The sequence below is a fragment of the Mustelus asterias genome, chromosome 14 (assembly GCF_964213995.1).
Source record: "Mustelus asterias chromosome 14, sMusAst1.hap1.1, whole genome shotgun sequence".
Lineage (NCBI taxonomy): Eukaryota > Metazoa > Chordata > Chondrichthyes > Carcharhiniformes > Triakidae > Mustelus > Mustelus asterias.
The window spans coordinates 10,496,677-10,568,765 of NC_135814.1; positions in this window are offsets into that span (position 1 = coordinate 10,496,677).

Consider the following 72,089-nt stretch of genomic DNA (forward strand, 5'->3'; position numbering starts at 1 on the left):
GCAGCATCTGTGAGGAGAGGAAAGAGCTGACGTTTCGAGTCCAGATGACTCTTTGTCAAAGCTAAAAGGCATAGAAAGTGGGAGATATTTATACTGCAGAGTGAGGGAATGAAAGATGAGTCATAGCCGCAGAAACCAGGGGAAAAGGTTGTTAATGGCATTCCGCAGAGAGAATAAAGGGTGCGAATGGCCAAACGGCAGAGAAGCTAAAATGAGAGGGTAAACTGTGACAGATGAAGATGTTTTGGGGAGGGGGGGGGGGGGGGGGGTGGAGGAGTTGGGGGGGGGGGGGGGAGAGGTGGGGTGGGGGTTGGGGGGGTGGGAGAGGGCGGGGGGAATGGCTGGGACAGAGGTAAAATTTTAAAAAGGGGAAGCAAAGGGGGAAAAAAGATAAGGGAAGGCGGATAAAGTAGGAGGAAGAGTTGGGGGGGGAAGAAAAATGAAGAAAGACAATAAATAAATAAAAGATCGAGAACAATGAAAAATTAAACAAAATAGAATGAAAACAAAGGGGTGGAGGTGGGGTAGAGCAAATAATCTGAAGTTGTTGAATTCGATGTTGAGACCGGAAGGCTGTAAAGTGCCGAGCCGGAAGATGAGATGCTGTTCCTCCAGTTTGTGTTGAGCTTCACTGGAACATTGCAGCAGGCCAAGGACAGACATGTTGCCATGGGAGCAGGATCGTGTGTTAAAATGGCAAGGAACCGGAAACTCAGGGTCCTGATTGCGCACAGACCGAAGGTGCTCAGCAAAGCGATCACCCAGTCTACGCTTGATCTCTCCGATATAGAGGAGACCACATTGGGAGCAGCGAATGCAATCGACCAAATTGAAAGAGGTGCAAGTGAAACGCTGCTTAACCTGGAATGAGTGTTTTGGGCCTTGGACGGTAAACATGGAAGAGGTAAAGGGACAGGTGTTACACTTTCTGTGATTGCATGGGAAGGTGCCATGGGCGACGGGAGAGGTGTTGGGTATAGTGGAGGAGGGGACTAGGTTATCCCGGAGGGAACGGTCTCTGCGGAACGCTGATAGAGGGAGTGAAGGGAAGATGTGTTTGGTGGTGGCATCACGCTGGAGTTGGTGAAAATGGCGGAGGATTATGTTTTGCATGCGGAGGCTGGTGGGGTGAAATGTGAGAACAAGGGTGAGGGTCGTGGCACAGGAGATGGACTGCACACTGTTGAGGGCCCTGTGACAACTGTAGATGGGAATCCACGGGTTGAGGAAAAAGGAGCACGTATTAGAAGCACCACTTTGGAATGTGGCATCATCGGAACAAATGCGAGGGAGGCGAAGGAGCTGAGAGAAAGGTATGGAGTCCTCACAGGATGTGGGTGTGAAGAGCTGTAGTCCAGATAGCTGTGGAAATGACTGGGCTTGTAGTGGATATTGGTAGATAGTCTATTGCCGGAAATGGAGACAGAAAGGTCAAGGAAGGGAAGTGAAGTGTCTGAGATGGACCAGGTGAAGGCGATGGAGGGGTGGAAGCTGGAAGTGAAGTTGATGAATTTTTTGAGGTGAGAGCATGAAGCAGCACTAAAAGAGTCATTGATGTACCGGTAAAGGAGTGGTGGGAGGGGACCTGGGTCGGCCTGGAACAAGGAATGCTCCACATACCCCATAAAAAAAAAGTGTAGCTCGGACCCATTGCTACTCCTTTGATTTGGAGAAAGTGGGATGAGTTAAAGGAGAAGTTGTTGAGAGATAGAACGAGTTCAGCCAGGCGGAGGAGAGTGGTGGTAGATGGGAATTTTTCAGGCTTCTTTTCACGAAAGAAGCGAAGATGTCTCAGGTTGTCCTGGTGTGGGATGGAGGTGTAGAGAGATTGCACGTCCCTGGTGAATAGGAGGCGATTAGGGCCTGCGAACTGGAAGCTGCCAATATGATGCAGGGCACCAGAGGAATCCCGGATGTAGGTGGGGAGGGAATGGACCAGGGGAGTGAGGATGGACTCAAGGTAAGAGGACTCACTGGATTGGATTATTGTTTTGGGGGCAAGATCCCACCACCGGAAGACTCTCCGTGTTACGTCTGCAGCCAGATTTTCGTATGGATGGCCGATTTGTGGTCAGGGTGTTGCACTTGCTGTCCAGGTGGGTGGGTTTCTGAGGCTGGAGGGCAAACAGTACGTCCTCCAGTAATGGTGCATCGACAGGCTCCGGTATTCAAAGCGGGAGCCGCCGATATAGCTAAGATGGTCAGAGATCACGTCATGGTGAAGACGCCCTCTGAAGATAAGTCTTTCATATTTTCAATATTTTCAGCTGCCAAGTTGTCATCATGTTTGGGCAACATTCCCACCAGGTCCAGCAGTCATATCTGTGAGTCGATGTTCATCATGGGTGTTGTGGAGGAGTCCCTTGCGGGATAAAGCCATGACTCCCCCCACCCAGATCCACTGTCTGGAGACCACTTCCATTGCTTGGCAGTGTTTTGACCACAGTTGGGGGTAGGGTTGCCAATTGGGGATGGATAGATTCCGGGAGACATTGGCGGCACGGTGGCACAGTGGTTAGCACTGCTGCCTCACAGCGCCAGGAACCCGGGTTTGATTCCTGGCTTGGGTCACTGTTTGTGTGGAGTCTACACGTTCTCCCTGTGTCTGCGTGGGTTTCCTCCGGGTGCTCCGGTTTCCAAAAATTGTGCAGGTTAGGTGCATTGGCCATGCTAGGTTCTCCCTCTGTGTACCCGAACAGGCGCCGGAGTGTGGCGACTAGGGGATTTTCACAGTAACTTCATTGCAGTGTTAATGTAAGCCCAGTTGTGACACTAATAAATAAACTTAAACTTAAAACTTCACAGCTAGCTGGCGGGCGAATTTCTCACCCACCTCACCACCTCACCCTACTTCCCCCGGTCACTGTCCCAGATTTAGTTTAGAACATAGAACATAAAACAGTACAGCACAGAACAGGCCCTTCGGCCCACGATGTTGTGCCGAGCTTTATCTGAAACCAAGATCAAGCTATCCCACTCCCTATCATGCTGGTGTGCTCCATGTGCCTATCCAATAACCGCTTAAATGTTCCTAAAGTGTCTGACTCCACTATCACTGCAGGCAGTCCATTCCACACCCCAACCACTCTCTGCGTAAAGAACCTACCTCTGATATCCGTCCTGTATCTCCCACCACGAACCCAATAGTTATGCCCCCTTGTAATAGCTCCATCCACCCGAGGAAATAGTCTTTGAACGTTCACTCTATCTATCCCCTTCATCATTTTATACACCTCTATTAAGTCTCCCCTCAGCCTCCTCCGCTCCAGAGAGAACAGCCCTAGCTCCCTCAACCTTTCCTCATATGACCTACCCTCCAAACCAGGCAGCATCCTGGTAAATCTCCTCTGCACTCTTTCCAGCGCTTCCACATCCTTCTTATAGTGAGGTGACCAGAACTGCACACAATATTCCAAATGTGGTCTCACCAAGGTCCTGTACAGTTGCAGCATAACCCCACGGCTCTTAAACTCCAACCCCCTGTTAATAAAAGCTAACACACTATAGGTCTTCTTCACAGCTCTATCCACTTGAGTGGCAACCTTTAGAGATCTGTGGATATGGACCCCAAGATCTCTCTGTTCCTCCACAGTCTTCAGAACCCTACCTTTGACCCTGTAATCCACATTTAAATTTGTCCTACCAAAATGAATCACCTCACATTTATCAGGGTTAAACTCCATTTGCCATTTTTCAGCCCAGCTTTGCATCCTATCTATGTCTCTTTGCATTCTACAACAGCCCTCCACCTCATCCACTACTCCACCAATCTTGGTGTCATCAGCAAATTTACTGATCCACCCTTCAGCCCCCTCCTCTAAGTCATTAATAAAAATCACAAAGAGCAGAGGACCAAGCACTGATCCCTGCGGCACACCGCTAGCAACCTGCCTCCAATCCGAAAATTTTCCATCGACCACCACCCTCTGTCTTCGGTCAGACAGCCAGTTACCTATCCAATCGGCCAACTTTCCCTCTATCCCACACCTCCTCACTTTCATCATAAGCCGACCATGGGGGACCTTATCAAACGCCTTACTAAAATCCATGTATATGACATCAACTGCCCTACCTTCATCAACACACTTAGTTACCTCCTCAAAAAATTCTATCAAATTTGTGAGGCACGACTTGCCCTTCACGAATCCGTGCTGACTATCTCGGATTAATCCGCATCTTTCTAAATGGTCGTAAATCCCATCCCTAAGGACCCTTTCCATCAATTTACCAACCACCGAAGTAAGACTAACCGGCCTATAATTACCAGGGTCATTTCTATTCCCTTTCTTAAACAGAGGAACAACATTCGCCATTCTCCAGTCCTCTGGCACCATCCCCGTGGACAGCGAGGACCCAAAGATCAACGCCAAAGGCTCTGCAATCTCATCCCTTGCCTCCCACAGAATCCTAGGATACATTTCATCAGGCCCAGGGGACTTATCGACCTTCAGTTTATTCAAAACTGCCAAGACATCCTCCCTCCGAACATCTATTTCCTCCAGCCTATTAGCCTGTAACACCTTCTCTTCCTCAAAAACATGGCCCCTCTCCTTGGTGAACACTGAAGAAAAGTATTCATTCATCACCTCGCCTATTTTACTCAATATTTATTCCCCTGTTTGGATTCTTCTTTCTCTCCCCCGTAATAACAACATCAGGGTGTTATAAATGTTTAATTCCGGCTTCCAACGTGAGTTGTATTCATTATTTCAAGATGAGAAGAGAATAAACTAAAACAACACTGAGATTGCACTGACTGCATCAAATATGGCTGCAACTGCAACTCATAGAATCGTGGAATCATAGAATCCTACAGTGCAGAAGGAGGCCATTCGGCCCATCGAGTCTGCACCGACCACAATCCCACCTAGGCCCTATCCCCATAACCCCATGCATTTACTCTAGCTAGCCCCCCTGACACTAACATGGCCAATCCACTTAACCAACATCTTTGGACTGATGTGATATAAAACTTTATAATGTGCTCAATTATCCTCTCAGTTCAGTGATATGAATAAGTTAAAGAGAGTCTTTAGCTGAGGCAGGCAGGTCTCAGCATGGATCCAATCTGTCTATCTCACTTCCGTCAGATCGACTCAATCTGAGATGTGTTGGAAATGTCGATATTTAACTGTTTTCATCTTTAATCACCTTTTGCTCATGACACAAAGTGGCTGAGCCACGAGCTCCACCCTAAATCCATTCGCACAACCCATGAGTGTTCAGTGCTTGTTCTGAGTCCACGCTGCAGCAATGGCTCAGAGCTTTGCTTCCGTCCTGTCAGCCTAGGCCTCTGTCTCTATTGGTAGTCTGATTCTCTGCCAAAGTACAACCATGACTATCAGTCACATAGTTAGGGTTGTGGAGGGTCAGCCATCTCAGCTCCAGGACATCTCTGCAGAGTCCCTCAGGGGAGTGTCCTCGGCCCAACAATCCTCAGCTGCTTCATCAATGACCTTCCCTCTTTCATAAGGTCAAAAGTGGGGATGTTCGCTGATGATTGCACAATGATCAGTACCATTCACGACTCGTCAGATACTGAAGCAGTCCATGTTCAAATGCAACAAGATCTGGACAATATCCAGGCTTGGGCTGACAAGTGGCAAGTATCATTCACGCCACACAAATGCCAGGCAGTGACCATCACCAATAAGAGACATTCTAACCACCGTCCCTTGACATTCAATGGTGTAACTATCACTGAATCCCCCCACTGTCAACATCCTTGGGGTTACCATTGACCAGAAACTCAACTGGACTCACCACATAAACACAGTGGCGACAAGAGCAGGTCAGAGGCTAGGAATACTGCGACGAGTAACTCACCTCCTGACTCCCCAAAGCCTATCCACCATCTACAGGACACAAGTCAGGAGGGTACTTGCCTGGATGGGTGCAGCTCCAACAACATCAAGAAGCTTGACACCATCCAGGACAAAACAGCCCGCTTGATTCACACCACATCTACAAACGGTCAATCTCTCCACCATCGACGCTCAGTAGCAGCAGTGTGTACTATCTACAAGATGCACTGCAGCAATTCACCAAAACCCTTTGACAGCATCTTCCAAATCCACAACCACTTCCATCTAGAAGGACAAGGGCAGCAGATACATGGGAACACCACCACCTGCAAGTTCCCCTCCAAGCTACTCACTGTCCTGACTTGGAAATATATCGCCGTTCCTTTGTAATCGCTGGGTCAAAATCCTGGAATTCCTTCCCTAAGGGCATTGTGGATCAACCCACAGAACATGGACTGCAGCAATTCAAGAAGGCAGCTCACCACCTTCTCAACAGTAACTAGGGATGGGCAATAAATGCTGGCCAGCCAGCGACTCCCATGTCCCACAAATGAATTAAAAAATAAACTACCGGCCTGAGATTTTCTGAGCATCTGAAAGAAGTGAACGATCTCATTTCAGCAATGCATGTCTTGCCCCCCGGTAACACAGGGACACAAGTGTGTCAACCCAGTTATGTCATCAAACTGTTCATTCTTTTCCTGGCAACAAGTACAAAGTGGGGCGAAAATGAACCGTCTGCCTTTTCGCATCTCCAAAATAGCTTTCAAAAGCCACTGGAGAAGATCAGATGGACCTTGGGGTACAAGTTTATAGATCCCTGAAGGCAGCAGGACAGGTTGATAAGGTGGTTAAGAAGGCATATAGGATACTTGCCTTTATTAGCCGAGGCATAGAATATGAGAGGAGGGCGGTTGTGACGTAGCTGCACAAAATGCTCGTTAGGCCAGAGCTAGAGTACTGCATGCAGTTCTGGTCACCACATTATAGGAAGCATTTGATTGCACTAGAGAGGGTGCAGAGGAGATTCACCAGGATGTTGCCTGGGCTGGAGTGTTTCAGTTATGAAGAGAGGCTGGTTAGGCTGGGGTTACACTCCTTAGAACAGAGAAGGCTGAGGGGGGATCTGATTGAGGTGTAAAAAATTATGAGGGATGTAGATAGAGTAGATGGGAAACACCATTTCCCCTTAGTCGAGGCATCAATAACGAAGGTGCATAGATTCAAATTAAGGGACAGGAGATTTAGAGATTTCAGGAAACACTTTTTCACCCAGAGGAAGATGGGAATCTGGAACTCACTGCCTGAAAGGGTGGTAGAGGCGGGAACCTTCACAACATTTAAGAAACGTTGAGGTGTGCGCTTGAAATGAGATGACAAGGCTACCGACCAAGTACTGGAAAATGGGATTAGAATGGATAGGTTTTTGATGACCAGCACAGACACGGTGGACTGAAGGAGCTCTTTCTATGTTTGTAAAACTCTATGACTCTATGATGGCGAATCTGGTAGATTCTGGCCATTCCTGGTAGATTCTGGCCATTCCTGGAAGGTTGCCAACCTTAATTGCCGGCCCATACGTTGACTGCTACTGAGTGAATATCGGGGGTGGGGGGGGGGGGGGCGGGTGGGCACTGTGACACAGTGGTTGGCACTGCTGCCTCACAGCGCCAGGGACCCAGGTTCAATTCCGGCTTCGGGTGACTATCTGTGTGGAGTTTGCACTTTCTCCCTGTGTCTGTGTGGGTTCCCTCTGGTTTCCTCCTACAGTCTAAAGATGTGCGGGTTAAGTTGATTGGCCATGCTAAATTGACTGTATTGTGAGGGGGATTAGCAGGGTAAATGTGCGGGGTTATAGGAATAGGGCCTGGGTGGGATGTGATCGATGGGCTGAATGGCCTCTTTCTGCACTGTAGGGATTCTATGAGTGGCCACAATAATTGCAGGGTGACTGGAGTATTGCACATGTTGCACCCTTGTTCGGGGTTTAAAGAGAAGCCCAGCCAATCAGTTTAATCTTGGTGATGGGAAAATTTTTAAAAACAATCATAGTAAAAATTAATAGTCATTTGGGAAAATATGGGTTAACTGGAGAAATTCAACAGCGATTTGTTAAGGGAAAGAGCATGTTTAACTACATTGCCTGAGTTTTTTGACGAGGTATAGAGAGGGTTGATGTGAGTGTTGATGAGGTGCAGGGCAGAGGAACTGGGATGTATGTGTGCATAAATCATTGAAGATGGCAGGACAGGCTGAGAGAGTGGTTTATAATGGAATCTGCACTCTGGGCTTCATAGATAGGGGCATAGAGTGCAAAAACATCAATTATAAACTTGTATAAAACACTGCTGAGGTCTCAGTATTGTATCCAGCTCTGCGCACTGTTCTTTAGGTAGGATATGAAAGCGTGCGTGTAAAATCGCTGACTCCAATGCACCCCTCCCCGATGAACTCAATGCATTCTATGCCCATTTCGAGCAAGAGGTCAGTGAGAGCACACCCTCCACCCGAAAACCTTGGGCGAACTTGTATCCAAGGTCACCATCGCAGACGTCAGAGCAGCTTTCTCGAAAGTCAATCCACGGAAAGCGATTGGCCCAGATGGGGTACCCGGGCGTGCACTCAGATCCTGCATGGATCAGCTGTCGGGGTATTCGCAGACATCTTTAATCTCTCTTTACAACAAACAGAGGTCCCTATCGGCTTCAAGAAGATGACCATTATCCCAATACCAATGAAAGTCCACGTAGCGTGCCTTAATGACTATCGTCTGGTGGCCTTGACATCCATCATTATGAAGTGCTTTGAAAGGTTAGTCATGTCATGAATCAATTCCGGCCTCCCAGACTGCCTGGATCCACTACAATTTGCCTACCGCCGCAACAGGTCCACAGCAGACGCCATCTCCCTGGCCCTGCACTCAACCCTGGAACACCTGGATAACAAAGACACTTATGTCAGACTCCTATTTACTGACTACAGCTCAGCCTTCAACACCATTATCCCAACAAAACTCACCTCCAAACTCCGCGGCATGGGGCTCGGCTCCTCCCTCTGTGATTGGATCCTAGACTTCCAGCTCACAGACCACAATCAGTAAGGATAGGCAACACCACCTCCACGATCATCCTCAACACCAGTGCCCCACAAGGCTGTGTCCTCAGCCTCCTACTATACTCCTTATACACCTATGACTTTGTGGCCAAACTACCCTCCGACTATATTTTCAAGTTTGCTGATGACACCACCGTAGTGGGTCGGATCTCAGACAATAACGAGACAGAGTACAGGAATGAGATAGAGAATCTAGTGAACAGGTGCGGCAACAATAATCTCTCCCTCAATGTCAACAAAATGAAGGAGATAGTCATCGACTTCAGGAAGCATAGACGAGAACATGCCCCTGTCTACATCAATGGGGATGAAGTAGAAATGGTCAAAAGCTTCAAATTTCCAGGCGTCCAAATCACCAAAATCCTGTCCTGGTCTTTCTATGCCGACGCTATAGTTAAGAAAGCCCATCAATGCCTCTACTTTCTCAGGAGACTAAGGAAGATTGGCATGTCTCATCAACTTTAACAGGTGCACCATAGAAAGCATTCTTTCTGGTTGTATCACAGCTTGGTATGGCTCCTGTTCTGCTCAAGACTGCAAAAAACTACAAAAGGTTGTGAATGTAGCGCAATCCATCACGCAAACCAGCCTCCCATCCATTAACTCCATCTACACTTCCCGCTGCCTCAGAGAAGCAGCCAGCATAATCAAAGACCCCATGTACCCTGGACATTCTCTCTTCCACCTTCCTTCATCGGGAAAAAGATACAAAAGTCTGAGGTCACATACCAACCGACTCAAGATCAGTTTCTTCCCTGCTGCCATCAGACATTTGAATGGACCTATCTTGCATTAGGTTGATCTTTCTCTACACCCTAGCTATGACTGTAACACTACATTCTGCATTCTCTCCTTTTCTTTTCTATGAACGGTATGCTTTCATAATTACAGACAGTAATTAATGGAGAGAGGGTCAGGCCAGCAGCTCCAAATCATAGTTAAGAAAGCCCACCAACGTCTCTACTTTCTCAGGAGACAAAGGAAATTTGGCAAGTCAGCTACGACTCTCACCAACTTTTACAGATGTACCATAAAAAGCATCCTTTCTGGTTGTATCACAGCTTGGTATGGCTCCTGCTCTGCCTAAGACTGCAAAAAACTACAAACGGCCGTGAATGTACCCCAGTCCATCACGCAAACCAGCCTCCCATCCATTGACTCTGTCTACACTTCCGGCTGCCTCGGAAAAGCAGCCAGCATAATTAAGGACCCCACGCACCCCGGACATTCGCTCTTCCACCTTCTTCAGTCAGAAAAAGATACAAAAGTCTGAGGTCACGTACCAACTGATTCAACAACAAACTCTTCCCTGCTGCCATCAGAATTTTGAATGGACCTACCTCATATTAAGTTGATCTTTCTCTCCACCCTAGCTATGACTAACACTACATTCTGCACTCTCTCGTTTCCTTCTCTATGAACGGTATGCTTTGTGTGTATAGCGCACAAGAAACAATACTTTTCACTGTATGTTAATACATGTGACAATAATAAATCAAATCAAATCAAAGGCATGAGAGAGGAGTCAGTGAATATTCAGGAGAATGGTTTCAAGGATGGGGAGCTTGAGTAGCGCAGAAAGAAAGGGAAATCGGGGCTGTTCCGGAGACGCAAAGGCGGGGAGGAGATTTGGTAGAGGCATTCAAAATCATGAGGAGTCCTGACCCAGGCCAGGATTCTGCAATCTTATGTGCCCCTCCACCACTGCCAGCGAGAACAGAGAATTTGAAGCTCAGGCAAAACCCCATTCACTGCAGCGGCAGCGGAGAATCCCAGCGGCAGCGGAGAATCCCAGCGGCAGCAGAGAACCCCAGCCGCAGCAGAGAACCCCAGCAACAGCGGAGAATCCCAGCAACAGCGGAGAATCCCAGCCGCGGGTGAGGACAGAAAATCTCGGCCAGAGTAAATAGGGAAGAATTGTTCCCATTGGTGGAAGGATTGAAAACCAGGGGCCGCGGATTTAAGGTAATGGACAAAAGAAGCAATGGCAACACGAGGAAAATATTTTTTTGCACAGCGAGTGGCTAGGTTTTGGAATGCGCTGCCTGAGAGTGTGGTGGAGGGAGGGTCAATCGAAGCATTCAAGAGGGAATTGGAGCATTATCTGAAAATGAAAAATGTGCGGGGTTACGGGGAAAAGGTGAGCAAATGGTGCGAGGTGAATTATCCCTGCAGAGGTTTGGATTCCAGCTCATTGAAGTCCCTCGATCTTCAGCCACTTATTTCAGATGCGGCTGTTGTGGATCGCACTGATGCGCACGCCACCCCACATACTACAGCTGCAACACATCACCAAACCTGCCACCTTTAGAAATATCACTCAACTGTTATCTACACTCATTACTATGTAGTTTAACTAATTAAGCTATAATATAATACAACACTTTTATATCTCCCCAATTTACTTCCCACCCCCCTTTAGAAGGATAAAATCATAGAATCTTACAGTGCAGAAGGAGACCATTCGGCCCATCGAGTCTGCACCGACCACAATCCCACCCAAGCCCTATCCTCATAACCCCATGCATTTACCCTAGCTAGCCCACCTGACACGAGGGGGCAATTTAGCATGGCCGATCCACCTGACCCGCACATCTTTGAAGTGTCGGAGGAAACCGGAGCACCCGGAGGAAACCCCACGCAGACACAGGGAGAATGTGCAAACTCCACACAGACAGTGATCTAAGGCCGGAATTGAACCCGGGTCCCTGGCGCTAACCACTGTGCCGCCAATCTTGAAACTAGCCAACCAATCACCTAATTGTTCATCTAATTAATGCCTGTGAAAACTCACCAGCTACTAGAGGCTGAAAAAGGTATAAAAAGCAGCACCTCTTCTGCGTAGATTTCCCAAGTTAGCATCTGTTCTTCATCACACTCAATCCTCACTGTCTCCACTCTCTGCTCCCGCTCTGAAACCTACATTCATTATTCCAGGTGTGACCTAACCATCCGAACTCTGGATCATGGGCAATCTCAAGTCAATCCATGATGCTATATCCCACTACAGCAGCTGGGCGAATTTAAATCAATCTGGAATATAAAACTAGTCTCAGTAATGGTGACCATAAAGCTATCATCAATTGTCATAAAAACCTATCTCGTTCAGGAAACGAATTCTGTCGTCCCCACCTGGTCTGGTTTACATGTGACTCCAGACCCATAGCAATATGGTTGACTCTTAATTGCCCTCGGAAACAGCCTAGCAAGCCAATCAGTGCAAGGACAATTAGGGGTGGGCCAGAGATGCCCCCATCCCATGAAAAAATATAAACTAAATACATAACAGGTACAAATAACTAGATACTTAAACCAATGGTCAATATATGACTGAACATTATTCAGAATTCTACCTAAGTCCTTTGTTGGTTAAAGTTGATAATATGAGGGCAACATGGTGTAGAGTAAAGGGATGATGATGTTAATGATGATGACATCGGTGGAGATGACAAAATGACTGCGATGCATCAGGGAGGGAGCGATCTACTTTGTTCCAGGAGTCAATCACCCCTCTGAGACACTTCTCATCTGGTCCATGGTCAGGGATAGAAGGATGCATTTGCGAATGAGGCAGGATGGGAAACCAGAGGGTAGCGGCACGGTGGCACAGTGGGTTAGCGCTGCTGCCTCACAGCGCCAGGGACCTGGGTTCAATTCCAGCCTCGGGTCACTGTCTGTGTGGAGTTTGCACGTTCTCCCCGTGTCTGCGTGGGTTTCCTCCGGGTGCTCCGGTTTCCTGCCACAGTCCAAAGATGTGCGGGTTAGGTTGATTGGCCGTGCTAAATTGCCCCTTGGTGTCAGAGGAACTCGCATGGTAAATCCCGGGATAGGGTCTGGGTGGGATTGTGGTCGGTGCAGACTCGATGGGCCAAATGGCCTCTTTTTGCACTGTAGGGGTTCTATGATTCTATGACAGAGGAGTAGATACTCTGCTATCGTCCAACATGATTCAGGATCTTGCAGCTTATGTGAATGAAAATAGGGGCTGTGTGGAGGATGTGCAAAATGAGTGTTGGACAATGGTGCAGAGAGCCCTTCAAGTCGGGAGAGGAATATTGTTGTAGTCGGGGACAATAGAGTTAGTGATTCTCTGCAGCCAAGGATGCAAGTCCTAAAGGTTATGTTGTCTGCCAGGTGCTAAAGTTAAGGACTGCTCCTCTGGCTGGAGAGGAAATTGAGGTAGAAAGGGGAAAATCATTTGTAATGGTATAAAATTTTTGATTTATCTGAACTAATATTTATGGGGATCACCTGTTTACAATAACCACCCCCCCACCACCCCCCACCACCCCCCCACCACCCCCCACCACCCCCCCCAACCACCCCCCCCACCACCCCCCACCCCCCCCCCACCAACCCCACCCCCCCCCCCCACCACCCCCCCCACCACCCCCCCCACCACCCCCCCCACCACCCCCCCCACCACCCCCCACCACCATCTTAGTCAGGTTCTAGAGGCAAGAAGGAACACTTTAAATGGTGAATTCAGGAAGTTTATGGCGTGGTGGCACAGTGCTGAGCACTGCTGCCTCACAGCGCCGGGGACCCGGGTTCGATTCCCGGCTTGGGTCACTGTCTGTGTGGAGTTTGAACGTTCTCCCCGTGTCTGAGTGAGTTTTCCTCCGGGTGCTCCGGTTGCCTCCCACAGTCCGAAAGACATGCTGGCCATGCTCAATGCACCTGAACAGGCGCTGGAGTGTGGCGACTAGGGGATTTTCACAGTAACGTCATTGCAGTGTTAATGTAAGCCAACTTGTGACACTAATAAACTTTAAACTTTAAAACGGTAACAAGTCAGAAAGATAAAAAGCAAAGTGTTATCAGATCAGTGCAGAATTGAAGTGGACAATGGAAGAATACTCTTGGGTTTTTTTGGGGGGATTATTTTCGAAGATTACCTTCATGCTTGCGTTACTCTGAGCATTTTAAGGAGCTTCAGCAATGGTGTAATTAGATTTTAAGCATGGGATTGCAATCATTCTGTCAAGCGGAAGGCAGCCAGCCCCCTCATTATCATTAACACTCTTCAACAAACACAAATGTATTCAGAGCAGAAAGTGAATCAGTAATTTGCATTTATTGAACAACTCTAACACAGTAAAACATCCCAAAGCGCTTCAAATTAAATAAAATTTGACACCGAGTTACATCAGGTAGCTTTTAAGGGTCATTTAAAAGTGAAAGGGGGAGGCAGCCCTGATAGAAGTCTACAAGATTATGAGGGGCGTGGACAGAGTGGATAGTCAGAAGCTTTTTCCCTGGGTGGAAGAGTCAATTACTAGTGGGTAAAGGTTTAAGGTGCGAGGGGCAAGGTTTAAAGGAGATGTACGAGGCATGTTTTTTATGCAGAGGGTGGTGGGTGCCTGGAACTCGCTGCCGGGGGAGGTAGTGGAAGCAAATACGATAGTGAGTTTTAAGGGGTGTCTTGACAAATGCATGAATAGGATGGGAATGGAGGGATATGGTCCCCGGAAGGGTAGGGGGTTTAGTTCACTCGGGCAGCATGGTCAGTGCAGGCTTGGAGGGCCGAAGGGCCTGTTCCTGTGCTGTAATTTTCCTTGTTCTTTGTTCAGAGGCTGAGAGATTTAGTTGAGGATCGTGCGGGAGGTGTTTCTACACCAGATGGGCCGCAGCGGTTCAAGAAGGTGGCCTACCGCCACCTTCTGAGGGGCAATTAGAGATAGGCAACGCAACATCAGCGGGAGTCCCTCAAGATCTAGGATGCCGTCCATGAGGCTTGATGAGTCCTCGAATGACTGAGGGGCTTGGTTCTGTCGCCACAGGTTCTTCCGTGGTGTGGAACATTTTGTTGTGCAGGTGATTGGAGGGGGGAGGGGTGGAATTCATAGCCTTGGATTGGTTCCCCTCTCCTTCCTCCGCCGCCACCATTCAGCCTGGTTGTCAGGTCGCTGAGTCTTGAAGTGGCTTGCGCCTTAATGGGCCAGGTCTTAGAATCATAGCTTCCCCATAATGCAGAAGGAGGCCATTTGGCCCATCGAACGCGCACCGACACATCCCACCCAGGCCCTATCCCCGTAATCCCACATATTTACCCGCTAATCTCTCTAACCTACACATCCCGGGACACTAAGGGGCAATTTACCATGGCCATCTTTGGACTGTGGGAGGGAACCGGAGAACCCGAAGGAAAGGCACACAGAAACGGGGAGAAAATGTGCAAACTCCACACAGACAGTGACCCAAGCCAGGAATTGAACCCAGGTCCCTGGAGTTGTGAGGCAGCAGTGCTAACCACTGTGCCACCGTGCCATGGAGCCTTATGGAGCAATCCTCAGCCTTCTCCTTTCAGTCAGTGGTGTTAATGCCTCTGTGCTTTCTGGTGGACTTGAGCGTATCCTTATACCTTTTCCGCTGGCTGCACTTAGAGTTTTGGGGAGCTGGGGGAAGAGAACTGTCTGAGGGAGGCGTTTTCCGGGCATCCGAATGCAACGTTCGTCCGTCTGTCAGAGTTGGTTTCACAGGGGCAGGGCTTCGATGCTGGGAGATGTTGCTTCATGGAGCGTTGTTCCGCACCAACACACCCACCCACCCCCCCCACCCCCCTCACCTCCTCCGCCACCCTTACACCCACTGACCACCCCAGGGCTACTCTTGATAGCGTCCCTATTGCTTTATTGCAATCCGAGATCTTGGCTCAGTTGGCCTTTCTTCTACTAATAATCGACTGCACGGTGGCACAATGGTTAGCACTGCTGCCTTAGCACCAGGGACCTGGGTTCGATTCCCAGCCTTGGGTCACTATTTGTGTGGAGTCTGCATGTTCCGCCCCGTGTCTCCGTGGGTTTCCTCCGGGTGCTCCGGTTTCCTCCCACAGTCTGAAAGACGTGCTGGTTGGGTTAGCATTGGCCATGCTAAATTCTCCCTCAGTGTACCTGAACAGGCGCCGGAGTGTGGTGACTAGGGGATTTTCACAGTAACTTCATTGCAGTGCTAATGTAAGCCTACTTGTGACACTAATAAATAGACCTTAAACTTAGAATATGGATTTAAAATGATCACGCAGCTGGAGTGGATGTTTCTGAATCCGTGTGGTGAAGAGCAAACTGAGGAACATTAAGTTGCTCTGCGGAGAAAGAAAATATTGCTGGAATTATTTACGAGGCAGGGGAACGGGGGCAATTGGTGCTGCAGGATTCACTGTAATGGAATGATGTGTTTCCTTCACTTCGATGATGGGAATTCATATCAGATTTTCCCAGCAGTAGGTTCTGTGCAGCTGATAGTTTGAAAGTTGCAGAATCAACTGCAGTCACGGTGTTGAATATCAACTCAATCAGGCCATAGGAAACCCAAAAAGGGGCAGGGTTTTTTTACAGATGCACCATAGAAAGCATTCTTTCTGGTTGTATCACAGCTTGGTATGGCTCCTGCTCTGCCCAAGACCGCAAGGAACCACAAAATGTTGTGAGTGTAGCCCAGTCCAACACGCAAACCAGCCTCCCATCCATTGACTCTGTCTACACTTCCCGCTGCCTCGGAAAAACAGCCAGCATAATTAAGGACCCCACACACTCCCGGACATTCTCTCTTCCACCTTTTTCCATCGGGAAAAGGATACAAAAGTCTGAGGTCACGTACCAGACAACTCAAGAACAGCTTCTTCTCTGCTGCTGTCAGACTTTTGAATGGACCTACCTCCCACAAAGTTGATCTTTCTCTAAACCCTAGCTATGACTGTAACATGACATTCAGCACTCTCTCGCTTCCTTCTCTAAGAACGGTATGCTTTGTCTGTATAGCGCTCAAGAAACAATATTTTTCACTATGTTAATACATGTGACGAACACCAGCCTTGAATTTTGTATTCAACGAGTTGAACCCACACCCTTTGACATCAGAGGTGACACTAGTTTGACACCACTTGTCAAATATCTGATGAGAGTATATTGTTTTTAAAAAAAATCTACGGCTGGGATCTTTCACCCCACTCCCACCCCCTTGTTGTGGTTTCTCGCGGTGGAGGCTGCCGGCGGTATCTTCCAGTCCCGCTGAAGCCTTTGCAAGGAGAGATTAAACAGTTTGGGTTTATACACGGGTGGAGTTTGGAAGGATGAGAGGGGATCTGATCGAGGTATATAAAATACTAAAAGGGATTGATAAAGTAAATGTAGACCAACTGTTCTCCCTTATGGGGCAATCTCGAACAAGAGGTCACAGGTATAGGTTGAGAGGCGGTAGATTTAAAACTGAGATGAGGAGGAACTACTTCTCGCAGAGGGTGGTGAATTTCTGGAACTCGCTGCCCCAAAGCGCGATGGAGTCAAGAAGGAGATAGATACATTTCTGATTTTTAACAATGCGTGAAAGGAATATGGGGGACAGGTGGGGAGGTGGATTTGAGACCAGGGAGAGATCAGCCATGATCTGATTGAATGGCGGAGCAGGCTCAAAGGGCTGAATTTGCCTACTTCTGCTCCTAATTCCTATGTTCCAATGTGTCGCCTGATTGGAAGAGAGATCAAAACCGCGAATGCCTTTCGTGACGTCACAGCATCTCTGTGATTAATCATACAGAGATGCATTGCTTTACAATACTGTAATAAGCCCTCAGAGGCAGAAATCCCTTCACCAAAATCCCTTTATTGACAAGTCTGACAACTGCATGCCGAGTGCTTTCAGTTCGCAGTCTAGACTCGGAGTCCCAGAGGAACTGACACGCCTGGTTAAGGAAAAAGCAAGAGGCTCCCTGATCGGCCCATCAATTTGGCCCTCAATCAGGAAGTTCACATTCTAACAGGCCCACCTCAATTGGCTGATTAAAGTCGTTACAAATACACGACAGACATGATCAAGGTAGACATTTTAAAAAATAGCCATGATCTGATTGAATGGTGGGGCAGGCTCAAAGGACTGAATTGGCTGTCTTCTGCTCTTAATTCCTAAGTTCCTATGTGGTTGGCCCAGCCTGCTGTGAGGGAACCTTGAGTGGGACCACAATATCCAGCCGACAGGAACGACTCGACAATCCTGCCAAGGATTCCATTACTTTGCACAGATACAGCCAGTCTGTGAAATAAAACAAACTACTTTCTGAAGGTTTACACTGAAAACCCTAAATTCCTTTTTGATTAGATTCCATTCCACGAGCTTTACAGTGGTAACAAGCTCCACACATAGTGCCTGCAGTAATGACTATTTCTCAACAGCCCCCGACCACCAGTAAATTAAATTAAATGTACACTTTATTTCTTGTCAATAATTTCCTTTAACTATCAAATGGCAGTAAAAGTGCATTGCCTATTACTTTAGCAAGCGTGTGTGTTGTTTGGTGCGATGAATCATATTAATAGTTTCCACCCCAGCTCAGCAGAGTATCTTGGAGCAAATTGGATCGCTGGAAAAAGATTTCTGCAATTATTACGAATGAATGCGAAAACGGAATAGAACATAGAACATAGAACATTACAGCGCAGAACAGGCCCTTCGGCCCACGATGTTGCACCGACCAGTTAAAAAAAAAACTGTGACCCTCCAACCTAAACCAATTTCTTTTCGTCCATGAACCTATCTACGGATCTCTTAAACGCCCCCAAACTAGGCGCATTTACTACTGATGCTGGCAGGGCATTCCAATCCCTCACCACCCTCTGGGTAAAGAACCTACCCCTGACATCGGTTCTATAACTACCCCCCCTCAATTTAAAGCCATGCCCCCTCGTGCTGGATTTCTCCATCAGAGGAAAAAGGCTATCACTATCCACCCTATCTAAACCTCTAATCATCTTATATGTTTCAATAAGATCCCCTCTTAGCCGCCGCCTTTCCAGCGAAAACAATCCCAAATCCCTCAGCCTCTCCTCATAGGATCTCCCCTCCATACCAGGCAACATCCTGGTAAACCTCCTCTGCACCCTCTCCAAAGCCTCCACATCCTTCCTGTAATGTGGGGACCAGAACTGCACACAGTACTCCAAGTGCGGCCGCACCAGAGTTGTGTACAGTTGCAACATAACGCTACGACTCCTAAATTCAATCCCCCTACCAATAAACGCCAAGACACCATATGCCTTCTTAACAACCTTATCTACTTGATTCCCAACTTTCAGGGATCTATGCACACATACACCTAGATCCCTCTGCTCCTCCACACTATTCAAAGTCCTCCCGTTAGCCCTATACTCAACACATCTGTTATTCCTACCAAAGTGAATTACCTCACACTTCTCCGCATTAAACTCCATCCGCCACCTCTCGGCCCAACTTTGCAACCTGTCTAAGTCTTCCTGCAAACTACGACACCCTTCCTCACTGTCTACCACACCACCGACTTTGGTGTCATCAGCAAATTTGCTAATCCACCCAACTATACCCTCATCCAGATCATTAATAAATATTACAAACAGCAGTGGCCCCAAAACAGATCCCTGAGGTACACCACTTGTAACCGCACTCCATGATGAATATTTACTATCAACCACCACCCTCTGTTTCCTATCCGCTAGCCAATTCCTGATCCAATTTCCTAGATCACCCCCAATCCCATACATCTGCATTTTCTGCAGAAGCCTACCATGGTGAACCTTATCAAACGCCTTACTAAAATCCATATATACCACGTCCACTGCCTTGCCCCCATCCACCTCCTTGGTCACTTTCTCAAAAAACTCAATAAGGTTAGTAAGGCACGACCTACCTGCCACAAAACCATGCTGACTATCACCTATCAATTCATTACTCTCCAAATAACTATAAATCCTATCCCTTATAATTTTTTCCAACATCTTGCCGACAACAGAAGTGAGACTCACCGGTCTATAATTCCCGGGGAAGTCTCTGTTCCCCTTCTTAAACAATGGGACAACATTCGCTAACCTCCAATCTTCTGGTACTATACCAGAGGCCAACGACGACCTGAAGATCAGAGCCAGAGGCTCTGCAATCACTTCTCTTGCCTCCCAGAGAATCCTTGGATAAATCCCATCCGGACCAGGGGATTTATCTATTTTCAGACCCTCCAGAATATCCTGCACATCCTCCTTATCAACTGTAATACTGTCTATTCTACTCCCTTGCAACCCAGTGTCCTCCTCAGCTATATTCATGTCCCCTTGCGTGAACACCGAAGAGAAATATTGGTTCAATGCTTCACCAATCTCCTCCGGTTCCACACATAACATGGAGAACAACAGAATTGCACTCAGGAAAATTACATACCACAGCAAAAAAAAATGCGTCACTGGCTTTATTACTCCAGATAAAAACATAAAGCAATTATTCCTTCGAAAGGACTAAATCAGGATCTGGATCAGGGGACATAATCTCAACTTTAGAAAGCTGCACATTCAGGAGGGAAGTCAGAAAGTGTGGCGGAAGTCTGGAATTTTCTCTCATGTATGACTCATGAGGCGGAGGAAGTGGGGTGGAGGGGTGGAGGGATGGTAGAGTCTTTGTAGAGTTTTTTTTATCCATTCGTGGGACATGGGCATCGCTGGCTGGCCAGCATTAATTGCCCATCTCTAGTTGCCCTTACTGAGTGGCTTGCTGGGCCCTTTCAGAGGGCAGTTGAGAGTCAACCACATTGCTGTGGCTCTGGAGTCATATGTAGGCCAGACCGGGTAAGGACGGAAGATTTCCTTCCCTAAAGGACATTAGCGAACCAAATGGATTTTTCCGACAATCGACAATGGCTTCATGGTCTTTAGTAGACTCTTAATTCCAGATATTTGTTATTGAATTCAAATTCCACGATTTGTCGTGGTGGGATTCGAGCCTCGATTCCCAGAACATTAGCCTAGTTTTTGGATTAATAAACTAGCAATAATACCACTAGGTCATCCCCCCCCACACCCCATTAAGTGGTTAGTATGGGTTTCCTTCGGGTGCTCCGGCTTCCTCCCAGAGTCCAGACATATACAGCTCAGGTAGATTGGCCACGCAAAATTGCTTCTTAGAGTTCAAAGATGTGTAGTTTAGTTGGATTAGCCATGGTAAATGCGTGGGATTACAAGAGAGGGAGGGGTGTGGTCCTGGGTAAAATACTCTGTCAAAGAGTTGGTGGGCCGAATGGCCTCCTTTTGCACTGTAGGGCTTCTATGGTTCTATGGATATGGAGCTCAGGCGGATAATTGGAACTAAACTCAAGATCAGTCATAGTCAGAATGCTATTAAGGTACAGAAGGAGGCCATTCGGCACATATTCCTGTTCTGTCCCCTTTTCTCACCAAAACTAGTGACCAATTGCTTGTCTGGAGCCCTTTGCTTGAAGCATGGGGAGATGGTGGAGGTGTGGTCATGTCATTTCATCTGACTCACCTGAGGAAGGAGCAGCGCTCCGAAAGCTCCTGATTCCAAATAAACCTGTTGGACTTTAACCTGGTGTTGTGAGACTACTTACTGTGCCTACCCCAGTCCAACGCCGGCATCTCCACATCATGGCATATCACTTGACCAGTAAACCAGAGGCCCTGTGGACATGGGTTCAAATATCACCATGGCAACCCGTGGAATTTCAGTAATTAAATCTGGAATTGAGCTGTCTCAGTGATGGTGAGCAAGATAGTGATTAATTATTGCAGAAACCCATCTGGTTCACCAATGCCCTTTAGGGAAGAAAATCTGCTGTCCTTACCTGGTCTGGCCTACATGTGACTCCAGACCCACAGCAAGAGTTGCAGTTAAGAGTTGCCTCTTAACTGCCCTCTGAAAGGGCTGAGCAAGCCACTAAGTTCAAGGGGCCATTAGGGATGGGCATCAAATGCTGCCCTTGCCACCGATGCCCACATCCCATCAATGAATATACTTAAAAAAACTTAACGCTGCATTCAAACCTCATCGACAAAGTCTACTCAACCTCTTTGATAGTTTAATTTTCAAATTGAAGTTCTGTTTATTTCTGGCATTTGCTTTGCTTGGTCACTTTGATGGTTTCCCCCGTTTTGTCTGGTACTTGGTAAGGTTTCCTTCCACCGTCTCCCCTCAGGGAATTTTCACAGGAGTGATTAAGTTAGTGGCCTGAAGCTATTTTCATAGAATCATAGAATCCCTACAGTGCAGAAGGAGGCCATTCGGCCCATCGAGTCTGCACCGACCACAATCCCACCAAGACTCTATCCCCATAACCCCATGTACTTACCCTAGCTAGCCCCCCCTGACACTAAGGGGCAATTTAGCATGACCAATCAACCTAACCCGCACATCTTTGGACTGTGGGAGGAAACCGGAGCACCCAGAGGAAACCCACGCAGACACGGGGAGAATGTGCAAACTCCAGACAGACGGTGACCCAAGTCCGGATTCGAACCTGGGACCCTGGCACTGTGAGTCAGCAGGGCTAACCACTGTGCCACCGAGCCGCGCAGTTTTGGAACAGTTTGGTCTGTATCTATATTTTTTAAGCTTCAGCCAAAACCTAACGCTCATGATCACACTCTGCAACAATCTGTAAAAGTAAACTGCGTTGCTAGGTAAAGTTTGTTTTGATAAAGATTCCCAGTGTGTCATTGGAATCACACATGGAGTGAAAGTGCAGGCCGCAGTCTTCTGACTGCTCACGCCAGTGGAATTTTCCCATCCCACTGCAGTGAACAGAGATTTAGCTTGTCGCCAAAGTAAAGTTTATTTATTAGTGTCACAAGTAGGCTTACATTAACACTGCAATGAAGTTACTGTGAAAATCCCCGAGTCACCACACTCCGGTGCCTGTTCAGGTACACTGAGGGAGAATTTCGCATGGCCCAATGCGAAGTTGGCGGAGATCTGAACCAGCACGTCTTTCAGACTGTGGGAGGAAACCGGAGCATCCGGAGGAAACCCACGCATGCATAGGGAGAACATGCAGACTCCGCACAGACAGTGGCCCAATCCAGGAATCGAATCCAGGTCCCTGGCAATGTGAGGTAGCAGCGCTAACCACTGTGCCACTGTGCCACCCCTCCATCTTCACTGCAGCATGAGCGTGGCGTGGACGGGTGGTAAGAATATCCTCACATTAATGCCAAAATAGCAAATTTTTGGGGTCTAGTCTGCCTTCATCGTATACCTTGGGGTTCCTGATCTTGCACACTAACAGGATGTTTGCACACTTCATTCTAATAGGCCCTGGGAGTGTCATGTGATCCACGACCAATCGCCCCTTAAAAGGGCCACGCTGTCACAACAGCTGTAGACTGTGTTCTGACGAAGGGTCGTCCAAACTCGAAACGTTGGCTCTATTCTGGCCCCACCGATGAAGAAGGGGCTTGGAGCTCAGAAAGCTTGTGTGGCTTTTGCTACCAAATAAACCTGTTGGACTTTAACCTGGTGTTGTTAAACTTCTTACTGTGTCCACCGATGCTGTCAGACCTACTGCGATTTTCCAGCATTTTCTGTTTTTGTTTCAGATTCCAGCATCCGCAGTATTTTGCCTTTATTTTTTGATAGATTGTATGTCGTCAGGTTATTAAATTCTCAGTTGTTTGCAGACCATCTGTGAGTGCTATAAAGTAGGGCTGTCACGTAACGGTATGCATCTATTCCTCTGAGACACTCATTGAGTGTGGGGTTGGGCTCGTTCATTCACAGCCAGCGGCTGAACAGTCACCGAGGCTGACCCCTCACAGCGATGGGACGCCTTGCCTCAAAGCCGGAGTCAAATCTGTGAAGCTCTGAATTGCTCGTCCTGCCCAATCTCAGTTTCTCCGCTCCTTTCTGTACTGTGTTGTAAAACAACAGTGTAGATTATTCCTGCTTTGTTATCTTCAGTTGAGCATGAAAAGATGTAATTGCTTTCCTGATTTCCTATCCGAAGGTTTAATATACTGTTGGCGGAGATCTGAAATGAGATTGGTTGGTAAATTAAGATTTTGATAGGAGTTTTAGATCGGAAAATTAGCCAGTGGCTGCTATTTGTGAGCTGTAATTAAAGTCCTGTCAGAGTTCAAAATGTGTGCATAGCAATGATTTCACGTTCATTTAACACAAAATCGGCAGTCTTTTCCATTTTGTAACAAACTACCCCTTCGGAAATGTTTATTTATCTCGGACAGCAATTGCAAAGTGACAAAGATTTCTTACATCTGTGTCAAACTACCAGACAAATGCCTGTCCCACTCACACTCTTCTTTTAAGTGGTATACCGGCATCATCCATGTCGTTGTTATCTCTCTAGATTTGCCTGCAGAATTTTGATTGACAAGGGAGTCAAGGGTTGTGTGGGCAAGGTGGAGCTGAGGTCACAATCAGATCAACTGTGATCTTACTGACCGGCAGAATTGGTTCGAGGGGCCAATTTAAATAAAATGTCACTGGAACATGGGTTTCGCTGGCTAGGCCAGCATTTATTGCCCACCCCTAACCTGATGAAGGGGCAACGCTCCGAAAGCTCGTGCTTTCCACGTAAACCTGTTGGACTTTAACGTGGTGTTGTGAGACTTCTTACTGTGCCCACCCCAGTCCAACGCCAGCAACTCCACATCATGCCCTTGAGAAGGTGGTGGTGGGATGCCTTCTTGAACCACCGCAGTCCATGTGGTGTATGGTAACCCCCCAGGATGTTGAAAGCACTACCTACTAAGCCATAACTGCCAGCAACATGGCATAAAAACAGAAAGTGCTGGAAAAACTCGGCAGGTCTGGCAGCATCCGCGGAGAGTAAAACAGGGTTAACATTTCAAGTCCAATATGACGCTTCTTTGGAACCAATATGTCACCTGATCTTAGAACGGAGGGTGTTGAGGATAAGATGGCTGATCCTTAAAGTACAACAATTAAAGCTTTAATTATAACTTATTAATCCCTCTGGAAGCTGGCTCCAATCTATTGTCTTTAGATATCGGTCATACAGCTTCATGTTGCACACTCTGCCAGTGCTGGTACTGATCTGTTGATGATCTACTGAAGTCTTATATATCATTAAATAAAATTTACCATACAGGAAGAGGCCATTCAGCCCAACTGTTCTATTCTGGTGTTTCTGCTCCACATGAAACTCCTCCCATCCTCCCTTCATCTCAATCTATTAGCATATCCTTCTTAAATAAAAACAGAAAATGCAAAAAGAAAAACACTCAGCAGGTTTGTGGGGCGAGAAACAGCGTAATGTTTCCACTCTGTGACCTTTCATCAGAAGTCAAGCACGATAGAAATTTAATAGCTTTTGTGTGAAGGGAGTGGGAGCAAGAACAAAGGGGAAGATCTGTGATAGCGTGCAAACAAAAGACAGCATATTTCCGTATTCTGACTTGAAAAATAGAAAACTAAGAGTTAGGCCGGAATTTTTTTGCTCCTGTTCCCATCGGGCGGGTTTGGCGACAGGAATGGAAAATATTGCGGGAAGGCCAAAGTCGCCTTTGACAACGATCAGGAAGCGATTGTTGCCTCTTCCTGACAGCGACGTTTCCTCATGTTCAGTTTTGGGAACTTCATTACAATAAAATAACATATAATCATCAGGCGGAATTTTCCCGTCCCGCCCGCCACGGGAATCGGGGGCAGGGAGGGCTGCACCATGCATTGCTCCGTTAACCTCAGGCGGATTTTCCGGCCTTGGGGTAAGTGTGGCGGGAAACTCCCGCCCATCAGGTCTGTACTCCAGAATCATCCCCCCAGGTCAAATATCCCATCCATGGCGGCCTGATGTCAGAACAACCTGATGTACGACTACTGTCCACAGGCACGCACCTGGTGAGCAATATTCCTATGGGAGCTTGGAGATAAGCACAGTGCTCAGTGGAGCGAGGTACTGCCCGGGCAGTGCTAACTTGGTGCCAGTGGGTGCCAAGTGATTTGACTTTTTGATTTGATTTATTTTTGTCACATGTATTAACATACAGTGAAAAGTATTGTTTCTTGCGCGCTGTACAGACAAAGCATACCGTTCATAGACAAGGAAAGGAGCGAGTGCAGAATGTAGTGTTACAGTCATAGCTAGGGTGCAGAGAAAGATCAACTTAATGCAAGGTCAGTCCATTCAAAAGTCTGACAGCAGCAGGGAAGAAGCTGTTCTTGAGTTGGTCGGTACGTGACCTCAGACTTTTGTATATTTTTCCCGAAGGAAGAAGGTGGAAGAGAGAATGTCCGGGGTGCGTGGGGTCCTTAATTATGCTGGCTGCTTTGCCGAGGCAGCTGGAAGTGTCGACAGAGTCAATGGATGGGAGGTTTGGGTGCCGGTGGGGGTTTGCCGGGGGTGCACCTGGATGGAGGGCGGGGGGGCGGCAGGTCGGGGGGGAACGGGGGCGATGGAATTGTTTCCTAGTTTGCTCATTGTGTACTGGGGCAGCCTTTAAAGCTGGCTCCCGGATCATCAAGTGTCTGATTTGATGATGGGCCGGGTGTCCACCATAGCGATACCTCGCGGAACTTGTGACTTCAGGTTTCTGTTTCTAAAGGCCGCTCTTTAGGCCGAAGAAAGCTCCCATTGCTGTCGACTGTTTTAGCGCAACTTTTCCCGCCCGACATCAACCTTTGCTGATGTTGGAGAGCAAAGAGAACAAAGAACAAAGAACAAAGAACAGTACAGCACAGGAAACAGGCCCTTCGGCCCTCCAAGCCTGTGCCGCTCCTTGGTCCAACTAGACCAATCGTTTGTATCCCTCCATTCCCAGGCTGCTCATGTGACTATCCAGGTAAGTCTTAAACGATGTCAGGATCCCGGCCTTAGTCTAAGTGGCAGCCGTGCTGGCCAGAGTGGAGAACAAACAAGATGAAGGAAAACAGCTCACGACTGACTGCTATTAATTGGTTAATTAGAGCACAGGGTGGGTTCAGATCAATGTCTGACATGGTAAGAAAGTAAAAAATGCCTTTAAATATTCACCGTGGGCTTAAACTCAAGAGCAAAGCAGGAATAAAATGCAAAATGGAGCATTACGAAATTTAGTGACAGCTAGCCTCAGGCCTTCATCTTATATTTATTGCCTCTAGTTTTGGTCTGTCCCATATGTGGAAATTATCCACTTTCTATGCTATCAAACCACTTCATAATTGCAAAGAACAACCCACAGCCTTCTCTTTTCTGGAGAAAGGAGTAAGTGCCAGTTTAGCCTTTCCTGATAATCATGTCGACACTGTGGCCTTGTCGGTGTAATTTTAAATTAACCCCTGCCAGCTGAGGGTTCTAATTGTTTCATTTACACTCTGGAATTCCAGAGTATCTGGGTTTGAAGTTGACAAATGGGGAACGACAAGACTTGACAGTCTCTCTCTCTCTCTCTCTCGAAGTCCTTTGCGCAGTTGTAACTTTGCCTGAGTCCAGGTAATTCATACGAGATATGGGACTAATTAAGTTGTTAGACTTGCTTCTGCCAGAGTTGGGATCCCCAAATGATTTGCCTTCTCCCAAGTACAAGAAAGAAGAGGTCAGTGGCTGTGGTCCAGACCGTAAGCCGAAGTCAGATCAGACGCGAGTTGGACTCCAAACCTTCGGCCAAGGGCTGTTTAACCACTGAACCAGCTACACCTCCAGCCCCTAGGCTGGGAACTCCCTGGAAGAAGTTTAACAACACCAGGTTAAAGTCCAACAGGTTTATTTGGTAGCAAAAGCCACACAAGGGCATCTCCACATCATAACTCCCTGGAAGCCAGAACGCTCTGAGTGCTGATTTGCTCGAGAGCTGCTCAAAGTGAAACCTAAATCAATGGGGGCAAGGCTTCAACTGGGAACGTGGGAACGTGATAGGATCAGAGCCAATTGGAGTAGATGGGCAAGTCATACTTGCAGCCAAAGAGGCGGGAGCACACAGGTGAAGCCTGAAGTGAGGAAGGGATCAAGAAAGTGTTCACAGACTCCTACCGTGAGCCCCACGTTCACTGTCCAGGGGTGGGGGCCTGGGGGGGCGGGGGGGGGGGGGGGGGGGCGCGGAGGGGGGGGAAGGTGGGGGCGGGAAGAGGTGGAGGTGATCTCAAGTGTTCTGGAAGTCGCAGATCTCGCCGACGGGATTGTAATTTCAGATCTTCCCTGCTCCTTGCTGGAGGGATCAGGAGGTTGGCCAGAGTGGCCATCATAAGGATATTATCAAACTAGAAAGAGTGCAGAAAAGATTTACTAGGATGCTACCGGGACTTGATGGATTGAGTTATAAGGAGAGGCTGGATAGACTGGGACTTTTTTCCCTGGAGTGTCGGAGGGTTAGGGGTGATTTAAGAACATAAGAACATAAGAACTAGGAGCAGGAGTAGGCCATCTGGCTCCTCGAGCCTGCTCTGACATTCAATAAGATCATGGCTGATCTTTTCGTGGACTCAGCTCCACTTACCTGCCCGCTCACCATAACCCTTAATTTCTTTACTGTTCAAAAATTTATCTATCCTTGCCTTAAAAACATTCAATGAGGTAGCCTCAACTGCTTCACTGGGCAGGGATTTCCACAGATTCACAACACCTTGTGTGAAGAAGTTCCTCCTCAACTCAGTCCTAAATCTGCTCCCCCTTATTTTGAGGCCATGCCCCCCAGTTCTAGTTTCACCCACCAGTGGAAACGACTTCCCTGCTTCTATCTTATCTATTCCCTTCATAATCTTTTCCCTCATTCTTCTGAATTGCAATGAGTATAACCGCAGTCTACTTAGTCTCTCCTCATAAGCCAACCCTCTCAACTCCGGAATCAACGTAGTGAATCTCCTCTGCACCCCCTCCAGTGCCAGTATATCCTTTCTCAAGTAAGGAGACCAAAACTGTACACAGTACTCCAGATGTGGCCTCACCAGCACCTTATACAGCTGCAACAGAACCTCCCTGTTTTTAAACTCCATCCCTCTAGCAATGAAGGACAAAATTCCATTTGCCTTCTTAATTACCTGCTGCACCTGCAAACCAACTCCTTGAGATTCTTGCACAAGGACACCCAGGTCCCTCTGCACAGCAACATTTTTTACCATTTAAATACTATGGCAATTTTTTATCTTTTAAATAATAGTTCATTTTGCTATTATTACTACCAAAATGGATGACCTCACATTTACCAACATTGTACTCCATCTGCCAGACCCTCGCCCCTCACTTAGACTATCTATATCCCTTTGCAGACTTTCAACGTCCTCTGCACACTTTGCTCTGCCACCCATCTTAGTGTCATCTGTGAATTTTGACATACTACACTTGGTCCCCAACTTCATCTCTGTAAATCGTAAACAATTGCGGTCCCAACACTGATCCCTGAGGCACACCACTAGACACTGATCGCCAACCAGAAAAATACCCATTTACCCCCACTCTTTGCTTTCTGTTAATTAACCAATCCTCTATCCATGCTAATACATTACCCGTAACACCGTGCACCTTTATCTTACGCAGCAGTCTTTGGTGCGGCACCTTGTTAAATGCCTTCTGAAAATACAGATACACCACATCCACAGGTTCCCCATTGCCCACTGCGCATGTAATGTTCTCAAAGAATTCCACCAAATGAGTCAAACATGACCTGCCCTTCATGAACCCATGCTGCGTCTTACCAATGGGACAATTTATATCAGATGTTTCGCTATTTCTTCCTTGATGATAGATTCAAGCATTTTTCCTACTACAGAAGTTAAGCTAACCGGCCTATAGTTACCCGCCTTTTGTCTACCTCCTTTTTTAAACAGGTCTATAGAAGTCTATAAAATAATGAGGGGCATAGATCAGTGAGATAGTCCACATCTTTTCCCAAAGTTAGGGGAGTCTAAAACCAGAGGGCATAGGTTTAAGGTGAGAGGGGGGAGATGCAAAAGGGTTCAAAGGGGCAATTTTTTCACTCACAGGTGAGTGTCTGACATGAGCTGCCAGAGATAGTAGCAGAGGCAGGTACAATTTTGTCTTTTAAAAAGTGTTTTGACAGTTACATGGGTAAGATGTGTTTGGAGGGATATGGGCCAAATGTGGGAAATTGGGACTAGCTTTATGGTAAAAAAAGGGGGTGGCATGGACAAGTTGGGCCAAAGAGCCTGTTTCCATGCTGGAAACCTCTATGACTCTATGGGCTCCATTTTACCAACAAGATGTGCCCGTTTTCGGGCATGAAAACGTGGTAAAGTCGTGTGTGTGGCGAGTAGCGCAGTCCGCTCCTGCTTCTGCGCCAGTTCCCCCTTTACCAAGGCCTGAAAGTGGCCGTGATCGGGCCCGCACCAGAAATGGGCTTGACGGCCATTTAAATGTATTTACACGTGCCACAAAAGTTTGATTCGGGCGTTCCAGCTAGTGGGTGCCGAGTGTCCGATGGCTCTCTGCTTGAGATTGGTTGGGGGGGGGGGGTGAGGCGGGGGGAGGTGGATCCGCTGTCACACTGCCTGTGATCAGTGAGGGGGAAAGGGGGGAGAGGCCCACAATCTATTTGGGTGGCGGGGTGGGGTGGGGGGGGATAAGGGGGTCAGTAATGTTGTGGGGGTGGAGCAATGTCTGTGGGGGCCAGGGGGAGGCATTATCCGGCCCAGGAGCGATGCGGCAGGGGAGCAGCATTCTATCATCTTTTTTCTGCGCATGCGCATTTGGAGGCGCCAATCGGAGCGGCAGGATTTCGGGCGTGTTAAGCCCCGCCCACAGGCTGCTGCAGCGCGATTCAAAATCGCTGATATTTTTTCTGCCAAGTGCGTATGGGGGCGCCTGAGAACGGGTCTCAAAGACGGATCTGAAACACTCCCAGTTTCAAGTCCGCCAACACTTAGAATTATAATGGTAAAATAGGGCCCTATGACTCTAAGGTTCACCCCCATAATGGGCGGGAACTTGCTTTATATGGATTTAAATAGATTTAAATATAATTAACCAGCCCCCTCACCAGCTATTGAGGCTCCCTCTGAGTTGTGAGAGTTTCTCTTGGAGTGTCACTGCGGTTCGAACCTGCACCCTGACATAATAGCACTGAGTGATGATGAGAAGTAATGTGTCAAAACAATAATTTTACTGGCGATTGAATTACGATAGCCATAATGACGATGTGACAATTATAATTAGCAATATAAAAAATGTAAAGAGAAAGAAAGCTAACTTTATCGAAAGGGAAATACCCACTATGGGCGGGATTTTAGGGCCTCTCTCGGGCGAGACTGGAAATTCCCACCCGAGGTGAACAGAGATTTCCATTGTCCGCTCCTCACCCGCTCCGATTCTGTGTGGGGGCGAAGTGGTCGAGTCCTGGCCTGTGGGGGTGATCTGGAGCTTGCGGTCTTCACCTGTGGGAGTGGCGGTTCGGGCTCAAGATCTGGCGAAACCCAGAAATTGAGAATCTCACCGGTGAGATTGCGACCTCCAATTTTTGCTGCCACTCGCCAGCAGATTGTGGGCTTGAACCTGATTTTAATAGATTTGAATATAATTAAAGACTATGCATTTCCCTGCATGGTGTATTTTTAAACCCAGCTGACGTGATGTCACATTGGTGAGTTTTACCACAGGTTCACCCAGACATGAAGGGAGAAATCATTTTTTACCCCCAATTTCAATTTGTTTACAACTAGTGAGTGAAAAAGCTAAAGAAGAAACAGACAAAAAAAACACTAATTTGTCTCCGAGTCGTTGTTCCCAATAATGTCCTGGAGGTCAGGAGGTCAATCTTCAATTTTTGGGAATTCCAGGGTAATCCTCCATTTGCTGTTCCGCCCAGGGACACATCTAGGGCGGAATTCTTCAGCCGCGCTGGTCTAAAAGCCGGAAATTCCTGTCTGGCTGTCAATGGGATTTCACCTTGTCTGCAACACGCCCGCTAAAATTCCAGTGGCGGGTGGGTTGGGAGAATTCTAGCCCTAAGTTCTATCCTGGATTGTGGAGTGGGCAGCGGGGAGGCAGGAGGTGAGGTGGGTTTGGGTTTGGATGGGAAGCCTATGTAAATGGTTAAAAAAATTACACCAAATTATGTAGAATATACAGCATCAAATAAAAGGCAACCAGTCGGTGCTGGGTCTACCCTCCACATCACTCTCCTCCCATTCCATTTGCCTCCTGTCAACCTTTCAGAATTTGGCTGCCTTTTTTGGAAGCGTCTAAATTATTTTCCTCAACAGCGTCCTGTGGTTCATGGTTAGCACAGCTGCCTCACAGCGCCAGGGACCTGGGTTCGATTCCTGGCTTGGGTCACTGTCTGTGCGGAGTCTGCATGTTCTCCCCGTAAGGAGTCTAACAACACCAGGTTAAAGTCCAACAGGTTTATTTGGTAGCAAATGCCACTAGCTTTCGGGGCGCTGCTCCTTTGTCAGGTGAGTGGGAGATCACCTGACGAAGGAGCAGCGCTCCGAAAACTAGTGGCATTTGCTACCAAATAAACCTGTTGGACTTTAACCTGGTGTTGTTAGACTCCTTACTGTGTTTACCCCAGTCCAACGCCGGCATTTCCACATCGTGTTCTCCCCGTGTCTGCGTGGGTTTCCTCCGGGTGCTCTGGTTCCCTCCCACAGTCCGAAAGACGTGCCGGTTAGGTGGATTGGCCATGCTAAATTCTCCCGCAGTGTACCCGAACAGGCGCCAGAGTGTGGCGACTAGGGGATTTTCACAATAACTTCATTGCAGTGTTAATGTAAACTTACTTGTGACACTAATAAATAAACTTAAACTTAAATAATCTCTTCAGGTGAAAACAAATCTCCTATTCCACTACCACATTTATAAATAACTGTTGTACATTTATGGCTTTGATTCTCCTGCAAGTGGAAACATTCTGCCCTATCCAACACATTCATCATTTTAACAGCTGCTAATTAGTCACCTCAAAGTCTTTCAGAAAGAGGAAGAGTCCCAACCTGTTCAATTTTTCCCAGTGTTTGTGATCTCTCAGCTAGCCTCTAGAGCGATCCTTGTAAATCTTCTTTACGTTTTCTCCAGTTTTTGTAGTGTAGAGTCCAGAACTGTGCACAGTCCTTCAAATACAGACTGGGCATGACCCTATGCAGCTTTAACAAAGCTTCGCCACTTTTAAATACATCCCAGTGCCTTGTGAGAATTCTTGTTGTTTTGCTGACCTGTGATGCTGCTTTTATAGTTCATAGCTCATAGAATCTCACAGTGCAGAAGGAGGCCATTTAGCCCATTGAGCCTGCACCGACAACAATCCCACCCAGGTCCTATCCCCGTAACCCCATATATTTACCCTCCTAATTTCCTTGACACTAAGGGGCAATTTATCATGGCCAACCAACCTAAACCAGCATGTGGGAGGAAACCAGAGAACCCGGAGAAAACCCACGCAGCCCTGGGGAGAATGTACAAACTCCATGCAGACAGTGACCCGAGCTGGAATTGAACTCGGGTCCCTGGCGCTGTGAGGCAGCAGTGCTAACCACTGTGCCACTGTGCCACCCCATGGTTTAATCATTTGTTCACCTGTATTCCTTTGTTCTTCTACCTATTAAATGTTCTTATTTTCTAAGGCGTGGGTGGTGTTTCTGTTTATCCTATCAAACCTCACATTTATCCATGTTAAGGAAAAGCTGTTCCCATTAGCTGATGGCACAAGACCCAGGATGCAGGGGGTTCAAATTTTGGGGACAGGAATAGGGGCAAATGTGGGGAAGAACTGTTTTTTGTTTCTTTGCCCAACGATGAGCTGGAACTTGCTGCCTCGGGGGGTGGTGGACGTGGAAACAATGAATGATTTCAAAAGAAAATTGGATAGACACTTCATAGAATCTACAGTGCAGAAGGAGGCCATTTGGCCCATCCAGTCTATACCAACCACAATCCCACCCAGACCCTATCCCCGTAACCCCGCATATCTACCTGCTAGTCCCCCTGACACTAAGGAGCAATTTAGCACGGCCAGTCAACCTAACCTGCACATCTTTGGAGTGTGGGGGGGAAAACCACAACATCTGGAGGAAACCCACGCAGACACGGGGAGAACGTGCAAACTTCACACAGATGGTCGCCCAAGACCGGAATCGAACCTGGGTCCCTGACGCTGTGAGGCAGCAATGCCTCTGTGCCACCGTGCCTCACTTGAGAAAAACAAATTGACAGGACCAAGGGTGTTATGTACGTTGGGGCACGGGTGTCAGGTGAGCTGACCAGGAACTGCCCTGAGTGGGCAGTCAACGTTTGGAGTGCAGAGCGAGTAGACTGAATATAGATCAATGTTCCTGACGCCTAGCTGTGGAGTAATTCTTGAGGGACCCTTCAGCATAGGACATAGAACAGTACAGCACAGAACAGGCCCTTCAGCCCCCGATGTTGTGCCGAGCTTTATCTGAAACCAAGATCAAGCTATCCCACTCCCTATCATCCTGGTGTGCTCCATGTGCCTATCCAATAACCGCTTAAATGTTCCTAAAGTGTCTGACTCCACTATCACTGCAGGCAGTCCATTCCACACCCCAACCACTCTGCGTAAAGAACCTACCTCTGATATCCTTCCTATATCTCCCACCATGAACCCTAAAGCACTAAAGGAATTTAACAGAGGAGATGGAGCAGGAGAAAGACTGATTGGATTGCGCTTTGGAGAGCCAGCACGGATTCAATTGGCTGAATGGCGCACCTCTGTGCCACTGTGACTCTATTTTGCTGTGACTCTATTTTGATTTTATAAACTTTATTCACCGTTTAACTGCCAGCCTGTAAGTTTCCGAAACTTAAGTTGCAATTTTCCTCAGCATTAGCTGTACCCCAAAGGAATCATAAAATCCCTAAGGTACAGAAGCAGGAACTTTGGCCCATCGAGTGTGCATTGGTTCTCCGAAAGAGCATTTAACCTAGGCCCACCCCATCCCCCCTATCCACGCACGTTTATCATGACTAATCCACCTACCTTTGGACACATCTTTGGACACTAAGGGGCAATTTAGCATGGCCGATCCACCTAACCTGCGTATCTTTGGACTGTGGGAGGAAACCGGAACACCCGGAGGAAACCCATGCAGACAAAGGGAGAATGTGCAAATTCCACAAAAACAGGGACCCAAGGCTGGAATCCAACCCGGTGTTAGGAATGGGTTAACTGCAACCTTCCATTTTAGACCTAATTTGTATTTTGATTGTTTAATAGCACTCACGGGGCAGCGGTTAGATGTGGCACTGGGTGTTGGAGATCTGTATGTGGAGTTGAATCAAAAAATAAAGTGAGTTTATGAAGAAGCAGGACTTGCGTTTCCTTTGCTGGACTGCAACTGAGAGGCTCAAACATGCTGGACCCTGGAGCCATGACGCATCAGTGGTAAAAACTGTGCCACTGTGTCGCCCATATCGTCTGCAAATTTCGACATTGAGTTACTGGTTCCTCAGTCCATTCATGCAGAATTATGACTAACAGTGGGCCCACCACTGATCCTTTTGGAACACCGCTGCATACTTTCCTACAATTGGAATCACTACCCCCCTTGTCCTTCTCTCTGCCCTCTGTCTTTTCTTTCAATGGCCAACTTGCGATCTGCACATCACATCCTGTCTCCATGATGCCCTGATCTAGAACGTTCCACCCATCCCGCCAGTTTTTTGCAGCCCCAATGTTTTGGAAAAGTTGTCAAGTTATGAAAGAGATTTAATCTTTTTGTTTCCAGGAAGAACAAAGAAAATTATAGCACAGGAAAAGACCTTTCGGCCCTTCGAGCTTGCACCGACCATGCTGCCCGACTTAACTAAAAAGAACAAAGAAAATTACAGCACAAAACAATGAAAATTACAGCACAAAACAATGAAAATTACAGCACTAGAACAAAGAAAATTACAGCACATGATCTGGGAAACTGGGTTCGAATCCCACCACGGCAAATGGTGGAATTTGAATTCAATAAAAATATCTGGAATTAAGAGTCTAATATTGACCATGAAACCATTGTCAATTGGCGGGAAAACCCCATCAGGTTCACTAATGTCCTTTAGGGAGGCCGTCCTTACCCGGTCTGGCCTACATGTGACTCCAGAGTCACAGCAGTGTGGTTGACTCTCAGCTGCCCTCGGGCAACTAGAGATGGGCAATAAATGCTGGCCCAGCCAGCGATTTCCATGTCCCACGAATGAATTGCTGGCTTTGCAATCGGAAGGACATAAAAGGCAGTCACATTCTGAAGGCTGAAAAGAAACATGCCATAAGGGGTTAACTAAATGCAGTAAAGATATCTGCTTTTTTAAAAATGAAGCGATGTAGGTTAATGGAGCTAGGCTGAGAGACCAGTAAAACTGTAAGGAGCATCCAGTGATTGATGTGTGGTCTTCATCTATAAAGCCTTTTAAAAGATTTAAAAAGCTGTCAAAAGCACTGTGATTATACATCCACAAAACCAAACTGCAGATCTCCAACAACCCAGCTATCAGGATGGATTTTGTTTGAGTGTCGGTGATGGAAACACTGGAACTGTCGGTGGGATATTGTTGAAATGCTGTGAGGTTTCACTTTGCTACCCTTGCTGACTCGACACCACAGTGTGCACATTTCACATCAGGGTAACATCTGTTTAATGCTCAGAATCTCAGCGCAGATTTGATGAGGCAAATCACCACGACAGCAGACTCAGAATCTGTGAGGCTGGAAGCTTCCAGCAATGAAGGACGCTTGAAGTTAAGCTGAAGAATAACTTGGACAGCCTTCACAAGCGCAGAAAGTTCCAAAGCTGATGAAGTATTCTCGTCACTGTTATGAAAGAGATTTATTCCTTTTATTTCCAGAAAGATTCAGCTCAGCTCATGCTCTGGGGAACTGGGTTCGAATCCTGCCACGGCAGATAGTGGAATTTGAATTCAATAAAAACATCTGGAATTAAGAGTCTAATGTTGACCATGAAACTATTGTCGATTGTCGGAAAAACCCATCTGGTTCACTAATGTCCTTTATGGGAACGAAATCTGCCGTCCTTACCTGGTCTGACCTACATGTGACTCCAGAGTCACAGCAATGTGGTTGACTCGTAAATGCCCTCGGGCAATTAGGGATGGGCAATAAGTGCTGGCCCAGCCAGCGATGCCCATGTCCCACGAAAAGCAGCAATAAGGAAGGAAGGATCCTTTTGACTTCTCAACTGCTTCTCTGCTGCCATCAGACTTTGAACGGACCTACCTTGCATTAAGTTGATCTTTCTCTACACCCTAGCTATGACTGTAACACTACATTCTGCACCCTCTCCTTTCCTTCTCTATGAATGGTATGCTTTGTCTGTATAGCGCGCAAGAAACAATACTTTTCACTGTATACCAATACATGTGACAATAATAACTCAAATCAACCAAATCAGACACAAGAGCGTTACTAACTGAATCACCTAAGGTCAGAAAGTGTTGTATTCTACAAATAAACGGAACATTAGGATGAGTTATAAAAGAAGTTTGTTACTTATAGAAGAGGGTTTAACATAAGTGGTACTTTTTTTAATTCTCATATTCCAAATACTTTTCTTTCATTCAAATCATTCTGGAGCCAATTAAAATCCTTAAGTTCCCACTTGAAAGAATGCATTTTAACACAGTTGATGGAAAGATGAGTAGTGGTTGTTCTAAGAGGAAGAATGGGACAGCGAATATGGATGATGGCTTCAGGAGTGACATGAAACCTTTTTAAAATTCAATTTCTGATTAATTTCCAGGAACCCGGCTGAAGGCCTCCAACAATTATTTAAATAACAAAGCAAGTTTCTGAGAGCTTGCCAGAGAGCTGGACTCCAGGATGATTTTGATCATCCATTTATTGGGCAGCAAAGTTTTCTGATCAAGTACTTCCTGTAAAGTTTATTGCATAATTTAGATGAGGAACTTCAGGCTTCTACTGTCACTTTTACCATTCTGAAGGTGCAGAATATACCGGGGCAGCCGGTAGATCAAGCCAAGAGGTCTGCATTAGCTGTTTAATACTGTGGCTACAAGAGCAGGTACGAGGGGAGGAATTCTGTGGTGAGTAACTCGCCTCCTGACTCCCCGAAGCCTGTCCACCATCTACAAGGCACAAGTCAGGAGTGTGATGGAATAATCCCCACTTGCCTGGATGGGTGCAGCTCCAACAACACTCAAGAAGCTTGACACCGTCCAGGATAAAGCAGTCCCGCTTGATTGCCACCCCTTCCACAAACATTCACTCCCTCCACCACCGACACACAGTGGCAGCAGTGTGTACCATCTACAAGAGGCACTGCAAGAACTCACCAATGTTCCTTTCAAACACGCAATCTCTGCCATCTGGAAAGACAAGGGCAGCTGTTGTGTGGGAACACCACCAACACTTGCAAGTTCCTCTCCAATCCGCTCACCACCCTGATTTGAAACTGTATCATCGTTCTCTCATTGGGGCAAAGTCCCGGAATCCCCTCCTTAACAGCACAGGGGGCATACTTACACCACGTGGACTGCAGATGTTGAAGAAGGTAGCTCGCCATTATCTTCTTAAGGACAATTAGGGATGGGCAATAAATACTAGTTTCGCCACCAATGTCCACATCCCATGAATAAATAAAAAAAAGATACACAAAAGTGTCAGAGGACTGGAGAGTGGCGAATGTTGTTCCTCTGTTTAAGAAAGGGAATAGAAATGACCCTGGTAATTATAGACCGGTTAGTCTGACTTCGGTGGTTGGTAAATTGATGGAAAAGGTCCTTAGGGATGGGATTTACGACCATTTAGAAAGATGCGGATTAATCCGGGATAGTCAGCACGGATTTGTGAAGGGCAAATCGTGCCTCACAAATTTGATAGAATTTTTTGAGGAGGTAACTAGGTGTGTTGATGAAGGTAGGGCGGTTGATGTCATATACATGGATTTTAGTAAGGCGTTTGATAAGGTCCCCCATGGTCGGCTTATGATGAAAGTAAGGAGGTGTGGGATAGAGGGAAAGTTGGCCGATTGGATAGGTAACTGGCTATCTGATCGAAGACAGAGGGTGGTGGTGGATGGAAAATTTTCGGACTGGAGGCAGGTTGCTAGCGGAGTGCCGCAGGGATCGGTGCTTGGTCCTCTGCTCTTTGTGATTTTTATTAATGACTTAGAGGAGGGGGCTGAAGGGTGGATCAGTAAATTTGCTGATGACACCAAGATTGGTGGAGTAGTGGATGAGGTGGAGGGCTGTTGTAGAATGCAAAGAGACATAGATAGGATGCAAAGCTGGGCTGAAAAATGGCAAATGGAGTTTAACCCTGATAAATGTGAGGTGATTCATTTTGGTAGGACTAATTTAAATGTGGATTACAGGGTCAAAGGTAGGGTTCTGAAGACTGTGGAGGAACAGAGAGATCTTGGGGTCCATATCCACAGATCTCTAAAGGTTGCCACTCAAGTGGATAGAGCTGTGAAGAAGGCATATAGTGTGTTAGCTTTTATTAACAGGGGGTTGGAGTTTAAGAGCCGTGGGGTTATGCTGCAACTGTACAGGACCTTGGTGAGACCGCATTTGGAATATTGCGTGCAGTTCTGGTCACCTCACTATAAGAAGGATGTGGAAGCGCTGGAAAGAGTGCAGAGGAGATTTACCAGGATGCTGCCTGGTTTGGAGTGTCGGTCTTATGAGGAAAGGTTGAGGGAGCTGGGGCTGTTCTCTCTGGAGCGGAGGAGATTGAGGGGAGACTTAATAGAGGTTTATAAAATGATGAAGGGGATAGATCGAGTGAACGTTCAAAGACTATTTCCTCGGGTGGATGGAGCTATTACAAGGGGGCATAACTATAGGGTTCATGGTGGGAGATATAGGAAGGATATCAGAGGTAGGTTCTTCACGCAGAGAGTGGTTGGGGTGTGGAATGGACTGCCTGCAGTGATAGTGGAGTCAGACACTTTAGGAACATTTAAGCGGTTATTGGATAGGCACATGGAGCACACCAGGATGGTAGGGAGTGGGATAGCTTGATCTTGGTTTCAGATGAAGGTCGGCACAACATCGTGGGCCGAAGGGCCTGTTCTGTGCTGTAATGTTCTATGTTCTATGTTCTAAAAGACAGCAATCGAGCTGGCCAGCAAACGGGGAGGCTGACAGTTTGGGGCCACTGCGCACGCACAGAGGTCCACTGGTTTCAGCTTCCTGGATGGGGATAGGTCCTGCCCCCTGAAATGTAATAATATTCATACTGGTGGCCTCTGCATTGCACAGAGAGCAGAAGGTTCTTGGCTCAACTCCCACTGAGAAAAACCGGTGCGAGGTTTACTCCAGTTTTCCCGTGAATTCGACACAGAGATTTTTTGAGAGAATTCCACCCTCTGTGCCTGGGAATGGTGGCGGGGGCTCAAGATCCGGCAAAACCCAGAAATCGCAAATCTTTTAAAAAAGGGCACCCGATCTCTGTGCAGCCGGGCTTTCCCAGCATGCTTAGGGAAAAGTGTCAGAAGTCAGCTATATAAAACCTTGGTTAGGCCGCATATGGAGTATTGCGTGCAGTTCTGGTCGCCTCACTACCAGAAGGACATGGAAGCTTTGGAGAGAGCACAAAGAAGGTTCACCAGGATGTTGCCTGATCTCGAGGGTGTTGGCTACGAGGAGAGGTTGAAATAAACTGGGATTGTTTTCACTGGAAAGACGGAGGCTGAGGATAGACCTGATAGAGGTCTACAAAATGGTGAGAGGCAGAGACAGGGTGGATAGTCAGATGCTTTTTTTCAGGGTGGAAGTGTCAGTTACAAGGGGGCACAGGTTGAAGGTGAGAGGGGGAAAGTTTAAGGGAGATGTGCGGGAGAGGTTTTTCACGCAGAGAATGGTGGGTGCCTGGAACGCGCTGCCAGAGGAGGTGGTGGAAGCAGGCACATTAGCAACCTTTAAGAGGCATCTGGATGGGTACATGAATAAAAGTAAAGTAAAGTTTATTTATGAGTCACAAGTAAGGCTTACATTAACACTGCAATGAAGTTACTGTGAAAATCCCCTAGCCGCCACACTCCGGCGCCTGTTCGGGTACATAAGAACATAAGAACTAGGAGCAGGAGTAGGCCATCTGGTCCCTCGAGCCTGCTCCGCCATTCAATAAAATCATGGCTGATCTTTTCGTGGACTCAGCTCCACTTACCCGCCCACTCACCATAACCCTTAATTCCTTTACTGTTCAAAAATTTATCTCTCCTTGCCTTAAAAACATTCAATGAGTTAGCCTCAACTGCTTCACTGGGCAGGGAATTCCACAGATTCACAACCCTTTGTGTGAGGAAGTTCCTCCTCAACTCAGTCCTAAATCTGCTTCCCCTTATTTTGAGGCCATGTCCCCTAGTTCTAGTTTCACCCGCCAGTGGAAACAACTTCTCTGCTTCTATCTTATCTAATCAATTTAGTGAATCTCCTCTGCACCCCTTCTAATGCCAGTATATCCTTTCTCAAGTAAGGAAACCAAAACTATACATTGAGGGAGAATTTAGCATGGCCAATCCACCGAACCAGCACGTTTTTCAGAGTGTGGGAGGAAACCGGAGGAAACCCACGCAGACCGGATCGGGAGCAATAGAGGGATACAGACTAAGGAAGGGCAAAAGGTTTCTTTTAATTTAGTTAGGGCATCATGATCAGCATGGGCTTGGAGGGCTGAAGGGCCTGTTCCTGTGCTGTACTTTATTTTGTTGTTTGTCCTTTGTTTTAAGATCTGAAGAGAAAACCAGCCAAACACGTTGGCTTTCAGTCAGACCCTGACACTTGGTTTTTCAGGGAGTGAGAAGTTGCAAATTCCCCAGTCCTGGAGTAAACTGGCCTTCTGAGTTAATCATAATGCACGCTTGCTGCTGCTTATTAGTAAATTGGATCACATAAACTGTGAGTTTGGGAAAACATGTCACTGCATACTTTAGAAATAATTCAAAACAAAGTTCTGCTTACCGACAGATGGTGGAAGGATTAAGTAAAATTTGCCCGTTTCTCTCCTGTCCATAACAAATGAAACACCATCACCATTTCCTCCTGATTTGACTTCAACATGGACTGATTCCTATGCAACACCAGGTTGAGCCTTTCTCAATGGATTTACCAATGTGGGATGATACATCTCGGTCTTGTCCTGAGGGCCCCCAACATTACAGATGCCAGTCTTCAGCCAATTTGATTCACTCCACGTTATATCAGAAAACAACTGGAGGGCAAATGGTCTTAACACTGACATTATCCTGGCTGAAGACTTAGCTGGAACCCTAGCCAAGCTGTTTCAATACAGCTACAACACTGGAACCTACCCGACAATGTCGAAAATTGACCAGTTCTGTGCTGTTCACAAAAAGCCGGACAAATCCCATCCAATCAATTATCGCCCCATCAGCCTCCAATCGATCATCAGCAAATGATGGAGGGTGTCACTGGCAGTGCTGGCAAGAGGCACTTGTTTAGCAAAAACCTGCTTACTGATGCTCAGTTTGCAATCCATTAGGGGCACTCAGTTGCTGACCTCATTACAACCTCCATAGAAACCACATAAGCCATTCAGTCCATCGAGTCTGCACCAACAACAATCCCACCCAGGCCGTTTCCCGTTAATTCCACATATTTACCCCGCTAATCCCTCTAACCTACGCATCCTGGGATACAAAGGGGCAACTTAGCACGGCCAATGCGCCTAACCCGCACATCTTTGGACTGTGGGAGGAGACCAGAGCACCCGGAGGAAATCCACGCAGACAGAGGGAGAACGTGCAGGCTCCTCACAGACAGTGACCCAAGTTGGTAATTGAAACCAGGTCCCTGGAACTGTGAGGCAGCAGTGCTAACCACTGCGCCACCGAGCCACCCCAACATGGACAAAAGAGCTGAACGTCATAGGTGAGGTGAGAGTGACTGCCCTCGAGATCAAGTCAGCATTGGACTGAGTGCGAAATCTAGGAGACCTGCTAAAATTGAAATCGATGGGAATTTGGGCGGGGGTGGAGTGGGGTGGGGAGGGTGGAGGGTGGGGGGTGGGGGCGGAGTGAGGGAGGGGCACGGGTGACGGTGGAAATCTCTGATGGTTGCAGTCACACCTAGCACAGAGGAAGATGGTTGTGGTTTTTGGAGGTCAAGTATCTCAGTTCTAGGACATCACTGCAGCTATGAGAAGAGATTGGATAAACTTGGTTTGTTCTCATTTGAACGTCGGAGGCTGAGGGAACGACCTGATAGAAGTTTACAAAGTTATGACAGGCTTGGATAGAATGGATAGTTGGAGTCTTTTTCCCAGGGTAGAAATGTCAATTACTAGGGGACATAGGTTAAAGTAAAAGAGGGAAAGTATGGAGATGTGAGAGGCAGGTTTTTACACAGAGGGTGGTAAGTGCCTGGAACACGCTGCCGGGGGAGGTGATAGAAGCAGATACAATAGCAACATTTAAGAAGCATCTTGACAGATACACGAATAGACAGGGAATAGAGGGGAACGGACTGTGTATAGGCAGGAGGTCTTTAGGAAGGTGTCATGTTTTGGTGCAGGCCAGGTAGGCACAAGCGTCTGTTCATGTGCTGTACAGTTCTTTGTTCTTTGATTCCTAGGCCAAACCACCTTCAGCTGCTTCAACAATAACACTCCCTCATCATAAAGCCAGAGGTGAGGATGTTGGCTGATGATTGCACCATGTTCAGTGCCATTGGCAACTCTTCAAACAGAAGGCAGTGTGCAACATGATCTGGAAAACTTTCAGGCTTGCTCTGACAAGTGGCAAGTAAGATTCGCATAACAGAAGTGCCAGGCAATGGGCATCTCCAACAGAAGAGAATTCAACTATCTTCATTTGACACTCACCACTGCTAAATTCTCCACTATCTATATCTTTGATGTAGAGATGCTGGCGTTGGACTGGGATGGGCACAGTAAGAAGTCTCACAACACCAGGTTAAAGTCCAACAGGTTTATTTGATAGCACGAGCTTTCGGAGCGCGGCTCCTTTATCAGGTAAGTCTCATCAGGTGAGTGAGTCTCACTCACCTGATGAAGGGGCAGTGCTCCGAAAGCTCGTGTTACCAAATAAACCTGTAGGACTTTAACCTGGTGTTGTGAAACTTCTTACTGTGTCGATAACTTGAGAGTTACGATTGACCAGAAACTGAACTGGACCAATCATACAAATTCTGTGGCTACAAAAGCTGGTCAGAAGCTTTTCAGGAGATTCAGGTGAGAACCTGAACTGACAAAGCAGGGATCTAGAACAGTTTTCCTGCCAATTCAGGACTTTTGGGAGAATCGCGGCCCTTGTTTCCATTTGAAAGGCGTTGAAGTTGGTTATATGGAGTGGTTTCAGGTCTCTATAAAGCTCCGTGATGATTATTGGTACTTCTTTTTACCTCCCACCTTGCTGATCGAATTCAATTCAGCATCAGCTGTGACTGCCAAAGATGAAGTAATAAGCTATCAGCGAGCAGATGTTCCCAACTATTTTAATAAGTGCCCATGAGAATGTGGCGATTTTCTTAGGAGCCGACAGGGTGGATGGTGCCTTCAATTATCCCCAGAAGGTTTTTGAGGTGAAGATTTTGGTTGATTTGCAATTTCTTTGCTAAATTTAGCCATGAACAATTTTGTTCAACTCCCTAACCTGAAAGAAAATGTTTATCAAGGTGGGGTGTTGTTCCTGAGAATAGACATGGATGTACATCACTGGAGGTACATTATTTGAAATTAATTCGCAAATTTGGATTATAACATTTTAAATAAATTTAGACCTCAAACCCCCTCCAACTGAATAAGTTGAAGTTTTTTTTTATTAGTGTCACAAGTAGGCTTACATTAACACTGCAATTAAGTCACTATGAAAATCCCTTAGTCGCCACATTGTTCGGGTACACTGAGGGAGCATTTAGCATGGCCAATGCACCTAACCAGCATGTCTTTCGGACTGTGGGAGGAAACCGGAGCACCGGAGGAAACCCACGCAGACACGAGGAGAAAGTGCAGACACCACACAGACTGTGACCCGAGGCTGGGAATTGAACCTGGCTGCGTGGCGCTGTGAGGCAACAGTGCTAACCACTGAGCCACTGTGCTGCAGGAGATAATAATTAGAGTTGGCCATTCAACTCCGAAAGCTTTTTCTGTTGCTAAAAGAAATCATCGTTGATCTTTAGCCTAACTCCATACACTCTCCTTTTCCTCCTATTCTTAAATACCTGTGGTTAACAAAAAGTCTATCAATCTCAGATTTAAATTTAATTGATCTGGAGTCAATTTTTATTCGCAGAAGAGAGTTCCAAACTTCTATCACTCTTTAAGTGCAGAAAGGACTCCTAATTCCGCTCCTGAAATGTCTGATTAATTTTTAGGTAATATGTCCCCTCTTTCTGGTTCAGTACATGCATCAAAAACTTCAGAGGAATAGAAAATGCATTTTTAAAATTGAAGGAACAACCTCATTTATTTGCCTTCCCTTGTCTTATCTTCCCTTATCTTCATCCCTTGTCAATGTTTATTTGCTCCAAAGAACATCACAAGTTAAGAACTTTGTCAAGCCAAAAACAAACTTGCACACACCTTCGCCACAATGTTCAAATCTTCTCCCGACTGGAAATATATGTTGATCGCTCCTATGGAAGAATCCCCAGACATCAATCGCAAATCTATCTTTTGTGATTTGAATCTTTTTCTCTTCTCTTGCTGTCATACTTACCTTAAGACCGTGTTCTGGAAACAGATCACTGCTGTTTGTGATATATATAAAAATGACTTGGAAGAAAATGTAGCTGGTCTGATTAGCAAGTTTGAGGATGATACTAAGATTGGTGGAGTTGCGAATAGAGATGAAGATTGTCAGAGAATACAGCAGGATATAGATAGGCTGGAAAATTAGGCAGAGAAATGGCAGATTAAATTTAATCTGGACAAATGTGAGGTGATGCAGTTTGGTAGATCCAATTCAGGTGGGAGTTATAAAATAAATGGCAGAACCATCAGGAACATAGACACACAGAGAGATGTGGGAGCACAGGTCCACAGATCCTTAAAAGTGGCAGCACAGATAGAAAAGGTGGTGAAGAAAACATATGTTCTGCTTGCTTTCATCGGCTGGGGCATTGAGTATAAAAATTGGCAAATTATGTTACAGTTGTATAAAACGCTGGTTAGGCCACGTTTGGAATAATGTGTTCAATTCTGGTCACCACACTACCAGAAGGATGTGGAGGCTTTGATGAGAGTACAGAAAAGGTTTACTAGGATGCTGCCTGGTATGGAGGGCATTAGCTATGAGGGGAGATTGAATAAACTGGGATTGTTCTCCCTGGAAAGATGGAGGCTGAGGGGGGGGGGCGACCTGACAGAAGTTTATAAAATTATGAGAGGTATGGATAGGGTGAACTGTTAGAAGCTTTTTCCCAGGACAGAAATGACAATTACAAGGGGGGCACAAGTTCAAGATAAGGGGGGGAAAGGTTCAGTGGAGATGTGCGGGGGAAGTTTTTTTACACAGAGGGTGGTGGGGGCCTGGAATGCACTGCCCAGTGCGGTGGTTGAGGCAGTTATGTTAGCCACATTTAAGACTTATCTGGATAGGCACATGAACAAACAGGGAATAGAGGGATATAAGCGGTTGGTTTAGATAGGACAACGGGATTGGCGCAGGCTTGGAGAGCTGAAGGGCTTGTTTCTGTGCTGTACTGTTCTTTGTAATAGATTGCAGTGAAGCAGTCTCTTCAGCATTCTTGAACTCACCTTTCTAGAAGAACAGCCCTTCTACCTGTCTTTGCATTCCAACAGAGGCCCAAGCTTATGCTCTGGAAACGCAGGCTAAAAGCCCACCATAGCAGCTGGTGGAATTTTAATTCAATTCACAAATACATGTGGAATTGAAAACTAGTCTCAGTAATGGTGACTATAAAACTATCATTGATTGCTATACAATCTCATCTTTAGGGAAGGAAATCTGCCATCCTTACCTGGTCTGGCCTACACGTGATTCCAGACACACAGCAGTGCTGTTAGCTTTTAACTGCTCTCTGAAATGTCCGAGGAGGCCACTCATTTCAAGGGCAATTAGAGATGGACACCAAGTGCTGGCCTTGCCAGTGAAGCCCTCAACTTATGAATGAATAACTATCTTAGCCACCTTCCCTGCTGTCAACAACCAAAGTTATCGACCTCCAACTACATTAATAAATACTTCCTGAATGTGTCCTTCACAATGTAGCTCCCATGTATCTCTGTCCTGATGTCCTGACCTACTGAAAATTATTATCCTCGGTTTCCTGTCTTTATTCCATTTCATGGCTCTGTAAAGTCGCATCTGTGAACACGTCCCCACTTGTCAGTTACACCAGTTCGTAAGAACAAACATAGAAACATAGAAGCAGGGGGAGGCCATTTGGCCCTTCGAGCCTGCTCCGCCATTCATTATGATCATGGCTGATCATCAAATTCAATAACCTGACCACCCTCCCCCTTCCCCCATACCTTTAGCCCCAAGAGCGATATCTAATTTCTTCTTGAAATCACACAATGGGGCCGATTTTACCAAATCGGCTCTAAGTGCCGGGTGCGGTTGTAAATCAGACCCGTGCCCGGCAGCCGCGCTCCAGCGCCCCCATACGCCTTTTTTTGGCGCGGGTCCAGTGGGCGGGGCCTAGCGCATTTGCATCTGTCGGAGCACCGAACTGCACATGCGCAGTTCGAAGCCGCCAGCACTCAGCGCGCCCGAGCGCGAAAGTCAAAGGCAGCGCTGACAACACTGCTGTCTGCACTGCCTTTGACTTTCCCTGGTGGGGGGGAGTAGGGGGAGGGGTGGGATGAGGCGTCTCTTCCCTGGGGGGGGGGGGGGGGGGGGGGTGGGGGGGGGGGTGGGGGGGGATAGGAGGGGGATCTGACGTCTCTTCCGTGAGGGGGGGGGGCGGGGCGGGATGTGGTGTCTCTTCCCTGGCCGGGGGGGGGGGGGGGGGGGGGGGGGGTAGGGGGATGTGCCGTCTCTTCCGTGAGGGGGGTGGGGGGGATGTGACGTCTCCGCCCCTCCAGGGTCAGAGATGGCACCCCCCCCCCCCCCAACCCAGTCAGGGAAGAGACGTCACATCCCCCCCCCCCCACCCCCCGCAGTGAAGAGATGTCATCCTACCCACCAGGAACCCCGGAGCAAGGCCAGGATCCAGGATCGCAAGATGTTTTCGACGTACACTAGCGATCAAGGTAGGTCGGGGGTCCGGGGGGTCCGATCCCAGGGGGGGGAGGGGAGGCTGCTGGCAGGGCCTGCGCCCCAGGGTGGTTCGATCGGTCGGGGGGGGGGCTGCCAGGGTGGTTCACGGGGGCGGTCCGCGAAGGGTGGTCGGGGGCGATTCGGCGGTTCAGCTGCTGAGTTGAAGCCCTATCGGACTTGAATTCAGCAACACGGTAAATGCACGTGCGCCGATCAGATCGGAGCCTCGTAAAGTGGGAATCCTTTGGTAAGTTGGGCGCCGGCTTCATTATAACATAGAACATAGAACATAGAACAGTACAGCACAGAACAGGCCCTTCGGCCCACGATGTTGTGCCGACCTTCATCTGAAACCAAGATCAAGCTATCCCACTCCCTGGGATAGCTTGATTATGCTGATTTAAATGCATGCAAATGCATTTAAATCGGCCCGCTGGCTGATTCGGGCGCGCGTCGGATCAGCGCCCGGATCGGCCGTTGGTAAAGGCGCGATTGGCCTTGGGCTGGGTCTGGACCGTGTTTTAGGCCCGACGCCCAACTTTACCATGATTTCACACCCGAAAACGGGTGCGAAATTTTGGTAAAATCGAGCCCAATGTTTTGGCCTCAACTACTTCCTGTGGTAATGAATTCCATAGATTCACCACTCTCTGGGTGAAAAGATTTCTCCTCACCTCAGTCCGAAAAGGTTTACCCCTTATCCTCAAACTATGACCCCTAGTTCTGGACTTTCCCACCATCAGGGGACTGGCTGGGGTGAATACATGGGGTTAGGACCTGGGTGGGGTTGTGGTCGGTGCAGACTCGATGGGCCGAATGGCCTCCTTCTGCACTGTAGGGATTTTATTAATAAATTCTATGAATATACAATTGCAATAAAAGACTGCAAAAAACAAACATGTATAAATTCAGGAACTATTGCTAACCACAGCCATATAAAACAGGCAGCCAGACATTCTGAACCTTAGAAACAATAATATTCAGACATTCAAGAGCCACAGGACATGGACCATCTTGACAGACACAATTATATTTCCATTGCACACACTTCTATGAGGAAACCATCAATTTATTTCCTCTCTTCTTCCAGGCTTCCTTCACACAGTGTGCAGATTGTGGCAAAGTTAAATCTGCTTCACTGACACTCGTCAGCGGTAACGAATACTTACTGCTTAACTAACCTTTATAGCCTTTCTCTTCCAATGTGGAATATCAGTGAAGAGGTTTGAAAAAAGGAATGATTTTACTTGAGGAAAATAATGCTGTAGCCACCCACTGAACGACAAACCTGAATCAGAGTACCTGTGTCCCAGTACAATAGATGCTTACCATCCTGTTCTGTATCTACCCTTTCCAGACAGAAGCACAAAAACGAGGTGTGACAACTTTAATCAGGCAATTGAGGTGGGCCTGTTAGAATATGAACTCCCTGATTAAGGGCCTAATTGATGGGCTAATCAGGGAGCCTCTTGCTTTGTACTTAACCAGGCGTGTCAGTTCCTCTGGCACTCTGAGTGTAGACTGCTATTCGAAAGCACTCTGTACGCTGTTGTCAGACTTGTAAATAAAGGGATTTTGGTGAAGGGAATTCTGCCTCCGAGGACTTATTACAGGAGGGTCAGCAGTGAGAGGGTGGGTGAGGGAGCCAGAGAAAATGGCACTGAGGGTCACGCTCTGTGTAGAATGGAGGGGGAAACAAGAAAAGAAATCTGGGGACGGTGTTGGAATGAATCATTGACCTTAACCCTCCTGCCTCCTACTTGTGCTGCTGCCCATTCTCCAGTTCCCTCCCTCTGTGAAGCTGAGGCTTTATCAGGCTCTTTCCCTCCCCCCAGTGTGCGATTTAACCGGCTTCACAGTACAGGCAAATGAGCCACACTCTTGTGTGTCAAGGAGCCGCGTACGTCTTGCGAGCCACGGCTTGGCCACCCTTGCCAGCCATCGAGATTTAGATCTATTCAACAGACTGGCTGTTGAATAGATGCTGGCAACCTGTCACTTACATAAACCTAATTCTAACTTTCGAATTGGGCCGAAGGGCCAGTCTCCGTGCTGTATATCGCCGTGACTCTATGGGCGGAGATATACAGGGCTCACCCCAGGGTGAGGAAAATCCCGCCCAAGGTCAATGGACCTTTGCATGGTCTGTGTCCCGCCCGCTACCATTCCCGTGGTGGGCGGGACGGTAAAATTCTGGTCTATGACTCTATGGGAGGAATTTCCCCATCCCCGCACCACAGGAATCATAGCTGCGGTGAGGGGTGGGGGTGGGGGGAGGTGGGGGTGGGGGTGGGGGTGGGGGGGGGGCGGGTGGACATGCAAAGGTCCATTGACCTCGGGCAGGAATTTCCGGCTTTGGGGCGAGCGTGGCTGGAAAATCCTGCCCTACAACTTAGTCTTCACCATTCTGCGGGTCTATGGGGATAAAACAGAAATAACACCTCGTTGGAAGTGGTTAGTAACTCCTGTTCTCTTGTGTTCCTTTTAGGAAGATCATAGAATCCCTACAATGCAGGAGGAGGCCATTGGACCCATCAAGAATGCACCAACCACAATCCCACCCAGGTCCTATCCCCGTAACCACACATATTTACCCTGATATTCCAAGTATTTACCTTGATAATCTCCCTGACACTAAGGGGCAAGTTAGCATGACCAATCCACTTAACCTGCACATCTTTGGAATGTGTGAGGAAACTAGAGCATCCGGAAGAAACCTACACAGACACGGGGAGAATGTGCAAACTCCACACAGTCACCCGAGGCTGGTATTGAACCCGGGTCCCTGGCGCTGTGAGGCAGCTACTGTACCACCATGCTTCCCCAATAAACTGGGCTGGTGACAGCCCAGTAAAAGGTGGGAAATGACTGGCACTTATCCAAGCTTGCCTTCTATAACTCAAAGTGGAAATATACTTCAGTCCAGTGCCAGTCTTTTCCCAAAAGTCTTACTGTATTTTCCCTCTGGGAGACAATCGGTCTCTTGAAGCAGGGCAAAGGCACAGGGAAAGCAGCTACTCCCTTTGATCGGCTCACAGAATGTGCGTGGAATAACATCAAGCTGACTCTTTGGGGCATGATGTAGCTTAACGAAGCCTGTGTTCTGAGCAGCTTGCCGCAAGGGCTGTGCCACACGGATAACTTCCAGCTCTCAAGAAAGGAAGCTCAGCAGACTTTCATCTCTGCTGTTCTGGGCATTTTGCAGAAGGACAAAATTATAAATGTGGCAACCCTCTCAAAGGTAAAACACAAGAATGGTGACACACATCAGGCAAGGGGTGGGTGGAGGAGCGGGGGCGGGGGGAGATGGTGGTGGGTTGCTACGCTGGCTCAGAAATGGAAGTCATGATGTGGAGATGCCGGCGTTGGACTGGGGTAAACACAGTAAGAAGTTTAACAACACCAGGTTAAAGTCCAACAGGTTTATTTGAAAGCAAAAGCTTGTGTGGCTTTTGCTACCAAATAAGCCTGTTGGACTTTAACCTGGTGTTGTTAAACTTCTTACTCAGAAATGGAAGACAGCCAGATATGCAAGGATTTTATGTGTGAAATACAGGACTTGGGGAATGAGATCAAAGGTTATGGGGAGAAAGCAGGGTTAGGCTATTGAGTTGGACGATCAGCCATGATCGTGATGGATGGCGGAGCAGGCTCAAAAGGCCAAATGGCCTCCTCCTGCTCCGATCTTTTATGTTCCATCTTCTATGTGATGAGTTGGCCGGAGCTGAACAATCAGTAGATAGTTGCAGGAATGACATGAAGGCTCTACCCATTCTTCTACATGGAGCCAGCGGCAAAGGGAAATCGTCTGTGAGCCCCACATGTCACCACTGTAAAGAGCTGATGTTAAATGTTGGGTTATTCCAAAACTCAGGAGGGAACATTGGAATTCCCCCTTTTAACTGTATATTTGTAATGTGGTATAAAGTGAGGAAAGATGGGAAGACCAGTGGAGGATGTCCCAGACTCTTTTGTGATGATTTTAAACAATTTAAATGTTTATTAAACAGTAGAACACACAATAAGTTTTCATGTTTAAAGTTTATTTATTAGTGTCACACGCATGGACTGCCTTAGGGAAGGAAATCTGCCGTCCTTAACTGGTCTGGCTACAGAGAGCCATAGCAATGTGATTGATTCCCAACAGCCCTCGGGCAATTAGGGATGGGCAATAAATGCTGGCCAGTCAGTGACACCCATGCCCCACGAATGAATAAAAACGAACATTAACACTGCAATGAAGTTACTGTGAAAATCCACTAGTTGCCCCACACTCTGGTGCCTGTTTGGGTACACGGAGGGAGAATTTAGCATGTCAAATCCACCTAACCAGCTCATCTTTCGGACTGTGGGAGGAAACCGAAGCACACGGAGGAAACCCACGCAGACACGGGGAGAAGGTGCAGACTGCACACAGACAGTTGACCCAAGCTTGGAATCGAACCTGGGGCCCTGGCGCTGTGAGGCAGCAATGCTAACCACTGTGCCACCGTGTCACCCATGAATAAGAAAGTCAATTAAAAAATACAGTTAACTACAGTACTGGCTATCCACAATATCTTTAAATTTACCCAGTTCCAAAACCCTCTGTTTTCCAAAACTCAAAGCTAAATCTTGCCCAAACAACATCCCATAGATTTTAAAACTATAAGGACAATCCAGCAATAGTTACCACACTAGACATCATATCTTTTGGGGTTGCTTCCAATTTGAAATAAAGACTCCTTAAAATAGGCCTCTGGTGGGCTACCATCTCAAAACAGCTCCCTGTATGGGATGAATTTGCCTCTGATATGCTGGCTGAAATTTTACGACCTCACTCGGGTGAGGCTCATAAAATCCCGCCCGGGGCAGTTGGGGTGGTAAAATTCTGGCAACTGTCTTTCTGATCTTCCATTATCTGATCTAACCTTCTGAGGAGTTACTCTTAATTACCTTTATTACATGAGCTCACCTTCTGGAATGTAAATATAATATCCATCCCCATCTTTTATTGTTACTAAATCTGCCATGGTTAAACACATACTCCCACTGTTGTGAACCTAATCAGCATATTAAAGCTCTAGTTTTAAAAACTCAGACAATTTGAGTCTTTTTCATCTAAAAATAATGTTTTGCCTTACAATTACAGCCACCGGAACACATTTCCTATGATTGGATTTCTTATTTTCTCATTTTATCGCAATGTCTTAACACCATGGTGATCGGTGGCTAAAAGGGTGCCAAAACCAAAAATAGCAATTGGTGCCAAAACCAAAAATAGCAACCCAGAACGCCACCTGATAACCACTTCAGATGTAGCAATCGCTTCTCGGCCTTTTGGCTAGGATCAAGTGTATGGTCGGCAGCCCATGGTCGGCCGCACTTGGTTGAGGTCATTAGGTTACGCTGAGGCTTCATATGTTTCATATGAAGCAATTTTTAAAAGCGGCATCTCGGCCTTTTGGCTAAGATGCAAATGAGCTCAAGTCTTGGAGGAGGAACCTCCCCCTTCTCCAATCAGCTTGGCTCATGTAGATCAGGCCCAGGACAGGGTGATTTTGGTCGCTCGCCCTGTCTTGTCAGCCTGGATCAGAAATGTCTCAACTTGTTGAGACTCTGAATTGGATTTGATTTGATTGAATTGGAAAAGTATTAAAAAAAATTTTTTTTTAATTAAAACAAACTTGTGGCAGAAGTCGCCCCTTATGGACTGGTTTTTCAGCAAGTGTGCAGAATATGGAACTACATAATCCCCAGTGGATTTGATTGGCTGCATGTCCAGATGGAAGGATGCTGATGACGGGGATATGGTGGATGAATGGGACTGGCTGGATTGCTCTGCAAAGGGCTAATGTGGGCTCAATGGATGAAATGGCCTCCTTCTGTGCCACAATGATTCTATTGTTACCACTGTTCTGGGGGAGGAGGGTGGTGGCGGAAGTTGGGTGCAGCATGAAACGTGGGGGGAGAGGAAATTGGGCGCTTGGCAGATGCCACCGCCTATTCACCCTGCCTGTCCCTGTTGATATTTACCGGTGATGGGGCAACATTCTGGTCTGGGTGATTTGTTCTCCACTGGGACAATGGTGGCACAGTGGCCCAGTGGTTAGCACTGCTTCCCCACAGCGCCAGGGACCCGGGTTTAATTCTAGCCTCGGTTCACTGTCTTGTGTGGAGTTTTCACATTCTCCCCGTGTTTGCGTGGGTTTCCTCCGGGTGCTCCTCCTACAGTCCAAGGACTTGCGGGTTAGGCTGATTGGCCATGCTGAAGTGACCTCAGTGTCAGGGGGATTAGCAGAGTAAATATGTGGGGTTACAGGAATAGGGCCTGGGTGGATTGTGGTGGTTGCAGACTCGATGGGCCGAATGGCCTCTTTCTGCACTGCAGGGAGTGTATGAATTGAGACCTTTAAGTGGCTACTTTAAGCTCTCCTCACAGCACCGTTGGCATTTTACCCACGGTAGGGGAGGCCAGCACCAAGTATTCAGCCTGCCAGGTGAAACCGAGGAAGGGTTTGTGTCTCCTTTTTGGGAAGCCTGTCCTCATCTCGGACTCCCCACCAATGTATTCTCTTCTGCATGTACCCTCCATCTGGCCCCCTTGCCCACCCCTCTCACCACGGCCTGCCCTGAACTGTTGGTGGTTGGAGGACCATGACCAGACTCTGCCTACACCCTCGCAATCAGATACTCTCCTGGGATGGGCAGGAAAATTATAAATAATCATAAAATCCAACAGTGCAGAAGAGGTCATTCAGCTCATCGAGTCTGCACCGACCACAATCCCATCCAGGCCCTATCCCCATAACCCCATGCATTTACCCTAGCTAGTCCCCCTGACACTAAGGGGCAATTTAGCGGCCAATCCACCTAACCTGCTTTGGACGGTGGGAGGAAACCTACGCAGACACAGGGAAGAATGTGCAAACTCCGCACGGACGGCGATCCAAGCCGGGAATCGAACCCAAGTCCCTGGTACTGAGGGCCAGCAGCAATAACCACTGTGCCCCTGTGCCACCCCTAATAATTTGGAAAATTCCTCTTCCGACTGATTTTGCAGCAACTGTAGGAATTCAGTATTATTTACACTTCAGACAGTAATGCACTTTTTAACAAATACCTGCAGTTATTTACTGCTGTGACTGATTGCTCTGGTTTTTGATTCCCGCAGTTATCCCTGGTGTTTGGATGCCTTGGGCGTAAGGATTGACTTCCCCAACTCTGTGTACATCTTGTTTCATTTCGTTTTGTCATTTGCATTCTAACTTGCAGTGATGGATGTTAAAACGTGGTTGCAAAAAAAAGCTACCACCAAGGCAAGCACATTAAGGAGAGGATAAGACCATACATTTATACATCTTGTTGACAGAGCTATAAAGCAGAGGTGAGGTTAAGTCATTCGCTACCACAGTTAATAAGGTACTGATTCAAACGTACTTTATAATAAATCATGTGACTGTTCAGCACCTTCGGGTAATAATGCGCGTTCATTTCCTGAATATTTATTACAGAATATGCTGAATTTATTTGGGAGGGAGAAAATCTCAAAACAAAACATTGTTACAATCCTTCAGGCAAGATAACAAAAAAAATGCATACTTGTAACCAATACATTAATATATAATATAATACAAATAGGGGTGGCACGGTGGCACAGTGGTTAGCACTGCTGCCTCTCAGCGCCAGGGACCCGGGTTCGATTCTCGGCTTAGGCCACTGTCTGTGCAGAGACTGCACGTTCTTCCCGTGTCTGTGTGGGTTTCCTCCGGGTGCTCCGATTTCCTCGTACAGTCTGAAAGGCGTGCTGGTTAGGTGCATTGGCCACGGTAAATTCTCCCTCAGTGTTACCCGAACAGGAGCCGGAGTGTGGCGACTCGGGGATTTTCACAGTAACTTCATTGCAGTGTTAATGTAAGCCTACTTGTGACAAATAAACCAACCTTACTTTATATAAATATTTATCCAGATGGAGTTGTCTCAAAACTTCTCAGCCCTACCACAAACTTCAGTGGCTTTTATTTTTCCTCTGTGCAGGTTTTAAGTGTACGGATAAATGCATTCCAGTTATTCATACCTGTGCTATTTTGATACACGTGCCAAATTATTTAAACCAAATGTGCTACCCACCTTGTAAAAGAAAAGCATCTGGATGTATCTCACTCCTCTTGTGACATACAAATGCCTCAAAGCAGTTGGTAGCCAACAGATACTTTTGAGCTGTAGTCGCTGTTGTTATTTGGGTTGAAGGAACCTACACTGGAATCATCTCAGTATTCTGACCTACGTTGGTGCCCAACCAGCAACACCTTGAATTTAATATACTTATCCTTGCATTCAAATCACTCCATAGCCTCGCTCCTTAGTTAGCACTGCTGCCTCACAGCACCAGGGACCCGGGTTCGATTCCAGCCTCAGGTAACTGTCTGTGTGGAGTTTGCATGTTCTCCCCATTTCTGCGTGGGTTTCCTCCAGGTGCTTTGGTTTCCTCTTATAGTCTAAAGATGTGTAGGTTGGGTGGATTGGCCATGCTAAATTGCCCCCCCAGTGTCCAAAGATGTGTAGGTCAGGTAGATTAGCCATGGTTACAGGGATAGGGCAGGCAGACAGATGGGACGGGCGGGAGGAGGATGCAGGCTGGGCTTGGCTGGCCTGGTTTAGATGCTTTTTCGGAGAGTCGGTGCAGGCTCAGTGGGCTGAATGGCCTCCTTTTGCACTGTAGGGATTCTATGATTCAATCTCTGTAACCTCCTCCAGCTCCACAATCCTCCAAGATCTCTGCATTCCTTCAATTTCTCCTCTTGCATATCCTCCCTCACTTCTCTGTTAGTGTCCTTCAAATGCCCAGAATGAATGCCCTGGAATTCCTTCAATAAACATCCCCACATCTCCCTCCTCCTTTATGACGCTCAAAAACTCTTTGACTGAGTATTTGACTTTATGTGAACCTAGGATCAAATTTTGTTTGATATAAATCTAAGTTGTTGTTGTTGATCATTTCCTACAGTAAGGGTGCTTCAGAAATGTGAGTTGTTGTTGTCATGCCAAGTCACTAACCAGTGCACTAAAGATGTTCATCAGTGAACATTAAAACAAAAGGTATTATTTACAGAACATCAGTGGCTCCGCTCTGTATTGGGAACAAGAATCAAAGTCATTGGAGAAGCAGAGACAGCAACATTGGACATTTTGGAAACATACTGCATGTGGGGCATCTGAAATAGACAAGATACTGGACTTTATTTGACATTTCACTAAAATACATTAAAGTGTATAATCTTTGAGCCATTGAGAATTTTTAAAAATTCTTGGATGTGGATGTTGGCAAGGCCAACATTTCTTGCCTTTGACTTGCACAGCTATTTCAGAGGGCACTTAATAGCTAACCACGTTGCTCCAGCTTGAGGGTCATATGTAGGCCAGACTGGTTAAAGACAGCAGATTTCCTTCCCAAAAGGCAATGAGTGAACCAGGTGATTTTTTACAACAAGTTTCATGGTCAGCATTCTGAAATCTGCATGTATGTATTGTCACGTCTTAAGTATTTATATCTCGGGTTTAGTAACTAATAAACTTACTCTTTCTTTGAATCGGTTTGATTGGTTTCTTACAACATGTGGGTTGGAAAAGGCAATCATGGGGAAAATAAATGTTTAAAAGCCTTTTTTATGTGACCAACAGAGGGGGCTGAAGTAAAGAGGAACCAGTTTGCTTATTCACAATCAGTATTAACAGAATAGTGTGGGAAGGGTGGGATTCAGGTGGAAGGGTAGCCATGATCTTAGCAAATGGCTCAAGGGGCTGAATGGCCGACTCCAATTCCCCAATTTCCTGTATGCTTATGTTCCAATTCCCTGTACAAAACTGGTTGCGGTAGAATGGTCGTGGGAATCAATGAAATTAAACAAATGAAATTAAAACACGGTAAAGTAAATGAGAGATGAGCTGGGATAGTGTTCTGACAATGTGGTAACTTCACTATTGGGTCTCGAGGATGTTACGTCTGTTCAGCGCTGAGCGAGTGCCAGACTGTTGGAGGCTCTATTTTACTAAGAAGGCCAATTGAAATTTGAAGTTTTTGAAGTTTATTTATTAGTGTCACAAGTTGGCTTACATTACACTGCAATGAAGTTACTGTGAAAATCCCCTAGTTGCCACACTCCGGCTCCTGTTCAGGCACACTGAGGGAGATTTTAACATGGCCGATGCACCTAACCAGCACGTCTTTTGGACTGTGGGAGGAAACTGGAGCACCGGGGGGGAAACCCATGCAGACACGGGGAGAGCATGCAAACTCCACACAGACAGTCACCCAAGCCAGGAATCGAACCCGGGTCCCTGATGCTGTGGGGCAGCAACGCTAACCACTGTGCCAAAACATACGATAGAAAGACAGTCATTAAGGTGGTTGAAACACCAATTCTACAAATATTGCGTACTTTCTCAAAGAAACTTGTGCTGGGATTCACTGGGCCTGCTAACCCCTGACGGGAATCCCAATGACCCGTTGAAATGGGCCTCAGGCTTAAAATGGGACACCCGCCAGGTGTTGACACTTGAAACCAAATCGGGAGAATGGTGCCCTTGGTTTTAGAAACATGATTTTTCTTCTCTCTCCCTCTAATTTCATTGTGTGCTTTGTCGCCTTGTGGTGTTTGGCTGCAGTTTAATGTTTTATTCTCAATTTGCTTAAAGAGTTTGAGTTCCACTCCCAGAGAATTGTGCACACATTTTGGGGTTGATGCACCCAGTGGAGTACAGTGTTGCGCGGTCAGAAGAGATGGCCAGAATACTCCAACGTCATACGCCCCGTCCCGACTGCCAGCAAGAACAGAGAATTAGCTGCTCAGCCAAATCTCTGTTTGCTGCAGTGGGACTGGAGAATCCCAGTTGCAGGCGAGGTCAGAGAATTCGGGCTGACTTCTTTTGGATGAGACAATAAATCAAAGTCATGTATTCTCTCTAAGGTGGAGGTAAAACATCTCATGTCACTGCTCTGAAGGTGAGCAGAGGAATTCTCGCTGGTGTCCTGGCCAATATTTATTCCTCAATCAACATCAAAGGGGAACATCTGCTCATTGCTGTTTATGGGAGCTTGCTGTCTTCCAATTGGTTCCCACCTTTCAATATTCATTACAAAAAGACTTTCATTGGCTCCAAAACCCTTTGGGAGACCAGGTGGTTGTGAAAGATGCTAGATGAATGCAAATATCTTTTTCCTTTTCTTTGAACTGATTTCTGTTTACCCCTCAGAGCCCAACAACCTGAGCAGCCAGTTTAAAGGGCAGACAATGGGAACAGGATCGATTAACAGAAAGCCATGGGAATGTATCAGGGTGCTGAACCAGAATCCCAAAGGATATTCTGAAGCGAGACTAAACCCCAATAATTTTTTTACCTTGGCACAAATGTGAGAGTAGGATGTTTCACTCCAGAAGTGATTCGACTGAAAAATTAGGGATCCTTTATAGTAAAACAAACTTTACTTAATAACACAGTTTAAATATAACTGTAACGAATAAAGCAGCTTAACTGTTAACAGTCGAACAACATTTAAAATCGAAAGGAAATAACTTTAATTACTAACTTATCGCTGTTCCATTCCAAACAAACAACATGCTATTTACAGACTTAAAAGCCACTTTAAATACAGCTAGCAACCATAGATACACTTGCTACAATGAGTGTAGACAGTCTTGAAGGTTTCAGAGAAAAAAATGGGGTTCAGAGCATAAGCCTCTGATTTCAAACAATTCCCAGTTAGAACCTCAACTCTGAACTGCAAAAGCTTCTTTTTCTCTGCTGCAACCCCAGTCCTACACATTAATCACATTATCACCTGGCCCACATTCCATTCCTTGAATCATAAAAACCTTTTGTGTAAACAAAAGTCTATTAGCCCGATCTAAGTAAACACTTGTAAGGCCAAAATTAGTAATTATCCTGCTTTAACAACATCTGAGTTAATGTTTTCCAGACATACCAACTGCCTGTAGAATAAGGCTGAATTTCAAACATTCCTCTTAATCATAAAATATATACATCTATGTTTATATCAATTGAATTACTGTAATCACAGATTCCATTGTGTATACATTCCCATGTAGGCCATTACAGAGTCTGATCATAAAACTGGATAGGGTTTGAAATAGGTGGGGATCCAATGGTATTGATTGCTGCACAGTTTGGGAATTAGTTTCTGCCCAAGTTAGGCCCAATATTGAGAATACGTCAGCAGGGAGATGGTGTTGTAATGGCAATGTTTCTGTTTCTGTAGACCAACATAATAAAATAGAAAGTGCTGGAAAAACTCAATAGCACCGGCAGTTTCCATGGAGAGAGATTTCAGATTTCCAGCATCCACAGTATTTTGCTTTAATTTCAGTAACCCAGCAGCCCAGGCTAATGTTCTGACAACATGGGTACAAAATCCCACACTGGCCGCTGGTGGAACTTAAATTCCGTTAATTAGAAATAAATGTGGAACTGACGGCTAGTTTCAGTAACGATAACCATCAACTGTCACCTAGGAACATAGGAATTAGGAATTAGGAGCAGAAGTAGGCAAATTCAGCCCTTTGAGCCTGCTCTGCCATTCAATCAGATCATGGCTGATCTCTCTCTTGTCTCAAATCCACCTCCCCATATCCCCTTATCCTTTTTTAATTAGAAATATATCTATCTCCTTCTTGAAACCATTCAACGATTCAGACTCCATTGCGCTATGGGACAGCGAGCTTCACAAATTCACCACCCTCTGCGAGAAGTAGTTCCTCCTCATCTCAGTGTTATATCTTTCAACCTATTCCTGTGACTTCTTGTTCTATATTGCCCCATAAGAGGGAACATTTGGTCTACATTTATTCTATCAATTCCTTTTAAAATTTTATATACCTCGATCGGATTCCCTCTCATCCTTCTAAACTCCAGCGAGTCTAAGCCCAAACTGTTTAATCTCTCCTCATACATCAACCCTTTCATCCCCGGAATCAATCTGGTGAACTTCCTCCAATGCCACCACATCCTTCCGCAAATAAGGAGACCAAAACCGAACACAATACTCCAGATGTGGTCGCACCAACACCCTATACAATTGCAACAACACTTCTCTACTCTTATACTCCAGTCCCTTTGCAATAAATGCCAACATCGCATTTGCCTTTTCACTAATGTCCGTTAGGGAAGGAAATCTGTTGACCTTACCTGGTCTGGCCTACAAGTGACTCCAGACCCACAGCAATGTGACTGCCTCTTAACTGACCTCAGAGTGCAGTTCAAGATGGGCAACAAATGCTGCCTTTGTTAGTGATGCCCACAGCCCATGAATGAATTTTAAAAAAGAATATCTACCCTTGACGCAGAAAACTTTAGGTTGACTTTGTCACATGGACAGAAGAGAACTAATTATAGCAGCTAGTCTCACAATAACATGCACAAGCCTTTTAGCGGAATTTACCTAAACAGTATCTGAATAGACTGTCACCAGGTAAGTCACTCATTATTTGAATGACAAAGCACTAACCCTTAATTAACGTGATACCATTAACGTGTCCGAGGTACCTTTATAATGGAAGCATCAAGCTTATATTCTGAGCCACATCTGTCATCTAAAGATTTTAGTTCTAATGATGGAAAATGGGATACTTACTGACTGTTATTTGGCAATAAGCTAAACCATAAATCATCTGCCCCATTATTAGCAATGCATTCATGCATCAACTAACCAGGAGACATTCAACTGAAGCAAAGTATTAGGGAAGGTCACCAGACTCTATGTGATACATCATTTTTGTCAGCACCATGTATTTTCCCAGTCAATGCAAAGCTGTTTGCTTTAAGCTCAGCAGTCCTATAGGAAGGCGGTGGTGAGGTCGTATCACGTTTTCATGCCACTTCATATAACGCCAGTAGGTTTTTTTTGCTAATGGGTTTTAGTGCTGATGCTGAGCCATTTTTCACTCATATGACAATAGATGGCTGTCTACTGTGCTGAACGTGCATGTGTGATGAATTGTTCCTCCTCAGCCACCTAACTCTGCAGCGTACCGTTTGACCAACTTATCAGAACTTTAAGTGAGGCTTGCGGTTTAGACCTATCCAGTTTGGGGGCAGATGAAATGTGGAATGCCTTTGCTTCATCCAGCTGTACGCAAACCTGACCGAATAAACCAGCATGCTTTGAGCTGGCCACGCAAACCAGCCTCCCATCTAGTGACTCTGTCTACACTTCCCGCTGCCTCGGCAAATCAGCCAACATAATCAAGGACCCCACGCATCCCGGACATTCTCTCTTCCACCTTCTTCCTACGGGAAAAAGATACAAAAGTCTGAGGACACGTACCAACTACACAGGAACAGCTTCTACCCTGCTGCCATCAGACTTTTGGACATAGGAACATAAGAACTAGGAGCAGGAATAGGCCATCTGGCCCCTTGAGCCTGCTCCACCATTCAATAAGATCATGGCTAATTTATTTGTGGACTCAGCTCCACTTACCCGCCCGCTCACCATAACCCTTAATTCCTTTAATGTTCACGAATGTATTTGAACAGACTTACTTCATATTACGTTGATCTTTCTCTACACCCGAACTATGACTGTAACAGTACATCCTTCACTCTCTCCTTTCCTTCTGTTGCCTGTGCCTGCCACAGAATTCTGTTTTAACCCTTATACGGTGGACAAAGAATTGCGAGTAGACTTCTTGTTAGTGCTGTAATATTTATTCACACACACAATTATTAATCACCCACACAATCAACACTAAATTATCTTACAGAATAATAAAACGTATCAGATTAGAAACTCCAAGGTGTATTATGAAGATAGACCAGACCCCAACTGTTTTTGATTTTGGCATCAGTGTGAGCATAAGGTATTTCACTCCAGGGTGTGATTCTATTGATCCACTAGGAAGTTTTTATTAAAACAAACTTTATTGAACAATATAGTTTGACTATAATAAAAATGAATGAGCATAACTTTTACCATTTGAAATATGTAAACATGACAATGTATAATTCTTAATGGTTAGCTATCTCAATCAGTTCTAATTTAAGCAATATTTCCCATAGATTCCCCTTCAGAATCAGCAAGACTCACAGGTTTACATGGGTTGTTGGTCTTTTAATGCTGGACAGAGATACCGAGAAACACCTGACTTCTGACTCTCAGACAGCAGCTTCCAGAGAGAGAGACCTGTCTTCACACAGCACAACTCCAGAGAGAAATACCGAGATTATAATAAACTACTTGATTTGATTTGATTTGATTTATTACTGTCACATGTATTAACATACAGTGAAATGTATTGTTTCTTGCGTGCTACACAGACAAAGCATACCGTTCATAGAGAAGGAAGGGAGAGAGTGCAGAATGTAGTGGTACAGTCATAGCTAGGGTGTAGAGAAAGATCAACTTAATATAAGATAGGTCCATTCAAAAGTCTGATGGCAGCAGGGAAGAAGCTGTTCTTGAGTCGGTTGGTACGTGACTTCAGACATTTGTGTCTTTTTCCCAGCAGAAGAAGGTGGAAGAGAGTATGTCTGGGGTGCGTGGGGTCCTTGATTATGCTGGCTGCTTTCCTGAGGCAGCGGGAAGTGTAGACGGAGTCAATGGATGGGAGACTGGTTTGCGTGATGGGTAAAAAGTAGGTTTGAGGGGTTTGACCCAGCAGCAGTGAAAATTGTGACTCACGGGCTCCAGAGATAAGGAATGACAGAAAGAATGCGTCACACAGGGTATGTTAGACACAAAGTTCAAATTAATGCGAGTTAGGTCTATTCAAAAGTCCGATGACAACAGCGAAGAAGCTGTTCTTGAAATGCCAACCCACTCAAAAACAGCTTCTTCCCTGCTGCCCTCAGACTTTTGAATGGACTTACCTTGCATTAAGTTGATCTTTCGCTACACCCTAGCTATGACTGTAACAACTCACGTAATTACCCCTTATCCCTAATCTACATATCCTGGAACATAGAATTCCTACAGTGCAGAAAGAGGCCATTTGGCCCATCGCATCTACACTGACCACAATCCCACACAGGCCCTATGCCTACAACCCCATACATTTACCGTAGCTGGTCCCCTGACACTAAGGGGCAATTTAGCATGGTCAATCCACCTAACCTGCACGTCTTTGGCATGTGGGAGGAAACTGGAGCACCCCGGAAGAAACCCATGCAGACACGGAATGTGCAAACTCCACACAGATAGTGACCCAAGCTGGAATCGTATTTGGGTCCCTGGCCTCTGTGAGGCAGCAGTGCCAACCACTGTGCCACTGTGCCGCCCTGCAAAGGGTTCCAAATGTTTCTGGGACCAATGTTAAACTGACGTCAGGTGTCTAGTGGATAAGGAAGAGGGTTGTTGGGGCAGAATTTGGGGCAGCATAAAGGAGGAGGCACCACCCACTGGATTTCCCATTGCTCCCACCTTCTCCCCTGCCCTCTTTGTATGAGTGTCCGGCAAGATGCTGAGAGTGAAAGAGATGGAACTAGAATGAATCCACAGCCTAGAACATCAGAGGAAGGATGTAGTTGCTCTAGAGATTGCGCTACAGAGGTGACCTGCAAGGATGTTGCCAGGAATGGAGAACTTTAGTGATGAGGAGAGATTTAATAGGCCAGGCTTCTTTTTGAGCCTGCCCCACCCATTCAAAATGATCATGGCTGATCCTCCATCTCGACACCATGTTCCCGTACTCCCATGATCTCCCCATACCCCTTTAGAGTTTCGAAATCCATCTATTTCCTTCTTAAATACATTCAGTGACTTGGCCTCCACAGCTTTCTGTGGTAGAGGATTTCACAGGTTCGCACCACCCTCCGAGTGAAGAAGTTTCTCCTCATCTCCCCACTTACGCTTGAGTATGGCACGGTGGCACAGTGGTTAACACTGCTGCCTCAGAGCTCCAGGGACCTGGGTTCGATTCCTGGCTTGGCTCACTGTCTGTGCAGAGTCTGCACATTCTCCCCGTGTCTGCGTGGGTTTCCTCCGGATGCTCTAGTTTCCTAGCTCAATGCAAATGACGTGCTGGTTAGGTGAACTGACCACGCTAAATTCTCCCTCAGTGTACCCAAACAGGTGCCGGAGTGTGGCAATTCGGGGATTTTCATAGTAACTTCATTGCAGTGTTAATATAAGTCTACTTATGGCACCAATAAATAAACTTTTTTCCAGCAGGTCTTTAGGTGTACCAGCTGTCATCTTGAAGTATGGGGTCGCTTACCAATGCAGAAAAGATTTCTCTAATATAGCATCTCTTGAAATGAACGAACCTTAAATGAAGAAGCAAGATGCAAGCGTAAGATTGCCTTGGAGCACAAATCCTTGCCTTTTAGGTTGTGAATTGGGTTGCTGTGAACGCACTGACACCTAATTATTTTTGAGGACTCGGGATTGTTAAGCCAGTAATGAAATACTCGGGTAAGTTGTTGCTTTTTATTGAGCAGCGAGTGTAACAGGGGATCTCCTGTCACAGGGATAATGGTGTTACTTTGCTTAATTCGCACTGTGTCAGATCACATGCCCCAATTCCTCAGACACCCATTTGAATACTGTTAATGACACAAGGAATTAAGGGAAATGATTTCATTGCCTTTCAATCCTGTTCCCATCAATAATAGAATTCGAATGATTATAGACACTCCCTAGTATTATTTAATCTTCTGGGTAAGTAATCAAATGTAGCGTACCCTTTGAGACAGTAAGAAGTCTCACAACACCAGGTTAAATTCCAACAGGTTTATTTGGAATCACGAGCTTTCGGAGCACTGCTCCTTCATCACTCACCTGATGAAGGAGCAGCGCTCCAAAAGCTCGTGATTCCAAATAAATCTGTTGGAATTTAACCTGGTGTTGTGAGACTTCTTACTGTCTCAAAGGGTACGCTACCTTTGATTACTTACCCCAGAAGATTAAATAATACTAGGGAGTGTCTATAATCTAGTCTATAAAAATTTAACCTGGTGTTGAGAGACTTATTACTGTGCCCATCCCAGTCCAACACTGGCATCTCCACATCGTGGGTACATTTTGAGAATTATCGTAGAATCACACAATTTTACAGTGCAACAGGAAGCTATTTAGCTCATTTTGTCTGCAGGGTCTCTCCCAATGAATATTCCACCCTGTGCCGTAATCTTTGCTTCCATACATCATATAAAATCTCCAGTTTTAATCATTCCAGCATTGGTGGGTGTGTTCCCAGCTGCCTAGGCCACTAGCTCTGAAACTCCTTGGTGAGATTCTCCAGACTTCCCAGCCACGTGTTTCCTGCCGGTGGAAGGTGGCACGTTGTTTGCTCGTGGCAGGATTCTCGGGCCCCGCCACTGTCAATGAGAATTCCCAATGACGTCACCCCCACGCCAATGGGAAACCTGCGGGTGGGTTGCATTGCCGGAAGGACAGGAGAATCCCGCCGGTGTGAACAGCCAGAGAATTCCTGTCCTTATGTCTCTGCTATATCAACAGTCACTTGGTCGTACAGAACTTGAGTATTGCTGAAGAAAGAGGCATGTTGTTAAAATTCCTGCTCTAAACCCATCCGCCCCTCTTCCTTCTCCTCTCTTATTCTTTAAGATGCTTCTTAAAACCTTACTCCTCGACGAAATCTCTGGTTGCCCGGCCTAGTATCTATCCATGTGGCTCGCAATTATAGAATCATAGAATCCCTACAGTGCAAAAGGAGGCCATTCAGCCCATTGAGACTGCACCACATAGGCCCTATTCTTGTAACCCCACATATTTATCCTGCTAACCCCCCTGACACTAGGGTCAATTTAGCATGGCCAATCCACCTAATCAACACATCTTTCGGATTGTGGGAGGAAACCGGGGGAAACCTACGCAGACACGGGGAGAATGTGCAAACTCCACGCAGACTGTGACCCAAGCCAGGAATCGAACCTGGCACCCTGGCGCTGTGAGGCAGCAGTGCTAACCACTGTGCCACCGTGCTGCCCCAGTGTCACATTTGTTTGATAACGTGCCCTGTGAAGATATTTCACTTTGTTAAAAGCTTCATATGAATGCAGTTCCTGATTTCTGGTAGATGTGTGAAAATATTAATTGAGTTCCGATGAGCAGTGTTACTGTTGAGTGGGCAATGGTTAGTCTCAGGCTAGGCAACCTGACAGCCTTGTCTGTTACTGTCAGAGAGACATTGATCGGGATTTTCCACCGCTGGGATCTTCTGGTCCCGCCAAAATTTTAGTTGCTCCCCCCCACCATAGTGGGTTGGATCTCAAACAATGACAAGACAGAGTACAGGAATGAGATAGAGAATCTGGTGAACTGGTGCGGCAACAATAATCTCTCCCTTAATGTCAACAAAACCAAGGAGATTGTCATCGACTTCAGGAAGCGTAGAGGAGAACATGCCCCTGTCTACAACAACGGGGATGAAGTAGAAAGGGTCGAGAGCTTCAAGATTTTAGATGTCCAGATCACCAACAACCTGTCCTGGTCACCCCATGCTGACACTATAGTTAAGAAAGCCCACCAACGCCTCTACTTTCTCAGAAGGCTAAGGAAATTTGGCATGTGAGCTACGACTCTCACCAACTTTTACAGATGCACCATAGAAAGCATTCTTTCTGGTTGTATCACAGCTTGGTATGGCTCCTGCTCTGCCCAAGACCGCAAGGAACTACAAAAGATCGTGAATGTAGCCCAGTCCATCACAGCAAACCAGCCTCCCATCCATTGACTCTGTCAACACTTCCCGCTACCTTGGAAAAGTAGCCAGCATAAGTAAGGATCCCACTCACGCCGGACATTCTCTCTTCCACCTTCTTCCGCCGGGAGAAAGATATAAAAGTCTGAGGTCACGTACGAACCGACTCAAGAACAGCTTCTTCCCTGCTGCTGTCAGACTTTTGAATGGACCTACCTTGCATTAAGTTGATCTTTCTCTGCACCCTAGCTATGACTGTAACACTACATTCTGCACTCTCTAGTTTCCTTCTCTATAAATGGTATGCTTTGTCTGTATAGCATGCAAATAAAAATACTTTTCACTGTAGGAGACTGAGGAGTGACCTTATAGAGGTCTATAAAATAATGAGGGGCATAGATCAGCTAGATAGTCAATATCTTTTCCCAAAGGTAGGGGAGTCTAAAACTAGAGGGCATAGGTTTAAGTTGAGAGGGGAGAGATACGAAAGGGTCCAGAGAGGCAATTTTTTCACACAGAGGGTGGTGAGTGTCTGGAACAAGCTGCCAGAGGTAGTGGTAGAGGCGGGTATAATTTTGTCTGTTAAAAAGCATTTAGACAGTTACATGGGTAAGATGGGTATAGAGGGATATGGGCCAAATGCGGGCAATTGGGATTAGTTTAGGGGTTTAAAAAAAAGAGTGGCATGGACAAGTTGGGCCGAAGGGCCTGTTTCCATGCTGTAAACCTCTATGGCTCTATGGCTTGATGTGACAATAATAAATCAAATCAAATCAAATTCAAACATTCCCCATCATGATGAGCATGGAAACTTTTGGCTAAAGAGCTCGGACAACAGGAATGGGATTTACCAGAGCTGCGTGTATCCTGAAAACGTTCACCGTCTGCCTGGCTGTCACGGAGGTTGCGGGAAAAGGAATTTTAAAAAAAATCTAATGATTACCATGAAACCATTGTCAATTGTCGGAAAAACCCATCTGGGTCCACTAATGTTTTTAGGGAAGGAAATCTGCCGTCCTTACCCGGTCTGGCCTCCATGTGACTCCAGACCCACAGCAATGTGGTTGGCACTTCACTGCCCCTCTGAGATTGGTTGAGCAAGCTACTCAGTTCAAGAGGCAATTAGGGATGGGCAACAAATGGTGGCCCAGTCAGCGACGCCCACATCCCATGAAAGAGAAAAAAAGAACAATGAAAACTAATATTTTATGCTCCCTCTGACCTGACCTCACCTCACCCTATCAACACATTCTTCTATTTTTGTCTCCCTCATGCAATCACCTGGCATCTCTTTAAATGCATCTCTGCCTCGACCACTCCATTCTCTGCAACTGTTTCGGGCCCAGTGCCTGTTGAAATCTCATCCTATTTTCTGAAAAGTATTTATCGACCCCGCCTTTCCCAGTTATTTTCAGTGTCCAGTGCAGTGTCAAGGTGACTTTCCTAATAAGTGGCAGCAGGATAAATCTAAAAGCAAATGAGATACACCTTGAACTTTTTGCTAGTGGAAGCAGGTCATACAGAGAATGCTGTCAAATCGAACCCGGGCCTCACAGCGCCAGGGGCTCGTGTTCGATTCCTGTCTTGGGTCACTGACTGTGTGGAGTTTGCACGTTCTCCCCGTGTCTGCGTGGGTGTCCTCCGGGTGCTCTGGTTTCCTCCCACACTCTAAAGTCATGCTGATTAGGTGCATTGGCCATGCTAAATTCTCCCTCAGTGTACCCGAACAGGCGCCGGACTGTAGCGACTAGGGGATTTTCACAGTAACTTCAATGCAGCATTAATGTAAGCCTACTTGTGACTAATAAATAAACTTTACTTTAAATGAGGTTCCATTCAGCATCTTCTCCACAAGATCTTCCTGTTTGCAAGAGATTTCAGAATGCAGTCACCCCTATAGTTTGATGGCAACTCTTGCTTTGTGTTTTTGGCTGATCCCTTGAGAGGGGGGATGGGAGGGGTGTTGTGGGGTGGGCGGGGAATGGGTGGTCAGAGAAGAAATTTCAAAAGTAACTTTCCCTTTGTTGGCCCTGGGATTTTTCTGTTTGTATATTTTTAACGTCTCCCGGGAGATTACATGGCTGTAGGGTTGACGGGCAGAGGAGGACCATTGGGTTGGATTTTACTGCCCCAGCTTGTGATGAGGGTTGCAGAGATAAGTGTGGTGAGCCACTCAAAATTCCAAAATAGCCCCGTCAGGGGACAGGATCTGTAAAATCTCCGCCCATTCAGGTGTGAAGCTTCGGCGAGCGAGGGCCTCTATTCTTTTACTGTGATTATGATGTTTTTGGTGCATGCGAATACATTCTGAAACCCAAACAGCAAAATGCTGAAAACACTCTGCAACTCTGGAGAGAGAAAAGAGAGTTTACATTTCAGACGGATAAACTTCAGCAGAACTGTAGAATGCTGGCAATGACACCATCCAAACAAATATCGAGAGAAGGCGTATAGTATCCTAATGCTTATGTGCAATCTAATGATGTGCAGGTTAGGTGGATTGGCCACACAAATTTGTCACTTAGTGTCCAAAGATGTGCAGGTTAGGTGGATTGGCCATGCTAAATTGCCCCTTAGTGTCCAAAGATGTGCAGGTTAGGTGAATTGGCCATGCTAAATTGCCCCTTAATGTCCAAAGATGTGCAGGTTAGGTGAATTGGCCATGCTAAATTGCCCCTTTGTGTCCAAAAATGTGCAGGTTAGGTGGATTGGCTGCACAAAATTACCACTTAGTGCCCAAAGATGTGCAGATTAGGTGAATTGGCCATGCTAAATTGCCCCTTTGTGTCCAAAGACGTGCAGGTTAGGTGAATTGGCCATGCTAAATTGCCCCTTTGTGTCCAAAGACGTGCAGGTTAGGTGAATTGGCCATGCTAAATTGCCCCTTTGTGTCCAAAGACGTGCAGGTTAGGTGGATTGGCCATGCTAAATTGCCTCTTTGTGTCCAAAGACGTGCAGGTTAGGTGAATTGGCCATGCTAAATTGCCCCTTTGTGTCCAAAGATGCGCAAGTTAGGTAGATTGGCCATGCTAAATTGCCTCTTTGTGTCCAAAGATATGCAGGTTAGGTAGATTGTCCGCACAAAATTGCCACTTTAGTGTCCAAAGATGTGCAGGTTAGGTGGATTGGCCATCCTAAATGCATGGGGTTGCGGAGATAGAGCAGGGGGTAGGGCCTGGGTGGGATGCTCTTTTGGAGAGTCATTGTAGACTTGATGGGCTGGATGGCCTCTTTCTGCACTGTCGGGATCCTGTGGTTCTACGGTTCTAATATCTCCACAATCTCATCTTGGGTTTCCGAGCCTGGTTTTTCTGGCTGCTCCAGTCTTTACAGGAGGTTGAATGTTTCTCCCCCCCAAGATGCTCAGGAAAGTGTATGAGCTCCATGTTATGATTTGTCCCAAGATGCCAATAAAACTCCCGCCAATTTTACTATGAGAAGGGTTTGCGTAAGCACAATATGCCACTAAGCTTGTGGCAGTACCTTGCTTCCTTTACTTTCCTTTACAAGGTAACCCTGAGCACAGCCCGTTTCCTTCTAAGTTTTGCAACATCCCAGTTCTAAGTTATTGCTGCAGTGTATTATTTGTACTCACAATGCTCCCTGCATTTTTCTAGATCTTTCCGGGCAGAACATGTGGTGAGCTTCTTTTCATGCTTTTTGTCTGAAATCTTTGTTTGAGTTTTGGTTCCTTTGATAGCTGCTACCAATGTTTGGCATCCCTCCATCAACAGCTTTGGTGTAGCGATGTTTTTACTTAATCCTTTTCAGATGTCTGCATCAAGGATTAATGATTTTTCTATATTGTTACGGTGCGGAGGTGATTTTTCCCTCTGTGCGATTTTGGGAGCCCCCAAAGGACCCCCTGCCTTGTAATCTTATATGAATGCGCGTGAGATAGAACAGTATAGCACAGAACAGGCCCTTCGGCCCACGATGTATAGTAAGAAGCTACTGGTTTTGGTAAATTACAGCAGGATTGGACACTCTCTATCATAAACAATTAACAGGTCTTTATTTTTACTGGTGACAACCTTATTCAAACAATTAACAAACTGAATAAACTCCCCAATAGAATGCTGTCCGAAAAATACAAGATTCATGGATGAAACAAAGGCTTATAAATTCCAATCATTCTCAAAAGGATATATATCCAACCCAGGCACTTGTTAGAAGATCTTTGCTGTTCAGGTCTGACACATTTGAATTCTATTGGTCTGTGTCTCTGAGTGCTTGATTTAAAATCATGGTCCAATTCAAAAGCCTGTTTTGCAATGCTGGAACACTGGCTGCTGCTTTGGATACAAATGTTGCAAACCTGCAGTTTAAAATCCACAGGAAGACACATGGTTTTTAAAGAGACAATGCTATATGATTTCTTTTCTTAGGTTTTCTTCACAATGCTTTTCACTATTTACATTTCCAAACACCACCATTTTAACCATACATACGCAACTTCATAACAATATTACTTTTATTTTTTCCAGGAGTCTGCCAGCATGGTTCCAACCCCCTCATCACGAGTTTTCTTTATATTTTTAAAGGATAGGCTGGCAGACCATGAAGGTGCAAACAAATAAGAGCTTGACTGGAAAGATGTTTCCCCCACAGGCTGTTAGGATAGACTGCCCGTTTGCCCTTGCAAATGGCCGATGATCTCATCAATAGGTCA